Consider the following 72,089-nt stretch of genomic DNA (forward strand, 5'->3'; position numbering starts at 1 on the left):
TACAGACTCAAACTACAATCCATCATGAATGCTGCTGTGAGGCTAATCCTCCGGATTCAGTATTGAATCCCGGCGGTCGGGATCCTGGCGTTCAGAATCCCGACGCCGGAATCCCGACAGCCGAAATGCAGAAAAGGGGGGGGATGTGAATCGCCCCCCCTTGTGGGCTCGCTGCGCTCGCCACGCAGCGGGCCCGGTGCCTCGCTACGCTCGGCACACTAATTTATTCTCCCTCCAGGGGTGTCGTGGACACCCACGGAGGGAGAATGTGTCTGCATTTCGCCGGTCGGGATTCCGGCGTCGGGATTCTGAACGCTGGGATCCCGACCGCCGGGATTGTAACTGCATCCCAATCCCCCTTGCCAGATGTTCATCGTCTGCAAAACTGCTCTGTCAGTCCGGCTGTTAGTTGCCTGTATTCTACCATTTTCAATATAAAGTACTTTTATTTACACACAAGGCCATAAAACAAACTATAGCAACATATATCTATTCTCTTATCTCAAATACCTCCCAATTCAACCTCTTCACTCATCAATGTGAAAAACCCCATGTCGACCTTTTGACGGTAGACCTTCCCCATGTCGACCTAATGCTTGTGTCGACCTAACGTGTGTGTCGAACTAACCCATGTCGACCTTCAGTCATGTCAACCTTCAGTCATGTCGACCTAGTGATGTTGACCTAATGCTTGTCGACCAACTTGCTGTCTACCCAATGATGCATACCCCTTATCAAATTCCAGAACCACACATATAACCTTCATAAACATTTCTTATCCAATTACATCCCCACTGTACAGTCCACACATATCCTCACTTACATTCTCTTCCACTCTTCCACTCTTTGAATCCACTGGCCCATGGCCAACATTGCTGGGTCACCGTATCATACAGTCAACCAAGACTCTGCAATCTGGTGGACTCTATGCAATAGACAACACTAATCATTGTGTATCAATGCCTATTTCACTATAGATTCAGGGGCGTAACTATAGCACCGCAGCCCCCGCGGTCGCGGGGGCGCTGTGCATGTGGGGGCGCCGGGGGGGCTGCGGTGCTATAGTAATGCCCCCGCCCCCATCCCCCGCAGGCTTACATGTCTGCGCGTCCCGGCTCTGCGCGACGGACCACAATAAAATGGCCGCCCCATAAAGCAGACAGTTCTCTGAAACTGTCTGCGGTATGGCGGCGGCCATTTTATCATGGTCTGTCTACATAGAATTAATTGAAGCTAGGATGGCAGCCGAGACGCGCTGCAGCGCAGACAGGTAAGCCTGTGGCGATGGGGGGGCACGGGCGGCCGGGGGAGGGAGGCCGACGGGGGGGCGCCCCCCCCATTAACGGCGGGGGGGCGCCGCAAAGCAAGCTACGCCACTGTATAGATTGTAAGCTTGCGAGCAGGGACCTCCTTCAGTTTTGACTGTCTGTAACTACCCAGTTTGTTTTATCGCCAGTTGTAAAGCAAAATGGAATTTACTGCGCTATATAAGAAACTGTTAAATAATAATAATAATAATAATAATAATAATAATAATAATAATAATAATAATACATGTCTTCCACAGTGACATATGCCAGGTGCTGCAGTAGTCATTGTTCTGCACCAATCAGCTCTTGTAACTGAGAAGGTGCCAGCATTGAATAAAATGCATTAATTCTCTGGGGATGCTGGGTGTGCACCTGGAGTAATGTAGTTTGGGTTCAACAGAGGGGTTATGGTAAAGCGCTAAGATCACTATGTGTGCAGGAGCTGCACAACTTGAGTAGTCTAGGCTCATTCAAGTGCAGTTTAGAGAAAAGGTAGTTGGGCGCTCACCTAATGTGTGTGGATGGTATTAGATATTAGATGTGTATACAGTATGTGGAGTAAATATGTTTATTGTGACAACAAGTGGTAAATACAATAAGTGGGGGTAAAACAAGTGGGGTGTGGATGCTCTGGGCACAAGTGATCTGTAAATAAATACAGGGGTGGTAAGTCAATGACAATGAGCCCTGGTGGGGAATGAGGGCGTCAGCAGAACCCTTTATACCATAAACCTCCTGCATCTCAATGTGATGGTAGAGTATGATGGTGTAATGGGCCCCTGTGGGAATGAGGGAATCAGCGGATCCCTTTGAAACCATAAACCTCCTTGGTTTATGTCCCATACACTGTGGTGTTGGCGGTGGGTGCCTCTGGGGGCCTGAGGTGTGGTAAAGTTAATGTTAATGCGACGGGGGTGTGATGGCAGTGAGCGGCGTCCCACTCACTAACCACTTACCCTGTCAGCCGTTTGCAGAGATGCACAGCAGGGCTCAAAGTGGCCGCTCCATATAACTTGCTCCTCGTTCTTGCACGTGCCAGCCTTGTGGGTGCTGGAAATCCAACAGACGGTGTGGCTGGGGATGGACGTGCTTTCCGCCGATGCCCGTCTGCCTGGCTCCACGGACTGTGCGGCTGGAGCGTCACTTCCAGGTAGCGGTGATTGGCTGTACGCCGCTTGTCCCGGAATGACGTCACCAGGAGTCCGTGCGCTCAACTCAGAGGGGAGGAGACTTGGCCATAGTTGTGTCAGTCATGGATGTTGCTGGGCCAACGGGTTTCGGCCTCTGTGGGCCTTTGTCAAGGATACACTGCACTGTCCAGGCAGTGTATTTATGTGCATGGGGCGGGTCTTATGACGTGCTGAAGGGATCTCTGTCCATTGATTGGTCCATACATGGTGTGTCTCATGTGCGAGCTCATGTGAACACCTCCTCCATCTGAGGAAACCTCCCCCATCGATGGTCGCCGACCATCGAATGCTGGACCGAGTGGTCAGGCAGCACCGAGTGCTCCAGACCACTCGGGCATTTCTCTGTGCAAACGCAGGGATATAGGCGGGCAGCTGGCATCCGGCTATGTCATATGTCCACCCCCATAACGTGCGTCATGGCCGGATTACCATACGTACGCCTAGTGTTTTCATGGGAACGCCCATAAAAACGCAGAGCGTACGCATATGGTAATGAGCCCAAACAGCCCTTCACGCCCCTCTCCACCCCCTGTTCGGATTGTTCCGACCGATTATTTTCTGTAAGGAATTCACGTCGTATTCGGACTGCGCGGCGTTCGCACATGCGCAGATACGCCTCTGCACATGCGCAAACACCAACCATCGGCCATCCGTCCGCATTCGGAGCCATCCGACTCAATCAGAATAAGGGCCTGAGTGTTTTGAAAGCCAAAATTCTCCCCAAAACACCAGCATCGACGCTGCCAACTTGGATGCAGGCAGCTGACTCTCTATAGCCAATCCAGATTCTGCTCCAGTACCAGCCTACTGCAGCTTCCAATGAGCTTTAACTCAGTGCTGTAAAGAGAACTTCCTTCCAAGCCCAGGGTACAAGTACAATGCCACTAAAGAATTGGCGCTGTGCTGATCCCAGATACTATTATGTAAATATACTATGATTCAGGTTTGGACTTTGGGCCATAAAATGCATCTTGGTACTTTACAAAACACAATGCATTGCAGAGTTTTCTCAAAACAGACTGAAAAATATGGTAGAACACAAATGTACAAATCAATGCACCATCTACCAAACTCGGAAGGACTTTCCATTGGCACCAGTATAACATAAAAATTTATCAAGATAAATTTCTGCAAACACAACCATAACTCACTTTTGCAATGTAACACCTTTTGGGCAGCGTGTTTGGATAAGTCTGATTGGATCCATCAGATCAATGCAGTGCTTCTTTGTGTAAATATTAATTAATGTTATTTAAAAAACAAATTGCGTGGGCTCCCCCCTCCTAACCATACAGGGACAAAATTGTGTGAGGCCACCTGTTTTTATAGAACCAGCACTGGTCTTTTGGACCGATACTGGCTCCAAAATTATGGTGGTAAAAGGATATTTTTAAAACCACTGTACCCAGCCCCACTCTATCCAACCCACACTGTATCCCAAACTATATCTATTTTGCACTGTATCCAACCTGCTCTGTATCCCACAATGTATCCAATCTACACAGAATTCAAACCACACTATATCATGCACTGTAGCTGATCCACACTGTATCCTGCACAGTATCTGAGCAACACTGTATCCAGCACTGTATCTGACCAACACTGTGTCCAGCACTGTATCTGACCAACACTGTATCCAGCACTGTATCTGTCCCCAAAAAACCCCAGAACTGTATATGATCATAACTGGTCCGACGGCCCAACAGTCAGGATTCCGATGGTCAGTATACCAACATTGGAATCTCGACTGTTCACATGCCCTAAAGTTGTGATCCTTACTGACAGGGGCTATTCTCCCTTGTGGGGTCCACATCCCCCTTAGAGGGAGAACAGAACCTATTGCAAGCACAGTGAGCCACTGAGCCTGAAGTGTGTCAAGCACAATGAGCCCGCAAGGGTCTTCTTTACGCTAGCCCTCCTGTAGCGGTTGTCGGGATTCCGATGTCTGTATAATGACCGGTGGATTCCCACTTGTCCAGCCATCATAACTAACCTGTATGTGACCCTGAGCGCAGCTGCTGTAGAATGTGTTCAAATGGCACTCCGTGTTGTAATGTGAATAACGGACACCATTGGGTGGTATAATGTGAATTGCTACTAATATATGGCCATGCCCCTTCCCCATGAAGACATGCCCTCAAATTTTGCCCACATGCCTTCAGTGCAATGTACCCATTTTGAGTATGGGGGGAACCAATTTCCTTTCAGGCACAGGACACCAAAATGGTGTTCAGTAACCACTTGGGCCTTAGAGACGTGCTGTACAGCAGCAGTATAGAGATTCTTCAGTGTTTGCTGGGAAGAAATTTGGTGCCAATCTTTGTGCTCAAAGCGAACAATTTGAGCGACCTCTGAATGAAGACTGGAAAAGCACCTTAATGGTAAATACGTCTTTTTAATAGCTCAGATCGTGACACAGTGAAATACTCACTTGCTGTAATTCTAGGTAATTTGTCTATTCTGATTGTACATGTGTTTGTGGTACACAAATTAAAACTTTATCATTTATGATGTTTATATATTGCATGATGCTCTCTGAATACATAAGGTACAAGAGTTTTTATATAATCCTCATCAATTACACCACATAAGAAGGATTTGCAAGTCCTTGTACAGTATGTAATTCACCCGTGATAAATGCAGGAAACAGACATTTACTAAGTGACGACGGATATATCTGCAGTGACACATTTAGAAGCAAATAATATGATCCAATAATGACAATTATCTATTTTATGCCAAGTTGTTACCACTGATATCAGGAGGAGCCATCACTCTGGGAGAGTATAAAATGGGTGTAGTGATAGGGTGATCCACAGATATTTGGTTCGGTATTCATCTTACCCTGTAACCAACAAGCTCAGTCATGAAGATCACCATAGCTTTCCTGCTCTTGGGCGCCTGCCTTGGTAAGACTAAATATGGCTACTATAGTCTAAGACTATGAAAGAATTTTGTGTCAAGATAAGATTTCATAATATTTCAAATGGAATTTTTAGTACCCTTTGTAGGGCATAGGGAATAATGTACTAAAAACATTCTTCTTCTACAGAATGTTTGTAATATGTATTTATCATACAGATGAGGGGAAATGTATCAAGTCCTGAAGCAAACTGAAGTATGGTAGTTTCCCAGGGCAACCAATCAGATTCTGTGATTTCATAGACTGAGCTATACAAATAACTGAAGCTGATTTGGTACTTTAGGACACTTGAAATATAAGAGGTTCTCTCCCTTAAGAAGTGATAACTGTTGACCACCCAGAATCATTAGAATGCCATGATCTAAGCACACAGCTTTAAAGGGCAGTCCACTCCTACCACGCACAGTAGCATTTTCTGACTGTCGATTGTATCCTCAATTTCCTAACTAAAGTATTTATCATAGTATAGATCAGTGGTTCCCAAACATTTGTGAATCACAGCCCCCTGGAGAATTTATTGATACATTTGGAAAGAAAATATTAAACAAAGTATATTGTGCCTACTTGCCATGCTTATGGTCAGTTTGCCTATAACCTTGTTTATACTGTATATGTATTATGATGTGGTCCTGGACCACCAACCCGTGGCACCTCCAAGAGCCTCACGGCACATCAAGGTGCTTAGGCACACAGTTTTGGAACTGATTGTATGCAGGGCCGGTGCAAGGCACCGGAGCGCCCCAGGCGAGTTGGGGTGGGGGCGCCCCGGTGCCAGGGGGGGGGAAGGTTGGTACCTGTGTAAAAAAACTTGCGTCCCCGGCGTCCCTGCTGAGTGCTGGTGCGTGCAAGGGAGTCCGTGCCGCCGGGGGAACCTGCGGCGCTGTTATTGTGTATAAGCTTGTCCTGGCCGGCGGGGTCCCTACAGTGAATAGAAAATAACTAGCGCTTCCCGCGCCGCCGCAAGCACAGCGCTAGTTATTTTCTATTCACTGTAGGGACCCCGCCAGCTGCGACAAGCTTATACACAATAACAGCGCCGCAGGTTCCCCCGGCGGCACGGACACCCCTGCACGCACCAGCACTCAGCAGGGACGCCGGGGACGCAAGATTCTTCACAGGTACCACAGTGCTGGGGGTGAGGGGCGAACTGCCACCCTCCAGGTGCCGGCGCCCTAGGCAAATGCCTAGAGCTGCCTAGTGGTGGCGCCGGCCCTGATTGTATAGATTCACAGAGTTATACCCCTTTCAGATTGCACCTAATTACTGGGTTCATGCCGGTCTCTTGTTGGTTTGACCCAGTAATTGGTGCAATCTGAAAGGGGTTACCGGGTCCAGCAAACCAGCAGCAACACAGCATTACGAACCGGTAAAAAAGAAGGGTTCTTAACGGTTTGTTGCCATGTTGCTGAGCAGTGTGAACGGTTTAATCGGGTTGAGTGACCTGTTTCCTGTGGACGCTAAACTCTACTCTGCTGTCCACTAGAGCAGCTCTGGCTGGGAATGAGGAGGGAGCCCAAATGGAGGAGGCTGCATACGGGCCTCCTCCTCCCTTAAAGCCCCTCTGGGTAATTTTTGTTTTTGGGTGGTGTCATCAGTAGCAGTAATCCCCATTTTCTCTTTCTGTTTAGGTTTATAATAACTTTTCAATTGCAGGATGAGTTTAAAGTTGTCCTTCTGTTTTAACGCGTACGTCCCGGGGTTTTTAATGATCTGCGCATGCGTACATTCGCTAATGCGCAGGCGCGAACACTCCACAACGCTTACGGACGGGTCTCTACGTGCGAAAAAACCTATACGCGAGTGTACGGGCATAGGGGGCGGCATAGGGGCGTGATGAGGGGAGCGGCCGAAATAATGAGGGAAAATGGGCGTAAATATGGGCGTACACGGGGGTGTGCACCAAAAATGAGCGGTGCTACTACCGCACGATCGACTAAAGCACCGTTCATTTCGGACACAAAACAGGCGGCCGCCAACCGACATCTCAAACCACCCCTACAGATACCGCATGCCAGCGTGCGCCTGGATTTGCTAATTTACGCTGATTACTACCAAACACATACACCTGAATGTAATAAGCAATGCTGCAGTCTATTAAGTCCAAACCATGATTTCACTACCTGCAAGCCACACACAGCACTCAAACACATTGGAAGCTTATCTTTCGAAACTTCTCAACATTTAAAGGTTTGTTTAATTTAAGGTAAGAATCTTTTTAAGACCTGCTTATATATGCTAAGGTAGGTATTTGTTAAACAGTTAGACACATTTACTACGTGCTTTCATAGACTTTACACAGTAGCACACTCAATCTACACAAGTCGACATGTGTCAACGTGTTCACTCTAATACAAACATAGGTTTTGTATTTATGATACAATAACATAAACCACATCTAACACCTACAAAGGATGTTTCAGCAATGTTTTAAGCCCATGTCCACTATTCTGCACATTAATTAATTCAATCAATTAATTAATTTTCATCATTATAGTTCAAAGGCAAGATTTGCAGGTCCATATATATGAAGGGTATGTCAGTGTACACGGACGTACTCTCACTCTCACGAGCGGTGACATAAGCTGACTTTTCTATTGAAAACAATAGGGACCCGTCTGTGCAAGCTGGCGTACGCTCAGATAGCCGCAAGAAGTCGGTGGGAAGACGGCCGAGAGACGTCCGTAAACGGTGGTATACGCTCAATTGTACGCCAGTTGTCGGAGTGTAAGGGCTGGCCCGTCCGTGTACGTTGGCGTACGCTCAATTGTACGCCACTCCCCTTTGCCGATATTTCTGGCCGTACGTATGCGGCTGAGTTGTGGGTGGACTTAACCCCAACGGCCGCGTACGGATAGCGTACGTTGTTTTGGAACGTACGCACGTTTGGCCGCTCCGATCAGAATAAGCTCCAGTGTGTGTTCCTAATTCCCCAATATACTTAAGTATACATGTATGTGCTGTGGCAGTGTTTTGAGCTGCACCAGCTTTAAGAGCTGCCCCCACCCCCGCTGCTGCTCCGCTGCTCTGCCCCGCCCCCACATGATGTCAGTAAACTGGTAAAATTGTTGGTTCGCTGAAGGGATTTGAACTGAGCAAAATGCAGGATCTCACCGGGACTGAACTATAAGTCCCGTGCGACACTGCATTTAGCGATGTGAAAGCGGTATAAATGTCATTGTTCATAGAAAGCTATAACCAACGTTTACCTATAACTGTTATTAGTACAACTACTATTTGTTTATAACTATTATTAGTCTAAAACTATTAATATAACTACCATTTGGCCCTTATTTTGCTTCACTTGCGAAGGCAAATTCCTTCTCAAATGGACAAAACCATGTGCACTGCGGGGGGGGGGGGGGCAGATGTAACTTGTGCAGAGAGATTAGATTTGGGTGAGTTATTTTGTTTCTGTGCAGGGAAAATACTGACTGCTTTATTTTTACACTGCAATATAGATCTAACTTTGAAGTAAAACCCCACAAAAATCTAATTCTCTCTGCCCCCCTGCAGTGCTCATGGTTTTGTCCATTTGAAAAGGAATTTTCCTTTGTGGGTGAACCAGAATAAGGGCATTTGTAACTAATTAGCATAACTACCTTTTGTCTATAACTACAATTGGCACAAATACTATTTGTCTATAACTACTTATTAGTATAACTACCTTTTGTCTGTTCTTACAGTTTCCACAAATGCATTTAGTATGAGAAAACAAAGTATGGGGGTAAGTGATTTTTTTATACCTATGCTTTCTAGGCTTTGTTTGCTCAATTTGGAGTATGAGAGTAAGGGCGAGATGTACTAAAGGGAAAATGCGGTAAAACCCCCGTTTTACCGCATTTTCCTATGTACTATTACCCGACCGCACCGTCATCGCAGTGTAGGGTATCGCCACCTTTGGGTGGCGATACCCTATAGAAGCCTATGGGCTTCTTTTCGCCGCCCGACGCCTCCGCCGAAAAACCCGCTGACCCCCCTCTCCCCCTCCCTCTCTTACCTGGTCCAGGTCCTCCTGGACCCGGAAGGTAACACCTTCCTCCCCCTAGTGACGCAGCCGGACATCCTTCCGGCTGCAGGGGGGAGGAAGAGGCGCCGGGGACAGCTTGCATAGCTGTCCCCGGCGTGAGGGATGCAGAAGGGGGCAGAGAGGTGACGGAGACCCCCCGCACACCACATTCCAGGTATCGCGGGGGGCCTCCGTCACCGCATCGCGATGCCAGCCGCATATGTTAGTACATATGCGGCGGCATCGCGGCGGGGGGGCCGCGATGGGCGGCGATGTATTTTAATACATCCCGCCCTAAGTAGTTGCCAAATTAATTTTGCATAAATTGAAGATTTAATGAGACTGCTTATGCTACTTACCCATAAGAAGTTCAGTACAAAAATTGTAATACATTATGTGTTTAATTTGCTCTCCTGCAGGAACGTGAAGCATTTTCTTATAGTCGTATGACTGTGGTTGTGATGAGCAGAGTGGGTGATATGGAGGTAAAGAATCGCACACAAAATGGCATATTGTATACATAGTCCTTCAGTACATACTGTGTACCCAACAGTTACAGTAACAGAGAGTGTACAGTATATTGATGTGCAGGAAATGACAGTCATCGGACTCTCATAACACCCATAAAATAGCATTATGTACTGACTGGGGGTGTGTGCTGACCCCATGGTTTGAGATAATGTTTTTAGCATTGCATTGCTTCCAATATTGTCTAAGTTAAGAGAAAAGTCATCAGTTCTAACATGCTCACTCCTTTTTTGTTCATAACTTCCACTGCACTAGAGAGGAGGAGAGAAAGAAAATTCCCTGTGCCTACCAGGTCCCAGGACCTGCACAATGGATCTGTCAGGCGCTGGGACAGGCAGTTATGGGCTACGATTAACACAGATTGTGCTTCCAGTTCGAAGCCACTCTCTGTGTTTTTGGAAGCCCTACCCAGCTTATATGGGCTGTAGCAGATGCAGCACCTAGAGGCTGGGGGTTTGCACATGTCCACAGGAGGATAACACCTCCCCCTTGGACTGCCACTGGCTCACTTAATAATTAGCAGCATTTAAAATTCACCCATGAGGTGCCTGCAAAGACATATTTATAATGAGTGCAACGTGCGCTGTGCACATGGGCCCCTTAGTTCCAGAGGGACCCACGCCACTCCTATTTTTAATACTTACCTCTCCGGTGTTCTGAGATTAATGCAGCACCATTGCAGGAATCGCCGGGAAAATGGCCGAGAGGCTCCACAGTGCTCAAACTCTACTCTGCTGTCCACTAGAGCAGCTCTGGCTGGGAATGAGGAGGGAGCCCAAATGGAGGAGGCTGCATACGGGCCTCCTCCTCCCTTAAAGCCCCTCTGGATAATTTTTGTTTTTGGGTGGTGTCATCAGTAGCAGTAATCCCCATTTTCTCTTTCTGTTTAGGTTTATAATAACTTTTCAATTGCAGGATGAGTTTAAAGTTGTCCTTCTGTTTTAAATGTTGCTATATCAAGACTTTTGGGTACCCAACATTTTTTGTCTTCCCACCTCCATATCTGTCAGTTAAGCTAGTTCATTGATTTTTGGTTATTTCAGTCAGTTTTTTTCAGTTCATTACATTTTTCATCCAAATCCATCCAGTGAAATGCCCAAAACAGGCTTCTAGTGTCACAGCTCTGCCCAGCATATACCAAGTGGAGTTCCAACTGGGACTCAAACTCGCTAATAGGTCTTCTGGGATCGAAATAAACCACCTTGCATTGATTTTACCCCAAGACTTGCAGGATCATCCGATTGCATAACTGGACAGACAAACAAAGAGACCAATAAATTTGATATAGAAGATTCAATTTGTAAAGATTAGCAGTGACATGCAATGATAAATAAGATACCACAAATATAGAGATACAGATGGAACCTACTTCAGCTAACCATCTCTGGATAGCCATGGAGAGCCAAGGTCCATTGTTCTCAGCTGCAATACAATACATAGAACAATACAGTAGTTGATTAGCATAGGATCGAGTCCGAGAGCTCTGGCTCACTTAATCCTATTATAGGGCTAGATGAGGAGGGCTCTATCTGTAGTTCCCCTAGTGCAACAAAGGAGCAGCAAAGAAATTCAAAAGGAGTTATATATCATAGCATTATATATCATACATAATAACAAAATGGAGGCTCTCAGATGATGAACACACTGCTCACATGTATGTGTTAGCCTGGCTTCAAAACGCTGGTGTGTGGATACCTTAACTGTATACAGTATATGTCTTCTATACCACACTCATTATTATGAATGTGAGGAGTGTGTTCATTGTGTGATTTTCTGGGTGTCTCCCTAAACTTAATATACAAGCACCACATCTTTCTAGGTATAGGAGTATTTCCTCTCACCGAATACATACTTTTGGAAGAATATACTCAAAGAAAGAAAAAGACAAATTTTACATAGAACTATCAGCATTACAGAGAATGATCATCAATATTTGCACAAGTTTGGATTTTTTATACTGATTTTTTTTTTTTAACTATATCCATACAGTGGAGTGCAGAATTCCCTTATATCATCTGGTAAATGTCACAGTGTGTGTTCCTAATTCCCCAATATACTTAAGTATACATGTATGTGCTGAACTATATATATATATATATATAATAGCGTGGTGATGGCGGCACTCGAATGAAAGACACAAACTGCCAGGGGTATCCCAACGTTTCAAGCCCTTGCGGGCCCTTTATCAAGGTGCAGAAGACAACTGAAAACAAGTGACACACATACCTATATGCAGAATCCAACGGAGATGGATTCTGCATATAGGTATGTGTGTCACTTGTTTTCAGTTGTCTTCTGCACCTTGATAAAGGGCCCGCAAGGGCTTGAAACGTTGGGATACCCCTGGCAGTTTGTGTCTTTCATTCGAGTGCCGCCATCACCACGCTATTATATTCGCTTCTTTGCTTTGAATTTTGGGAGGGCACCGGCTATTTACACTGGTCTACGACACACCATTGGAGTGCAGCACAAATCCAAAACACTATATATATATATATATATATATATATATATATATATATATATATATATATATATATATATATATATATATATATATATAGTACTTGTTTCCTAGCACGGCCACAACGATTTGGATCTCGGGCATCGCAGGTAAAAAAATCACGTCGGTCGCATCGCATGCGGGCAAAAAATCGCATGCGATGCGACCGACGCGATGCCCGCGATTTTACATAGGGAACAATGTAAAATGCCTCAATTGACCCAATTAAACATAGGGAACAATGTTAAATGGCCCACAGACCCCAAAGAAACCCCCTGAAGTGTGAAATGGCCCCCCAAAAAATTGTTAACGCCACCCCACGATCAACATGAACCCGAAGCGTGGCGAGCGCAGCGAGCCCGCGAGGGGCGGCGGTACGCGTCCTCCGACCTTTTCATACCCCCACTATCCACGTCGGCGTGGAGTTGAGAATAGAAAGTGTGGCGAGCGCAGCGAGCCACCGAGCCCGAAGCGTGGCGAGCGGACGCGGATACCTTCACAGGTATCCGCGTCCCCTCGCGGGCTTCAGAGGTATCCGCGTCCCCTCGCTGGGCTCGCTGCGCTCGCCACACTTTGGGCTCGGTGGCTCGCTGCGCCCGCCACACTTTCTATTCTCAACTCCATGCCGACGTGGATAGTGGGGGTATGAAAAGGTCGGAGGACGCGAACCACCGCCCCTCTCGGGCTCGATGCGCTCGCCAGGCTTCGGGTTAATGTTGATCGTGGGGTGGCGTTAACAATTTTTTGGGGGGCCATTTCACACTTCAGGGGGGGGGGTTTGGGGTCTGTGGGCCATTTAAGATTGTTCCCTATGTTTAATTGGGTCAATTGAGGCATTTTACATTGTTCCCTATGTAAAATCGCGGGCATCGCGTCGGTAGCATCGCATGCTTTTTTTGGCCGCATGCGATGCGACCGACGCGATTTTCACCTTTTCAATGCATTTCAATGGCAAATCGCGGGCATCGCATACCATTAGAAATGACCCGCGATGCCCGCGATTGTGGCCGTGGTAGGAAACAAGTACCATATATATATATATATATATATATATATATATATATATATATAAAATATATATATATATATATATATATATATATATATATATATATATATACTGAGGACACCCAGAGCCAGATGGAAAGCAGAATAAAGAGACAAAGCTGAAACTAAAAGTCAAGAGCAGTAACACTGGGTTAATGAACCATAGTCCATGTACTTCATATTACCCCAAATACCCGTTAGAATAGCAGTGGAACAAAAGTGTTTTTAAGGTATAAATCAGCGGGTCCCAAACTTTTTTGAATTACAGTGCCCTAGAGTAGGTATGTCCAACCTGCGGCCCTCCAGCTGTTGTGAAACTACACATCCCAGCATCCCTTGCCATAGTTTTAGCATTCCCTAATAGCAAAACTGTGGCAAGGCATGATGGGACTTGTATTTTCACAACAGCTGGAGGGCCGCAGGTTGGACATGCCTGCCCTAGAGTATCAGCAATTTGTCACGGCACCCTTAGGTCAAAACTTTTTGTATTCATATATTTGGAAAATCAAGTACAGTAAAGTGCAGCTCGTGCTTCAGATTGTTCGGATATTGTATGATTGGCAGCCACTTGCACTGGTTTTTCCTATAACTCTGAGCATATATAATTTATTTTGGTTCTGGACCACCAACCTGATGCACCCCTGCAAGTAACCTCAGGGCACCCTAGGGTGCCTAGGCACACCATTTGGGAACCACTGATATAAACATTAAGTGCCAAATAGTGATGAAGAAAAGTGATGCTATTCAGTATAAGAAAGATTGTAACATGGTTTGTCCAAGTATAACTTTTAGGGCCAGATGTAATAAGCTTGAAAACTGATAATATGGAGAGTGATAAACCACCAGCTAATCAGCTCCTACCTGTCATGTTAGAAAATGACAAGTAGGAGCTGATTGGTTTATCATTCTCCATTTTATCACTTTGGTCCTAAGGGAACAATAGGGATGGAAGGGTTTAACTTATAATATATTGTAAAACCTGAACTGTGAGGTAAGTTGAAAAAACTAGTTCTAGGTACATTAGGGAACATATGGTGCCATTTCAAGATTTTTTGGCACCTGGGCAAAACTTCAACTTACTGCTCCCACCACCGACAAACCAATACCTCAGGTGAAAGTGTAGAGTTCAACACCTTCCATTTGCATTAAGTTCAACAAGGATGCCTCTTTCAGAGTCATCCTTAATTTTGTGATAGTCAGACTCAGGGGTGCCCCTGAGATTCTGGATCCCCTAGTCAGCTGCCTAAAACTGTCTAATGGTAGAGTCAGCCATAAAAATGCCTCCTTTTTCAAACCAGTTGGCCTAATGAATACTGTAGAGCAGACATCAGAGCTTAATGCTTATATATATATATATATATATATATATATATATATATATATATATATATATATATATATATATGGTATTATATACAGATGTTTCTACACATACTCAAATTGTGTGTGTGTGTTATATCCTTTGTTTTCTGTAGAAGTGCCAGAGGTGTAACGATGTTGAAAGATACTGCAAGCAGAAAGCCATATTGCATGATTTCATCCTCATTGCGGTAAGCCCATTTGACTTTCTATCATATCATGACAAATATTTAACAAATAAGTTTTTGCTACTTTATTATAAATACTGTACTCCACTGTACTCTAGTTGTTTATTAATATTCTGTAACATGTACTCTACAGAGACTGTTGAAAAGTGACATGGGGTGCACTGTCCAGGATCTTGTTGTGAATGTGGTAAGATGCTTTTTATTTTAGATCATTATTTTGACTAATAAAACATGAAAGAATTGCCTTTAGCCAGGGCCGTTTCAAAAGAGGAGAGGACTCGTGTGCAGCCTCCTCTGTGGCCCGTCCTCTCTCATGGCGAGTAGACTCTAGCATTATGCCAAAGTCTTCTGCGCCTGCAGAGGTCTCCAGGAAAATGGAGCCCACACCTGGTTCCCAGGGACATATCCAGCGTGCATTTGCAAATCACTCAGAAATGGCCACGGCCTCTGCCCCCAATGGATCTTATTATTTTATCTTTTATTTATATGGCACCACAGGGAAGCTGCAGCTCCCATTTAAACAGTACACAAGTGAATAAACAAAACAGGAAACAGAGTGACTTACGGTTGAATAAAACATAGAACAAGTAGAGGGTACATAAACATGGCTGCATCAGCAGACAACATTGAAATAAGTATCAGGGTGGCAGAAAGGCGCAGGATATGATGCCATTGAAGATGGTTTAAGTAAGAGCAGAAAAAGTACATGAGGGAAGAGGGCCTGCCTTGAGAGCTTAAATGCAATTTACATACTGTACCTTCCAACATTTAAAAATGGGGGATTTGTACGCTCGTGCTGTTTAATAGCCATTTAAGGTTGTGGAGTATTGAGGGATCCTAGATCACTTATTGGAAACTCAAACAAACACTGAGAGGATATATAAACTTAACACAGATTGGGGGAAATTTACTAAGATGGGAGTTCTATTGAACATGGGATGTTGCTATGGGCAACCAATCAGAATCTACTTCTTATTTATTTAACACCTTCTAGAAGATAATAGATAGTATCTGATTGGTTGCCCATAGCAATATCCCATGTAAAATAGAACAATTTTAGTAAAATTCCCTCATTAGGTCTTGTCAGGAATTCCATTCATAAATATAGGACTGTGGGCAGTATCGCTAGCCACAACACCAACAATGCTATATACTGTACTGTACCTTTTTCTGGGGTCAGCATATTGTAAAGGTTTCAACTTCACTGTGTTTACAATTTGCTGAAAGTCCTGCATATATTTAATGAGTGAGTTATAGTATACCATTCATGTAAATATGTACATGTGAATAGGTATTTAAAGGAGGAATAACAATGTTTTGCTGTCTAAACCCATTAGTATGTGGTAAAGTGTCAATGTATAAATAATATTAGCATTATTGGAGTTATATTAAACCTGACCGAAATCTGTTTCAATCCCTTTTCAGAAATTTGATTTTCATGTTTCATATTTCATTAAAGCAGTGGAGGTAAGATGTTATGTTCTATCACTGGCTACTGTGTTACTGTAAAAGTCAAATATAATTATTAAAAACTAGATTTAATAAAAAATTGCAAGAATTAGGCCATAATTGCCAATTTTCTGGCTGCTTCCTAGCAGGGGGAAGCCAGATGTGCTATGTAGGGACCTGTGGCTCAGGCATGTGGGCAGTGTAGAGGGCATGTACAGTACTGTATGTATTATCACATTATGCTGCAATTACTGTATTAGCATGATGGTGAAGACATGATGGTGCAAGTAAGAACAAATCATGTCAGTTGGGCCCAGCCCTCCCCCCCACCACCACCCAATTTCCCTTGGGAAGGGGGCAGCCATAGGTATACAGTCTCCGGGAAACTTGGCAACTTTTCCCAACATCCAGTAAAGCCACCTAAAATTTAGGAGTCTCCTGGCGAGTAGTTAAAAATGCAGCTGGTGTTTTGGCTACACTAACAAAGCAAAAGGACAGTAACTCTACTGCCCTTCTAGTGACATGCAGTAGGGTGAAATTTCTGTGATTTTATATTATCGACCCAAACGCCCCATTTTTACAGGGGCATAGGGAGGCCGGAGCACCAGCTCCAGGCAATGAGGGATTACAGGGCGCCGGAGCCGTGCTCCCCCGTCCTGCTCGCCCGATCGCTCCTCAGCCCGCCCGCTCCCCACTGCGCTGCGCTGTTACTGCTGCAGCTGCTGCGATTACATTTCCTGTGGTCTAGGCTCTCCCCCTGCAGCCTATCAATGGCACATTGGTGTCAAAGAGTGAGCACCTCATTGGTAAAAGCCTCTGTGTCGCAATGTGGGGGGTAGGGTTAGAGCACAGAGACTTGGTAAATGGGAACCCTGGAAAGACAGGATCCGGGGGGTGCTAGTATGACCGAGGAGTTCACTGGTCCCTGACCCCGCCCTTCTCCCAGTATCTCACAAGAGCCTGGAGCTGGGCAGTGGCCGGGACTGCAAGTCGCCCTGCTTCACCTGTGCCCAGGAAAGCATCAAAGATGGCAGGAAAACCCTCTGCTTTGACTCTTACTTAATGACCGTCGCCCTGAAGAGGTGAAAGTTCCCCGGAGCCGCCTCTTGCTCTGTAGCAGGGTGTATGGTGAGATTCTGTGCACCGTAGTGCAGGAACATGTGGTTTGGGTTCCATGTGTCACGTAATCAGGACGTGGCTGTCCCCTGTATGACCAGTAGTGGGACAGCTACAGACTAGTACCTACACAGCATTAGGGATGTGTCAGTGACCGCTCTGCATACAAGAAGTGTTCCAGCCAAACATCTCCTAACCAGGGGCTGGCTGGCAACTTTAGGCTTGGGGGGCAAGTCCAGAGCACTGGCCCATGAGTAACAGCGTTTGGCTGAGAAACCCCCCTGCTCTCCCTGTGTAATAACAACAACAACAATAACAACGACAACAACGGTATGCAGTTGAAATCCCGGCGTTCAAAATCCCGACGCCGAAATACCGACCGCCGAAACCCCGACCGCCGAAATCCACGTCACCCACAGAGGGAGAATAAATTAGTGTGCCGAGTGTAGCGAGGTACCGGGCCCGCTGCGCGGCGAGCCCGCAAGGGGGGGCGATCCACATCCCTCCCCCCTTGTCGGGATTTCGGCAGTCGGGATTCCGGCGTCCTTATTTTGAACGCCAGGATTCCGACCGCCGGGATTTCATACCAATCCCACTACAACAACAACAGCAGCAGCAGGACCTCGCAGGCTGCTCCTCTACTATAATAATAAACCAGGACACCACATGCTGCTCCACCTGCATAAAAAGAATAGGACACCACAGCGTGCTCCCCCTGCATAATAACTGGACACCACAGGGTGCTCCCCCTGCATAATAACTGGACACCACAGGCTGCTCCCCCTGCATAATAACTGGACACCACAGGCTGCTCCCACTGCATAATAACTGGACACCACAGGCTTTTCCCCCTGCATAATAACTGGACACCACAGGCTGCTCCCACTGCATAATAACTGGACACCACAGGCTGCTCCCCCTGAATAATAACAGGACACCACAGGCTGCTCCCCCTGCATAATAACAGGACACCACAGGCTGCTGCTCCTGCATAATAACACAACACCACAGGCTGCTCTCCCTGCATAATAACACAACACCACAGGCTGCTTCCCCTGCATAACTGGACACGACACCACAGACTGCTCCCCCTGCATAATAATGGCACCACAGACTGCTCCCCCTGCATAATAATGATACCACAGACTGCTCCCTCTGCATAATAATGACACCACAGACTGCTCCCTCTGCATAATAATGACACCACAGACTGCTCCCCCTGCATAATAATGACACCATAGACTGCTCCCCCTGCATAATAATGACACCACAGACTGCTACCCCTGCATAATAATGCCACCACAGACTGCTCCCCTTGCATAATAAAACAAGACCACATGCTACTCCCCCTGCATAATATCAGGACACCACAAGCTACTCCCCCTGCATAACAGGACTGAAGAGTCAGGATACCACAGGCTTCTCCTCAGTCCTGTTCGTCCCCTGTACAGATGCTGTTACCTGGGGCAGATAGGCTGAGATCTTCACTGCGGGCGGACACCACAGGCTTCTCCTCTACCTGCAGCACTAGCAGGGGAAGGTGGACGCACAGGCCGGCCACCGGAAGTAGGGTGCATGTGATGTTCGGCACAGGCAGGCTGCTTGTTGCTAGTGCTCTGGCCTCTCGTCCCACCCACAGCTCCGCCCCCTAGTGGCCTCCTGCACTCTCTAGACATGTCCCCAGTGCAGGAGGCCGACGACCATTTTCTTAAAGCCCGGACAGTGCTAATGACCAGAGGACGTGGCCAATACTTACTGGACCACCAGGCGGCCCTAAGTACTGATTGATAAAGCGTCCCGGGGGGCACATGGCACCCTGCCCCCTGGCCCAGCCTGCCCCTGCTCCTAACTTTCATGAACATGACAATTTGAAGCTGTCCCCCTTGGCAACGAGCAATTTTAGTCCCCCTTGGCAACAAGCTATTTCAGTCCCCATTGGCAACAAACTATTTCAGTCCCCCTTGTCATCGAGCATGAAGCCCTTTGGCATCGAGCATGAAGCCCTATGGCATGGGTCTTCAAACTGCGGCCCTCCAGATGTTGTGAAACTACAAATCCCAGCATGCCTTGCCACAGTTTTGCTAAAAGGGAGTGTTAAAACTGTGGCAAGGCATGCTGGGATTTGTAGTTTCACAACATCTGGAGGGCCGCAGTTTGAAGACCCACTATGGCATCGAGCATGAAGTTCCTAGCAATGAGCATGTAGGTAAGTGGCACTTATGTTTCAAATGTGTAATGGGCATTACAGGTTGTTATATAGTATGTAATGGGCATTACGGTGTGTTATATAGTATGTAATGGGCATTACGGTTTCTTATATAGTATGTAATGGGCATCATGTCTGGCCTTATGTGTAATTGGCATTACGGTTTGTAATATAATATGTAATGGGCATTACGTTTTCTTATATAGTATGTAATGGGCATTACGGTTTCTTATATAGTATGTAATGGGCATCACGTCTGACCTTATGTGTAATTGGCAGTACAGCATGTGGCCTTATGTGTAATTGGCATTACGGCATGTGGCTTTATGTGTAATGGGTATTACAAAGTTCGCTAAAATGTGCAATGGGCAGTACGGTGTGTGGTATGTTAGGCTGCGCCCCCTTTTTGCCATGCAAGAGCCCCGCCTACTACAAATTGGGGGGTGCGAAACATGCCCCTGCACTGGGCACCGTGGCACCTAGCTACACCACTGCATTTATAAAGAACAATGTAAAAGGGACGGAGGCTTCATAATCTAATAGCTTTTGAGTAGAGACAGAGGTGTACTGTAAAGGTCCCCATACACTAGCCGATTTTGGTCAGATTTCAGCCAGATCAGTCGGATCTGGCCGAAATCGGACCAAAATCGGCTAGTTTTGATGTCCCCTCAGATCCGATGCGCGGTCCCGTGCGCATCGGATCTGCGTCGGGTGGTCGGACCTGCTGCACGTCCGACCACCCGACTTGGGACCTAGTGGGGCGGCGCGGCGGTAGAGGGAGCAGGGTGGGCTGGGGACGCTGCGGGGGACACAGGCGGCATAGAGCCGGGCAGGGGGAGCCGGCGGGAGCTGTCAGTACGGAATAAAAAAAAAAAGCCCATACAATGAATGGGCGGCCAGTGATTGGCTGAGCGCTCTCTCAGCCAGTCAGCAATTGGCTGAGAGAGCGCTCAGCCAATCACAGGCTGCCCATTCATACATAGCAGCAGCGGGGACGGGCAGCGCAGTGGCGGCTATTATATTTTTAAAATACTTGTCAAATGACCGGCCGCTCTCTGATTGGCTGAGAGCTCTCCGGCCAATCAGGGAGCGGCCGGTCATTTGACAAATATTTTAAAAATCTAATAGCCGCCACTACGCGTCCCGTCCCCGCTGCTGCTATGTGTAAGTACACTGCCCGGCCAGGTCAGCAGCGCTCACCGCACCCGCCGCCCGCCCCCACCACCGCTGGCCGCCCCCACCACCGCCGCCGCTGCCCGCCCCCACTACTCCTCACCGCCCTGCAGCTCCCCGGGGTTTTTTTTTACATGGGATAAATCGCATGCGATTTATCCCATGTAAAAAATGGCACATCAAGTGCCAAATTGTATGTGAGCCTCCCGGGGAGCTGCCGGGCGGCTCGCAGGTAAATTGGGTCCGACTTGTCCCTAGGACAAGTCGGCCTAATGTATGGGGGCCTTAACTCTGTGAGTCGGCAATAGAGTTATCTGCTGCCAGGCTCCTGCTTCCAAGCGGGCACCTCTCCTCCACTGCGAGTTTGAAGCAGTTAGTGTTTGAGCTTTTCAGGGGACACCAATATCTTGCCTCCGGGCAACTGGGAGGAACTTACGCCACTGAGTAGAAAAGTATGCGAGGGAAAAGCCAACGGCAGGTAGGGGGCCTGTCCATGTGCTTTATTGGATAATGATCTGCATGTATCAGGTTTAGGATGGATTCTGAAGGTTAGTACTGACATAGATAAGATTACAAAACACAATTACTGTATAGCACTTCTTTGTCAAATTGTTTTACACATCTTTCATTTACTATACAACTGATACATTTATGTACATCATTTTTTATATAACCATTTTAATTATTAGGTGCTAATGCAATTAATATGATTTTTGTTTTTAGGGTGAAGATATTGATTCATTCATTAATATGCTGATAAACAATGGAAAGATGTATAGTTTTGTGCAATCTATGTGTAGCATGATGGTAAGTCAATATACCAGATACTGTATTATTTAGTTTGAATAATGTCTGGGACTAGCTGACGGAGCACTGTTTATTATATGTATTTTTCTCAATATTATTTTTTATAATGACTACATCTTTTTTTTTATTTTTGACTACAATTGAAAAACAAGTCTATAAAGTATAGTATGTAGAAAATGGAAATATTGTACAGGGAATACAATTGGCTGTTGCTAACTGAAGATTCTTCCCTCACTATGTCGACAAATGAAATAGGTAGGTCAACATGCATTTGCTCGACATGGTCATTAGGTTGACACAAGGATTAGGTTGTACAGGTAGACATGAGTTTTTATTGTTTAATTTTTTTTTAAAAAGGCGTTTTTTCATTCTTTACTATCCAAGTAGGCATACAGGGGTGAATTTATGAAGCTTGGAGAAGTGTTATCTATCCCCATAAAGAACGTTATGAGCAAGGTGATAATGGTTCAGCCAATCAGCTACAATATGTAAATTGACAGGTAAGAGCTGATTGGCTGAACCATTATCACCTTGCTCATAACGTTCTTTATGGGGATAGATAACACTTCTCCAAGCTTCATAAATTCACCCCACAGGGAGAATATAATAGTATGCCCGAAGCATGGCAAGCAAAGCAAGCCATGTGAGGGGATGCGGTACACTTATACGGTGTCCATGATGACTTAAGTTTTTCATAGACAACAAAAAACATGAAAAAAAATCCATGTTGACCTTTTCATGTCAACCTTTCCCATGTCAACATAATGCTTGTGTCGACCTAATGACCATGTTGACCTAATGCATGTTGACCTAATTCATGTGTCGACGCAGTGACTGTCGACCTTAATGGTCAACCTAAGGCTATCTACCTAAGTTCTGTTGACCCTATGACCCATACCCGTATATTATATACACAACTGTTATACTGCAGTAAGGTACATAAGGAAATCCAAAGTCTCGTGTTGACATGTTTCAGCCTCTCAGTATTGTTAATACTTTTTCGTCTATATAACTATACCAAAACATGGGAACACCAGGAGTTTGTATGTTAATGTACATGACATGAGTGCACCTCGATATAAATCAGTGAGATTACTTTTGGAGTAAACTAATTTTTGAGTACCAGAACCCCTGCTGTAGTGTTTCATATATGTATATAAAAAGAAAAAAGTTTGGTACCGTGTTAGCCAGTTGATAAGAAAAGTTTTATTGTTCCTCAGTGAGAAAAACAAAATAGCAATCTAGCAAATATGATACCTTTTAATGGCTAACAAAAATAAATGTTGTTAAAATGCAAGCTTTCGAGACTTCTTAGGTCTCTTCCTCAGGCATGGTATAACAAGGTGTGTGAAGAACCACATATATATACACAGCAGAGTAGGAACAAGATGTGATAGATGGACATTCTTAAGATCAAAACAAAACAAAATAACAGAATGAGCTTGTAAATTGAGTCCTTAATTGGTTTGTAGATAAGTAGTGTGAAAGTTTTATTGTCTCTAAGTTGATGACAGACCAGAGTTAGAGCTCCGATGCCCTCACTCTCTCTGGGCCAGTCTCCTCAGATGTTGTAGTGGGCCATAAATCCCTCGGATAGATTCAGTCCTGTGTTAAGGGTGTCAAACGTTGTCATTAATTTGTATTCCCAGACCCTCCTGTCTCTTTGTGATTTGAAATTTCCTTTTAGTATAATCACTTTCATATGATCCTGATTGTGTCCTGGGCTGCAGAAATGTTTGGCCACAGGAAAGTGTGTCTTTTTTTCTTTTATTGTGTGGCGATGGGACCTCATCCTTGCCTTAAGTTTTTGTCCTGTTTCTCCAACATACAGACCCCCAATAGGACATTTGGTGCACAGAATCAGGTACACTACATTGGTAGTAGAACATGTGAATGTCCCTGGGATCTTATAGTCCTGTTGTGTGTTGGGGATCCGTACACTGTCTGTAGTGAGGATATGGGCACAGGTTTTGCAGCTCCTTACATTGCAGGGATAGGTTCCTCTTTGTGTAATGGATGGCAGTGAACTTCGGATTATAATATTTTTCAGGTTTGCAGGTTGTCGGTAACATAGTAGTGGAGGGTCTGGGAATATTGTTTTCAGGCGGTCATCTTTGTGTATGATGTGATGTAGTTTTTTTGCAGTTCTTCTTAGCACCTCAAGCTGTGGGTTGTAGGTGACTACCAGGGGTACACGGTTGTTTCTTTCTCTTTCTTTATATTGGAGAAGTTGATTTCTGGGTATCCTGATGGCTCTGATAATCTGATCGTTGATTGATGTGGGATGATATCCCTGATTTAAAAAGGTCCCTTTAAGTTGTTTTAAGTGGACATCTCTATCTGCTGGGCTGGAGCAGATGCGATGATATCTGATGGCCTGGCTGTAGACAATGGATTTTTTGATGTGTTTCGGGTGGAAGCTGTCCCATCTGAGGTATGAAGGCCGATCCATGGGTTTTCGGTATAGGGTTGTCTGTATTGCGTTGTTTTGAATTGTTATAGTGGTGTCAAGGAAGTTTATCTCGGTATATGAGTAATTCATTGTCAGGTTTATTGTTGGATGAAATCTGTTAAATTTTTCATGGAAATGTATGAGTTCTTGTTCAGAATCAGTCCAGATGATCAGGATATCATCGATGTAACGGAAGTAAGCCAAGGGTTTGATTGAGCAGGATGCCAAGAAGTCACTCTCGAGTTTTGCCATACACACAACAGGACTATAAGATCCCAGGGACATTCACATGTTCTACTACCAATGTAGTGTACCTGATTCTGTGCACCAAATGTCCTATTGGGGGTCTGTATGTTGGAGAAACAGGACAAAAACTTAAGGCAAGGATGAGGTCCCATCGCCACACAATAAAAGAAAAAAAGACACACTTTCCTGTGGCCAAACATTTCTGCAGCCCAGGACACAATCAGGATCATATGAAAGTGATTATACTAAAAGGAAATTTCAAATCACAAAGAGACAGGAGGGTCTGGGAATACAAATTAATGACAACGTTTGACACCCTTAACACAGGACTGAATCTATCCGAGGGATTTATGGCCCACTACAACATCTGAGGAGACTGGCCCAGAGAGAGTGAGGGCATCGGAGCTCTAACTCTGGTCTGTCATCAACTTAGAGACAATAAAACTTTCACACTACTTATCTACAAACCAATTAAGGACTCAATTTACAAGCTCATTCTGTTATTTTGTTTTGTTTTGATCTTAAGAATGTCCATCTATCACATCTTGTTCCTACTCTGCTGTGTATATATATGTGGTTCTTCACACACCTTGTTATACCATGCCTGAGGAAGAGACCTAAGAAGTCTCGAAAGCTTGCATTTTAACAACATTTATTTTTGTTAGCCATTAAAAGGTATCATATTTGCTAGATTGCTATTTTGTTTTTCTCACTGAGGAACAATAAAACTTTTCATATATGTATATAGTAGTATTAGTATAACATATAATACATTTTTGTATTTCTCTGCAGGATGGATCATTAAAAGCTTCCAATTTTGATTTTACATCAAACGTTTCTATAGCGGCCAAAATTGTGGTAGGAAAAACATAATTTTTCTTTGATAATAAATATTAAATAAGTTAACAGATCAGATATGAAAACGATTCAGAATAATATCTGTGTTTTATCACATACTAGTTAAAAGCTTGTTTTCACTCTGTCTATATCCAGCCCTGCAGAATACATGCCCCCCCCCCCCCCCGCTGCCAATTACTCTCGCTAACATGCGAGGCGAGGGGATGTGTAAACCAACCTGAATCACCCCCCAAATATGCCATGCAACACCACTCAAGGCACCCTGCAAGTGTCCCAAGGCACCTCAGGGTGCCACAACGCAGAGTGTGGGAACAACTACTTTAAGGGGTAAATTTAGTAAAGCTTCTAAAAATGAAAATAAGTGATGTTGCCCATAGAAACCAATCAGATTCTGGGCCAGATGATCTAAGCTTCAAAAGTGATAAACTGGAGAGTGATAAACAGCCAACAGCTGATTGGCTGGCTGTTTATCACTCTCCATTTTATCACTTTGGAAGCCCAGTGCATCTGGCCCCTAGTCCAGGCCTGGCCAACCTGTGGCTCTCCAGATGTTGTGAAACTAAAAATCCCATCATGCTTTGCCACAGTTTTGCTATAAGGGAGTGTTAAAACTGTGGCAAGGCATGCTGGGATTTGTAGTTTCACAACATCTGGAGAGCCACAGGTTGGCCAAGCCTGCCCTAGCCTTTTAGGGGTATATTTATTAAGCTCAGTGAAGTGATAAAGTGTCTGTTTTTTTATCACTGGCCAATCAGCTCCTAACTGTCATTTTTCAAACCAAGCCTGTAACTTCACAGGTAGGAGCTGATTGGCCGGTGATAAAAACCAGACAGTTTATCACTTCACCAAGCTTAATAAATCGGCCCCTTATTTCTCTATGGCATCCTAGAAAATGATAGACAAAATCTGATTGGTTACCATGGGCAATATCACTTCTTTTCATTTTTAGAAGCTTAAGTAAATTTACACCTACTGTAAATAACTATTCAACTTTTCTGTTAAAAAAAACCACACACAAACACACACACTACGAGCAGACATTCTGCTTTGTAAAATTATGCTAGAACACTGATACAAAATTGAAAACAATTAAGAAGATAATATGTATGGGAATGAAATAAAAAATGACATTAACAATAATAATATAAGCAAGAAAAACATACTTTTAAGTACAAAACATACATGCAATAATAGTCTTAGAGAAAACTGTATATAGAACTATAGACAGCCGTTTAGATCATTTCAGCAATGTGGATATATGAAAGTATATACTTTATTACAGTGTCATAAGTAAACCCATTTTTCTTGTCCATGGGAATACAAGCTTTAACCAGGGTGTGATATTTGCAGTCACTGTCTATGGCAGGGTACTGCAGGCAGTAGGAAAACAGGATTTTTAGAGGGGGGTTTCCAAATGTAATCCAAAATCTCCAACTCTGCAGGGCATTGGAGTAAGTACGCGAGTCGGGGGGAGTGGTAACAGCCCTAAAAAATTTGTATACACTGGCTACTGTATGGAATACAGTATTGGTATTTAACAGTACAGATGGCCTAGTATATGCTCTTTCAAACATTTAAATAAGAGAAGTGGTCAGGAAAAGGTTAAACATATATTAAATAAATACAGAAACATAATAGAAACAGTACTGCACTTTCTAAGCTCACAATCTTCCACATCATGGTAAGGCTCCTGTCTCTTCCTCCTGGCAGCTACTCTCTGGTCCATTGCGATGTTTGAGGGCTCAGATCCACACATACAGTAAATGTGGTGGAAGAAGCTGGTACACTAGGCATATGCCACAGCTCTGCTCTGTCCCTTACACTGCATGATGTGGTGGCAGCTCTACTAATCATATTTTAAATCAGCTATTGTCACAATTTAAGGTACTTGCCAAGAAGATGGGGGTTTCGGGGCAACCAGAGGACCCCCCCATGTGTTTGCCAATGGAATGGCAGCAGATCAGGGGGACTGCAGGGACTCCAGTCTAGGGTCCCCCTTCTGGCCGCCCAGAAAGGGGAGGATGCCTCCCCAGTTAAGGGCAGTCTTCCCGGGGGGCCAGTCATCCCGCCCCCTTTCCTGTCCCTTTCACACCCCATCAGGGGTCCCACCCCCCTAGCCTCACTGAACTGGCTGCCCAAACAGAAAGTAGGCAACTATGCTCCGGTCCCAGAAAGGGTTACCAGGACTGGAGTTTATAAAGTGTAATTTGTCATAAACAAAGTAGTGTGGCCAGTGCTGCAGACACAGGTCTCACCAGGCATTCCAGGTATTCGAAAAGGGGAAGTGGTGCCCTGCCTATTTTATCAGGGAACCATGGTAATATAAAAAGGCTTTGCAGAGAACCTTCTAGGTCTCAAGTAAAAAGAGGAATAGATCCAATGGTGAAGGACCCACACAATGCAGATGAAGCTTAGATGTGATCACTAAACTGAAGTTGAAATCTTACACAGAGACATTGATATATACAGTAACAAGCGCTTAATCTAATAAACAATTGCAGCTGGTAAATCCCAGAGACCATCTAACCTCTGAACAAAGACAATACTGGAAACACAGGGTTTTTTTTTTTTGAATAACCAGCGCAGCTAAGAAAACGTGCTTGTGATTCAGGAAATTCCGCTTGCTGACATATCAATTGGGATTTTAAAGATACCTTTGATGTATGAGAGTTAGAAAAATGAAGTAAGTGTTGGTCTTTTATGGATAAGCCCACCTGATTATTTTCACCAAGGATTTAAAGAAACTGCTATGTGTGTGCAAGAGTGAAGTAGAAAGTAAGTGTGGTTCTTCCAATTACCTATCACCACATTTTCCTCTCCTGAATCACAAGCAAGTTTCTTAGCTGCAATGGTTATTCCCAAAAACAACTGTGTTTCAAGTATAAGGGCGGTATTCAATGAGAATACCTGCGAGGTGCAGCGAATCCTTTTTAGGAATCGCTGCACATTCGCCACGTTCCGGAGCCGGCGGGCTCCGGTATTCAACGTGTCAGGGGCTCGCTGCCCCTGACTGGCGAATATGAGCTCCTGCGGCGATTGCCGCAGGGAGCCTGAGGACGGTGGCAGGCAGAGAGATGGTAGTCTCTCTGCCTGGCCCAGAGCGTTTGTGGGGGTTAGGTGGGCTCCACGGGTGCCAGGCAGCACAGCCTGCCCCCCGGGGGTGCCAGCAGGGGACATATATTCACTATACCCGATCGTAACGATCGAGTGCAGTGAATATATGAATATGTAATGAGCGGCTCAGCTCCGGCGCCCCCTGCTGGCTGGTGTGTAAAAAAAAAAAAAAAAAAAAAAAATTTTTATTAAATATATATTCAGGTGCTTACAGCACATGAATAAAAATAGCATGCCCCTCCTCAGAATAAAATTCCTGATTTTTAGACACCAAATGTAAAAAACAAAACACTTTATTTTAAAAGTTCACATTCCACTTCTCCATAAAAAGATAGCGATTGCTACTCGGTGAATCATGGCGAAAAAAAACCTTCAAATGTATTCGCCATGTGGTCATTGAATAGGGTGATTCACCGTTTTAGTCAGAAATTCGCCAAACAGCACAAATTCGCCATAAAAACATGGCGAATCAGGCTCATTGAATACTGCCCTAAGTGTCTGTTTATAGGTTCCCTTGTACGGTGGAAAAAGTCTCTAATACTGTCAGGTTTGGATAAAATACTAGTGTCATTACACAAAGTTACTTCATCCATGCATGCATACTCTCCCGCTAGTGCCATGAGACTCCCGAAAAAATAGCCAGATCTCTCATATTTGACTGCTTCCGAGTGACATGGGCAGGATGCACTGCTCAAAACAACAACATAAAAACTTTGATTGTGACCAGCACACATGTGAACAAATGATCTTGACACAGGGGTTATAAAACCCTCAGGATCAATCTTGTATTCCTGTGGACATAAACAATAGCTCAAATAGTGACTGTAATTAGGCATACAGTACTGCTGACATTATTTACACTGACAGGGGCAAACGCAGGATTTTCAGAAGGGGGTTTCCAGAGGGGCGGAGCAAAGCATGGAGATGGACACTTAGGTGACCCAGTATATGCCGGGTCAGTTAAAGTACAGTATTATAGATAGACCAAATGTACATACAGGGGCAACAACAGCAGTGTAGACCTCTGGGCATAGCAATGAATTGTGGCACCTACCAATCCTCCAGCGGTAGGGGTGGGGGAAGCTTTGATGTCCCGCGGGTGGTAGGGGGTATTATATCAACCACTCAGCATGTAGGGCCTGGATCAGTAATTTCCACTAATTACTGTACCCCTTTACTGCACAGATGGTGGGAGATGGGTTGGGAGAAGGGGGCATTGGGCTGAATGAAGGGGCCCTGATATATAACTTTCAGGGTGGTAGAGGATGTTTAATATGCAGAGGAGGGGTGTATAGTGGAGTGGGCTTATTATTCATATTTTCTGGTGGGAGGACAGCTTGCTTCCCAGAAATACATTTTTTTAGATTTTAATGGAATTAAAATCCCACCTACCAAATGCTATTGGGGACTAGGGGATCAGATTTCAGGAGGCAGAGCAAGCTGCCAATAAGTATATAAAATCACATACCAGGTGTGTGGAGCTGGAGCAGTAACCAGCTGCTGGAAGGCTGATATCTCTGGTTCTGGGCACAGTAGAGACAAGTTACTAGTGTCCATCAAAGGGGGAGAGTCCCAGCTTGTGGAATAGACCCTAAGAAAAACTGTAGGTTAGACAGAACCTGAAATATCTGACTGGGAAGAGCAATTAACAGGCTTGGATGGGGACCACTGCTTTGAAGTCAGATATCTCCGGTTCCCAAGGGACGAATTTTAAAATTCTTGTATCCATGGAAAGAGGGGACCCTCGGCTTTCAGCCTAGGACCATTAGACTCCTAGGGGGGTTTCTGGGTACTCAGATACCCCCCCTGCGTGCGCTACTGACTGATGTCAGTAGTCCTATAAACGATTTTAGACTAATATTTCAATTAGATGTTATTTTGGTTTTTATAGTATGTTTATATATTATTAAATGTCATTCAAATTATTTCACTTTCATATTATTTTTTCTATTGGTGTTCTTATAACACTATCCTATTTTTTCTTTTGCATATATTTTGTAAGGTAGGATTCCGTTACATCTCAGCAACTGATAGATATCTTGTATTTATCAATAATCAAATTAATAATAATAAAATACACAATTCTTCATACCTGCGTGCTTTACTTCACACCATGGGGGTTATTCTGGTTCACTCGCAAAGGCACAATCACTAATGGACAAAACTATATGCACTGCAGGTGGGGCTGATGCAACATGTGCAGAGAGAGTTAGATTTAGGTGTTTTATTGTTTCTGTGCAGGGTAAATACTGGCTGCTTTATTTTTACACTGCAATATAGATATCAGTTTGAAGTACACCTCCCACCAAACTCTAACTCTCTCTGCACATGTTACATCTGCCTTGCCTGCAGTGCACATGGTTTTGTCCATTAGAGAGTGATTGTGCCTTTACGAGTGAACTAGAATAACCCCCCATGAGACTTGCTACTAATACCCCTTTCACACCAGAAATGCAGAGACCTACCCGGTAAGTAAATTTCAGGGACATTCCCGGGTTGGGACCCATTCGCACATGCTTTTGAAGCAGGGATAACCTGGGTCGGCACCTTTCACACTGAACCCAGGATGACCCTGCATTTCTATGAAAATATTATTGAAATTGGCTTTTTTAGGCTCACAAAGATGAAGTAATTAGGGAGAGGGGTAAAGGGAGAGAGGGCGGGCCTTTGCAGAAATTGCAGGCTTTCAGGGGTGAAATAGCACTGCTGGGGTCTGTTGTGCCACAGAGCTTGCACAGTGTCTTCCTGTATGCTGTGTGATTGCCAATACAGACATTCTTGGCTTTCAGGGGGTTAAAACGCACTTCTGGGGTCTGTGGTGCCACAGAACATGCACAGTGTCTCCCTGTACGCTGTATGCTGCTTCTGGGCGTGTCCATGAGTGTCCACCACAACAGGAATTTGCCCTGCTAGCAAATCAGCATTGGCAGAGGCAACACTGGAAGGAGGGACATGTCCCTGCACCTTTCACATCAGCCAGTAGTCCGGGAAGGACCCAGGAGCAACCCTGCTACCTAGCAGCGTTGAAATGCCAGCAAATTTAACCCAGTAATTTGCCCCTGGAACCTTTCACACCAGCGCTAGTCATGGGTTGTTCCTGGACCCAACCTGGGAATTTAGGCTGGTGTGAAAGGGGTATAAGAACCTTCACTAAAGTAAACAACACTGTCATTGTGGAGCAGCTTGCTATGTCTGTTTGGCTCAGCAGGTGCACAATTGCATGGGTTACATACAGTAGTATGGCATCTTATACATATTGGATTTTCACGTCCACAATACTGTACATTAGTCGTTAGAAAATAATTATGCTTTTAATGCTAAGTAGAAACAATACATTTCAGAATAGTACTGTAGCCATTTAGAACTCTTACATCTTTTAAAGGTTTTAAGTTCTAACTTATGTTTTTTTTTTTTTTTCATTATAGGGAGGATCCATCGGCTTAGCATTTAAAGCTGTTGGTGGGATATTTAGTGGTTTAGCTAATGTTGCTGGCAATATTGTAGGTGGTGTTGTTGGTACTGCTAGCAATGTTGTAGGTGCTCTTGCTAATGCTGCTGGAAATGTTGTAGGTGATGCTGCTAAAGCTGCTGGAAATGTTGTACATAGTCTTGGTGGCGGACTTACTAGTGGTCTTACTGGTGGTCTTGGCGGTTTTGGTGGTGGTTTTGGTGGTGGTCTTGGCGATTTTGGTGGTGGTCTTGGCGGTTATGGTGGTGGTCTTGGTGGCGGTCTTGATGGCAGTCTTGGTGGCAGTCTTGATGGCGGTCTTGGTGGCGGTCTTGGTGGCAGTATTGGTGGCAGTCTTGGTGGCAGTCTTGGTGGCAGTCTTGGTGGCGGTCTTGGAGGCGGTCTTGGAGGCGGTCTTGGTAGCGGTTTTGGTGGCAGCCTTGGTGGCGGTCTTGGTGGCAGCCTTGGCAGCAGTGTTAGTGGTAGCTATCCTGGCAATGGTGTTGATTATATTAGCAGTATTGGTGGAGGTTACAAGACCGCAGGTGGTCTTGTTGGAAAGAAAGAAACTGTTCGGGGATAAAAGAGGTAATATATTATCATGTTTACAAAAAAAACATTTAAACTTTTTTTTATTAAAAAGTGATTGTGTAAATGTATGTTAATTAAACAAATACAATGAATTGGAAATAATTTGATAAACACAAAATGTATTTTTTTAATTTAATTCTCCCTGACCTTGGAGATATTAGGGAGATAACTAGTTATCTATTCTCTTGCTCACTTCGCTGTTCCTCCCTAATCACACTGCCTACAATATTTTACTGTATATGGGGATTCTCTTCTATCAAGAGAAGCTGCTTATATTTGTTTGAGAAAGAGGAATAAAGATTATATTTTATTAACTGGAGAAATGTTGGCTCAGATGTAATCTAATAGCAGTGGATCAGACACAGTTTGGCTATATGTGGGACTGTATATTAATTATCAGGGTTGTTCCCTAAAAAGTAAAAATTTATTGTACATTATTTGTTACTTGTTTCCTAGCACGGCCACACCGATCTCCATCGGGGTGGTCGTGTCGGAAAAATTGTGTCGGTCGCATCGCATGCGATTTGGTCGCATGCAATGCGACCGACGCGACCGACCCGATTTTTTTATTGAATCAAATATGAATAGGGTCCCTGGGACCCGATTTTACATTGGATTCAATGTTAAAAATTCCCTAGACCCCCAATTTAACAGCGTAAACCCCACCCCGACAACCCGAAGCGTGGCGAGCTCAGTGAGCCCGCGAGGGGAGGCGGTGCGCGTCCTCCGACCTTTTCATTCCCCTACTATCCACGTCGCGTGGAGTTGAGAATATATAGTGTGGCGAGCGCAGTGAGCCACCGGGCCCGAAGCGTGGCGAGGGGACGCGTATAACTTCACAGGTATAGGCGTCCCCTCGCGGGGCTCGCTGTGCTCGCCGCGCTTCGAGCTCGGTGGCTCGCTGCGCTCGCCACACTATATATTCTCAACTCCACGCCGACGTGGATAGTAGGGGAATGAAAAGGTCGGAGGACGCGCACCACCGCCCCTCGCGGGCTCGCTGCGCTTGCCACGCTTCGGGTTCACGTGAATAGTGGGGTGACGACGGGGCCATATATAATGTGAAATGGGTCATATTGGCCCATTTCACATTTTTTACTATGTGAGATGGACTTTATCAAGTCCATCTCACCTTGTGCCATGGCACAAGACCGACGCGATGCTCCCGATTTCAATGTTAAAAAAATATTTTAACATTGAAGCCTATGGCAAAATCGCGGGCATCGCGTCGGTCGCGTCGGGACCAATGTTAATGGTCGCGACCGACGCGATGCCCGCGATTTTCCCTTTGCCGGCAAAATGGACCTGATTTCAAAGGAAATCGGGTCCATCGCGGGCATCGTGTACCTTAACTTAAAGGTACACGATGCTCGCGATTGTGGCTGTTCTAGGAAACAAGTACCCATTATTTAATTGCTAATGGGGCTATTTAACAATGCTTGCTTGCCATGACAGCGGAAAAGAGGCTGTCGTGCTAGGTACATTAAATCACTTTCCCCCATGGAGTGAATGTTTTCCCTTCCTAGATGTCCTGAAGAAACTGGTGATATTACAGAGCATAGGCTGCATCTGGTTAAAATGTGACAAAGCTTAACAGAGATAAACTTTTTGAAGCTCAAGTCAGACCACGGTTCCCATAAAAAAAGCTTTCTGGAGATTTCCAATAAGGTCTCTGTTCAAAAAGAACAAGAATGATTGAACTGAGCTTTTTTGAGGAAAGTATTAACACATTCAATTTAAACCAGGCATGTCCAACGTTGGCCCTCCAGATGTTGTGAAACTACACATCCCAGCATGCTTTGCCACAGTTTTGCTATTAGAGAATGCTAAAACTATTGCAAAGCATGCTGGGATGTGTAGTTTCACAACATCTGGAGGGCCAATGTTGGACATGCCTGATTTAAACCATTTATTATGCTTTTTCAGCACACTTAAATTTATTCATAAAAACGTAATATGCATTAAAATGCACAAATACACTATAAAGGACAATGATGATTGGTGCTGGCCTTCATATAACTAATATCAAAGGAAAAAGTTCCACTTTCAATGGATATGTGAAAAATCTTTGAAATTATTACTTTTGAGGATATCACCCCACTAGTCCTTCTTTAGATGGATCCTGTTCCTATTGGACTCCAGTTGGCATGGTGATTGAAATGGGGGGACAGTTTTAAAGCACTCCTGTATCTGGGATATCTTGCCACTACTGCAAGCTGCAGTAAAGATGTTTCTCTGTCCTGAGTCGACTTAGAATGACCCCAAATTTGTACCAATGTACATTTTCTGTCCTGGTTCAGGTATCCAGTTGAAGGAGATGATGTACTCCACAGTCCACACTGGAATGAAGGAATGGGGGTGCTATAGCCTATGTTGACTGTCGCGTTTCACTGGGTAACCCCCAGCTTTTTCAAAAATGATACTGTTCCAATGATCTCTGCACACGTATTTCCCAATTAGTCTATGCTTACCCTGGTATAATGTGAAAATTAACAGTTCTTCTTCAATCATATATCAACACATTATGGACATTACATACGGTATGTCTTTGGTTTAGTGAGACTTCATCTAACTAAAATCCCCATGGAATTTCATCATATAAAATTACTTCCCTGCCTATGGAGATACCACTGTAAACTACTTGTATTTATAGATGTAATAGCAGCTACAAAAAAAAAACACGAAAATATGCTCATTTTATATGTATTAAATGAAGTCACCTAACATTACAGTAGGTAGGTAAACTGTTTAGTGAACTCACTATCCAAGTCAACCAAGGAGAATGTAATGTTGCTGCAGCTGTAGTCATGTGATAAGTAACAATTATAAGGTCATTGGAAAGCAATATAAAAAAGTCATGTGATTGTTCCCTCCATGACATGGAGTAACAGTTGTCATGTCATTGGTCTGTGTGTGTGTGTGTGTGTGTGTGTGTGCGTGTGCGTGCGTGTGTGCGTGTGTTTACATTTGTATGTATTCATTATTTTCTGCAATATTTTACAGGCACCACATTGCCCCATGCTCCATGGACAAGAAAGTGATACAGTCTACATTTCTTCATATACAATGTTACTCAGTTATTCATTATTAAACACTGTTGTGTCAGTTTTACATTTACATTCTTTAGTATCACTTAATTGATAATAAATACCAAGCATTAACTTTAAAAAATTAGTCTGTTTATTTTAAGTGTTTGTATCTACTGCATATTGGTGACAATAAAAGAAGGAATACTCCCTTTTCATATAGTTTTAGACAATAAGGTACAGATGGAGCCGGGCTCATTCAGGCTGGGGCTGACGATGAAATCGCCAGCAGCTAGCCTCCGCCATCTGCCGTCGGCTGCTGGAAGGGGGCGCGCACACATGAGACACTCACTCGCCCCATTCCGAAGGAGCTCCCTGTCAGTCCCCGGCAGTCGGCATTGGTCGCTGCCACCTCCCCGCACCCCCCTAACCCTGCCCATCTCCCTGAAGTGGAGACGAGCAGGATTTCTGCTCCCCACCGTCGAGTGTGTGGAAAGCGCATGCGTGTGAGACGCTTGCGTGTCCCAGTCTAATGGAGTCCCTCTCAACCAGCGGGGTTATTCTGGCGAGCACTGGAGCTAAATGAGAGGGGCTCCATCTGTAAACTATCAATTTTTCAATTATTATATGTGGTGAGTTTTTGTTGGGTACCAGAATTTATCTAAGGATACATTAATCACTCTCATAATCAGACCATGTAGGTGCTATGGGGCCTAATTTTTGCTGAATTCACAAAATTCTAGAAAGCAATGTATTCTGGAACTTTAGTTTAATAGCTCCAGAAGCCATACCTGTTGTAGCCTATGCGTTACTTTCTGCAATAATTACCAAGGATCATCCATAGGATCCCTCCTCGGCACTCTGCCTCTATGCATGCAGTCAGCCCCTGAATCCCACCAAAAATTTCCATGAACGTAGATTTATGTAGTGATGAATGTACATATGTTTTCCCCCTACTCTGGATTCAAGTATACACAAGTGTACATGCAAAGACATAAGCATTTGAAATGCATCTCCACTTGTAACTGAAGGGGAGTTTTCAGGTTTTGCCTCTTACATTGTCAATAAATAGTTTACATTGGACCACCAATCTCTACCTCAAGTAGTCATGGCACTCAATTTGGAAACTGATCTAATCTAATAAAATGGCAGACAGTGTTTTTCATTACAATTGGTCAGAATTATTTTTGACATTGGACACAATTTAGACCTGATCGTATGGCTGCGAATTTGCACAGCGGACAATTATCGATACATGTTTTCGAAATGCACGCCATTCGCAAAATGATTGACAGGAAGTAGGCGTTTGATGGTGGAAACAGGCTGTTTAGTTGGAGTGCTGAAAACAAAATTATTTTAAGGTGATCCTGTTAAGATGGGTTTTGGACATATCCGCATGGCTGCAAATGGATGTGTAGCTGTACACATCCACTCGCACAGCATGCACATTGGTTCGGAAGACAAGATTTTACTCCTTAAATGAACGCTGGCAAGCAAATTCGTGGCTGCATGATCAGGTCGGAACCAGGCCCATAGTGCAAGCTTAAATGTTTAAGAAAACAACTTTTCTTTTTATGAAAATATAGTGGCAGGAACAGAAAACCTCAAACATACAACAACCAACTTGATTGTGTGCAACTTTACTTCCAACTTCACATGTAGGACCCATCCAAGTGTATACTGTCCTTACTCCCAGAAGCTTAGCATCACCCAGGTAACTGTACGGGAAAGCACATCCAAAAACTTTATTTGTAGACACAACTGCCATTCTTTACTGACAATGTCAGACACCTAACTAGCATAAGTATTACCCATATATCCCCAAACCAAACAGACCACATACTGTAGCTATACAATCCTACAAGTGAAACAAATGCCCATCCTCAAGGAGGACCATTTCCATCCCATACAGAATTGGAATCTTGGCCTTTCACCAAGCCCTGGACTCCATGCTGAGCCAGACCGATCAGCACACAGATGCTGGCATTTGCTGCAAAACTGCCAAGGTAGAACGGTGTACCTAGAAAATCCACAGTCAGGTCCGACAACTACAGTAGGAGCATAATGTTCTTGCCAAGTAGATGGTAGCATACTGTGGGGGGTATGCAACCAACCACGCTATTTCCAACAAGGGAAATAGTGTCGGGTGTCTATTCAATGCTGTCTTTCCCAATAGCATTGATGAGGCATCTCGGCATAAGGAGCACGACTTTAAAAACTGTCGGGCCCATTCTGCCGAATACGGCCGTGGATTGTCGAGCTCAAGGCGGAATCTCAATGATCCACAGCCATTTCTCACGGCCATGCCCCCTTTTCACGATGATGAATCCCGCCTGCCGATTTGTTGTTGAGCAAAATGCTAACGGGCCAGGATCACGGCTGTCGGGGCAAAACGACAGACATGATCTGGGATTGCATACCCCCCTGTATCTTGCAATAACTTACTGTACATTTGTCGCATTACAGTCACAGTAAAAAACAAAAAAGTTATGGTGGGAGGAATAGTCACTACTGATCATTTTTGGAATAATTTTAATGGCCTTTGCTGTAATTTGAGCCACATACAGTAATATGAGGACACATTGGTTCTCCAAGTGATGATGCATGCCTATATATGTATATTCGCAGGATGCAGTCAAAATCCCGACGGTCAAAATCCCGAATGGGTCAAAATACTGACAAGGACAAAATCCCGGCATTTAAAATCCCTACAGGGTCAAAATCCCAACATTTAAAATCCCGACAGGGTCAAAATCCCGACATATAGAATGTACAGGTGAAACAGTCTACATGACTTTCGGTCGACAGGTGTGAGGTCAACATGGGTTTTTTCACTGTTTTTTGAACCAACATGTGCCGACAGGCGGTATTTCATGCCCTACCATCCACTAGGGTGTGGTGGGAGCATAAAATAGTGTGCCGAGCGCAACGAGGCACCATGCCCGAAGCATTGCGAGCGAAGCATTGTGAGCGAAGCGAGCGATGCGAGGGGCTGCAGTTCACTTCCAACTGTGTCCATGTCGACTGTGTCGACATTCGGGTCAAAAAACAGTGTAAAAATCCATTTCGACCTCGCACCTGTCGACCGAAAGTCATGAAGACTGTTTCACCTGTACATTCTATATGTCGGGATTTTTACCCTGTCGGGATTTTGACCCATTCGGTATTTTGACCCTGTCGGGATTTTGACCGTCGGGATTTCATACTGAATCCATATTCCTCCATAACACAGCCAGACTTGAGCCACAAAAATCATTTGTATGGGCAGAAGCAGCTAGCCTTTAAAACTAATATACATATTATACCTATCCCACAGACTGAGAAACAACTGGGAATATGGCTATGTGCAGGACAACAGGAGCAAAAGGCATTCAGATACAGCAAAATGTCCACTAAATAAATTGTCCTATGAATCCACTGGCCAGAAGCCTAAAACAGGCTGCCACACTGGAAATACCATCAGACTACAGTATAAGTCCCTGGAAGCCATATAGCAAATAAAAATGCTTGCCCCACACTCGCACAGACGTATAGCAAGGCAATAAGTACTGTAAGCAGCATTGCACCAGATAATTCTTTTTCAAATTGTAAAAACAAATTAACCTTGAAACAAATACTGTAATCCCAAATTAAGACATTAAATACACAAAGAAGCCAGTTGTTGTAATTAGCTGGAGGCCTATAATATCTGCCAATAATGAGATTTGCAGTACTTCCTGTCCAACCCCATGGACCTGGGCAGCAGATATTAGTGCAAATCAAAACATTGTACACCCATTTAAGAAATACCAAATTAAATAACATGCAATGAAAAACTACAAATGAAGGAGTCAGGTGCAATAATTTCCCAGCAACAGGCATAATAGAGGAACACTGTCAGTGCAGGACAACCAGTGAGACAATAATACACATTGGAATGGGTATGGGATTAGACATTTCCACCTCTAATGAATAGCATGGTGTATGTAAAGCCCCATACACACTACATGATTCTGGCCACGAGTTAACAATATCTTCCACAGATCGAGTATACACATTAAATGATATTAGTAAACAATATCGTTCATTGCCTTCAGCAGGACACACTGAATATGCAGGTGCCTGGCTATTTAGCCAAATTGACGTACATGTTCAGCAGACATCATCATTAACTGCCCCCCCAGAGGGGGGCAGTGAACCAAATGAAGAAATCTGCTCCCCCAACCTAGAGGTATTGTCTCAGCAGGAAAATGGAACAGGAAGCCTATCCACTGCAACAAAAGATAATACCAATCAAAACCGAATAGATATAGGCAGAAAGATGAACATAGCTAGCAGCAGGAGAAGCACAAACACAACTTTAAGAGCTATGTGTGCAAATGCTAGAAGCTTAGGAAATAAAATCCCAGAACTAATTGCAATAATGACAAGGGATGAACTGGATATTGTGGCTATTACAGAGACATGGTGCAATGAAAATCATGACTGGGACATAGCTATACCAGGATATACTTTATTTAGGAAGGACAGAATGGGAAGAATTGGAGGAGGGGTTGCAATATATGTGAAAAAAAGTATAAGGACTACCTTAATACAAAGTATTGAAGAAAAAACTGAGGCCTTTTGGGTGACCATAGAAACAGGGGAGAAGGCGATTTTTCGTATAGGGGTGATCTACAGACTACCAGGTCAGGAAGAGGAACTTGACAAGAGCCTATTGCAGGACATCAATAAAATGGCATTAAAAGGAGAGGTGATAATCATGGGAGACTTTAATCTACCTGATGTAAAATGGGAGCTGCCTGTTGCAAGTTCCACCAGAAGTAGGGACATGCTGAATTCCTTGCAAGGAGCATCCCTCCAGCAATTGGTGAGGGAGCCCACTCGTAAGGACGCAATATTAGACTTAATACTTACAAATGGTGACAGAATATCTGACATAAATGTGGGTGAAAACCTGGGATCCAGTGACCATCAAGCAGTATGGTTCAAAATAAAGACATAGACTGACTCATCGCACGCAAAAACAAAGGTGTTAGATTTTAGGAAGGCTGATTTTGTAGAGATGGGAAACTCTGTAAGGGATTCTTTGGCAGAGTGGAGGAACTTGGAAGGAGTGCAGGATAAGTGGGAAAAATTAAAAAGTGCAATTCTAAAAGCAACAGAACTTTGTGTCAAAAGAGTTAGGAAAAACACACGAAAAAGGAAGCCATTGTGGTTTGCAAAAGAAGTAGCAAGTATTGTGAAAGCAAAAAAGTTGGCCTTTAAGAAATTTAAGAAGACGCAGAAGAATGAGGACAAAGAGGTGTATCTTGTTAGACAGAAGGAGGCTAAGAAGGTAATCAGATGTGCAAAAGCACAGGCTGAAGAGAAAATGGCTCAATCAGTGGGTAAAGGGGGGAAAACTGTGGAAGTTTTCTTGAGGGGGACAATGTAATAGCAGATAATATTAATAATTATTTCTGCTCAGTATTCACTGCTGAAAGAGAGGGGAAGGGGCCACAATTAAGTTGCAAGTATAGTCAGAAAACTGAGGGAGAAACAAGTACATTTACAGAGGAGAAAGTCCTCACAGAACTCTCAAAACTGAAAGTGGATAAATCAATGGGGCCAGATGGGATACATCCAAGGATACTAAAAGAGCTCAAAGGGGAGCTGGTAAAACCAATAACAGAATTATTCAACCAGTCACTAGCTACTGGAGTAATCCCAGAGGACTGGAAAACAGCGAATGTAGTCCCACTGCACAAAAGTGGAAGCAAAGAAGAGGCAAGCAACTATCGACCAGTGAGCCTTACATCAGTAGTAGGGAAATTGATGGAAACACTCTTAAAAGAAAGAGTTGTAGAATATCTCAAAACCAGCAATTTACAGGATCCAAAACAGCATGGGTTTACTGGGGGAAGATCATGTCAAACAAATCTTATTGACTTTTTTGACTGGGGTGACTAAAGTAATAGATCAAGGTGGGGCTGTAGATGTAGCTTATCTAGACTTTAGTAAGGCTTTTGACACTGTCCCACATCGCAGACTGTTAAATAAACTTGAAAGCTTGGGATTGGATTCTAAGATAGTTGAATGGATAAGAGCATGGTTGCAGGACAGAAAACAGAGAGTTGTAGTAAACGGAGTACAGTCAAAGGAGGGAAAGGTTACAAGTGGAGTACCCCAGGGATCTGTACTTGGACCAGTGCTTTTTAATATCTTTATTGGTTGATATTGCAAATGGAATTGAGGGTAAAATGTGCCTTTTTGCAGATGACACAAAGGTATGCAACAGGGTAGACACACCAGGAGGGGTAAAACAAATGATTGATGATCTAGGTAGATTAGAGGAATGGTCAAGAGCATGGCAACTACAGTTTAATGCCAAAAAATGCAAAATCATGCACTTGGGTTGCAAAAATCCAAAGACTAAATATAGTATAAATAGCACTATAATGGAAACTACTGAGGAAGAGAGGGATCTAGGTGTCACTATTTCAGGGGACTTAAAGGCAGGTAGGCAAAGTAACAAAGCAATGAAGAAGGCAAGTCAGATGCTTGGTTGCATAGGGAGAGGTATCAGCAGTAGAAAGAAAGAAGTAATAATGCCACTGTATAGGTCATTGGTACGACCTCATCTAGAGTATTGTGTTCAGTTCTGGAGGCCATATCTCCAGAAGGATATAAATACATTAGAGACTGTACAAAGAAGGGCAACTAAAATGGTGCATGGCCTACATCACAAAACGTACCAGGAAAGACTAAAAGATCTTAATATGTATACTTTAGAGCAGAGAAGGGAAAGGGGGGACATGATAGAAACTTTCAAATATATCAAGGGTTTTAACAAGGTACAGGTGGGAGACATTCTTCACAGGAAGAGGAGCAGCAGAACACGAGGACATGCACTGAAACTAGAGGGAGGAAGGTTCAGGGGAAATTTGAGGAAGAATTACTTCACAGAAAGAGTAGTAGATAAGTGGAATAGCCTCCCATCAGAGGTGGTAGAGGCAAATACAGTAGTACAATTTAAACATGCTTGGGATAGGCATATTGATATCCTTACAAAAAAATAAGGATCAAATATGGTTTGAGGTAACATGTTTAAAAAAGGGGCAGACTAGATGGGCCAAGTGGTTCTTATCTGCCGTCAAATTCTATGTTTCTATGTTTCTATGTTTAACGATGTGTGGAAGTAGACATTAATGATATTGGGGGAAATTTACTAAAGTAAATTTGTAAAAAAATAGGTGTATTTGTATCCAGAAATACACTTATTTTTGACATTTACTATCCCGAAAATACGGCAATTCGTAGTCGTATTGATGTGCTATCAATACGAATACGAATTGCCGTATTTTCGGGATAGTAAATGTCAAAAATAAGTGTATTTCTGGATACAAATACACCTATTTTTTACAAATTTCCTTTAGTAAATTTCCCCCATTGAGTTTACAGATAGAGCACCTCTCATTCCCCCCTGACGAGCGCCAGGGAGCACTGGCGGAGAGGCGCTCCATCTGAAACGGAATCCCTGTCCATCTCTGCTTCTGCTCCTTACATGTAATCCACGTCCCCTCGTGGGGCTCGCTGCGCTCGCCACGCTTTGGGCTTGGAGGCTCACTACACTCGCCACACTATATAAAATCAACTCCACGCCGACGTGGATAGTGGGGTTATGAAAAGGGTGGGAGGACCCGTAACGCTTCCCTTTACGGGAGTTTGGGGGTTTGAAAAGATGGTATTTGCTAGTATGTAACATGGAACACTGGCAAATGTCTCCTTCATTGTGAATGAGATGCACTTGCGTCCTCACCCCCTCTTTGGACAGTAGACGCACGCGCTACAGAACCCCTAACCCTGTCGGCAGGGTTGATGGCAGGGTCTGAGATGCTTCTGTGTTTCAAACAGATGGGGGGCCTCTCCGCTGGCGCCAGCATGATCACCTCTCCACCAAAGAGAAAAATCATGCTGGCACCGGCGGTGTGAGAGAGGCGCTGACTATGCTTGCCAGGGACGCCGGGGACAGAGATTCAGTTCACGGCCACAGTACGGTAGTTACTTGTGTAGTTTCACAGCGGCAGCCTATGCTGATAACGTAGCTAAGGCTGCCGCCGTTAAACTACACAAGTAAGGCAGCCGTTGGGTTAAGCTATTATCGTAGCTTAAAACGTACAGTAAACTGCCGCCGTGAAACTACACAAGTACCCATTCCCAGTACGTGTGTTACTGTCTACTTGACCACTTACAGCATCTATGATAGCATTGCAAAACACAATTTCTGAATAGAACTCAAATGTGTGCTTATATGTACATGTGTTTGCCAAACCAGTGTCTGCTGTTACCAGTTTTTACATTCATGCATTCATTATTACGGTCATATTTTTGCCCATCACACAGTAACCTAGCCCTTTATTCTGAAAACACACACACCCCACCACACGTTCAGCAACATGTATTCTTTACCCTCCACTTTACACCAAACATATCAATAGTATTAGTAGTAAACACAGACAACTTCTCACTTGTACAGTTATGCCCAAGTACATCGTGGGTGCGTTGCGCATAAAGTGCGCCATTCAAATCGCGCCTGGATCGCGCCTGCTCCTTGCGCTATAGTCCCGTTATAGATCGCGTTATAACGTAACGTAATCTTGTAAATGTAACCTGCACTTACACTCACTGACCACCAGATGTCACTTTTCCCAAACAGTACAGCGCATGCGTAAAAATCTCTTCTACAAAACAGTGGCCGCCACGACTTTTCACTACGGATTTTGTCCTTACTTTACGGACAGTTTGTACAGTATTTATTCGCAGAAGCAGCTACGTACGGTCATTTATGTAATTGGTACAGAAGCCATGCTAACCTTTGCTATTGCTGGATGACTACTTAAAACATTATTTGAGGACCTACAGTATCATACTTTACACTACGGATTTTGTCCTTACTTTACGGACAGAGTTATTTTATTTTATTCGCAGCCGCAGTGACGTACTGTATGGTCATGAACTGTATGTTATTGGTGCAGAAGCCATGCTAACCATGTGCCAAAAGTAAAATCACAGGCAATAGTGGCCTAGCGGGTAGAGGCACGGCTTCACTATCTCAGTATCAGTAGTTCGATCCTCAGTTGGTTACATTATATTTTTATTTTTGAAACGTTCTTTTTTTTTTTTTTTAAACCAATACAGGTACTGTACTGTAGTTACAGTAGTTGGTGCTTATCAAATTCTTTCGGACTTTTCCACAAACAAAAATTCACAATGGCAGGCATCCATGTACACGATAGTTAATACCCATACTGTACATACTGTACGGCGCTACAGAGAACGTTTTTTTTTTTTCGCAAAATAGATTTAGCTTTTCAGGTAAAACTCCTTGCCTTGAGGACCGTGTTTCGGGATAAAATTCGCTAACCTTTGCTAACCAGTCACTTTTCACTACGGATCTTGTCCTTAGTTTACGGACAGTTTGTACAGTATTTATTCGCAGAAGCAGCTACGTACGGTCATTTATGTAATTGGTACAGAAGCCATGCTAACCTTTGCTATTGCTGGATGACTACTTAAAACATTATTTGAGGACCTACAGTATCATACTTTACACTACGGATTTTGTCCTTACTTTACGGACAGAGTTATTTTCTTTTATTCGCAGCCGCAGTGACGTACAGTACTGGATGGTCATAAACTGTATTTGATTGGTGCAGAAGCCATGCTAACCATCTGCCTGCAGTAAAATCACAGGCAATAGTGGCCTAGCGGGTAGAGGCATGGCTTCTCTATCTCAGTATTAGTAGATCGATCCTCAGTTTGTTACATTACTGTATATTTTTATTTTTTAAACGTTCTTTTTTTTTTTTTTTAAACTAATACAGGTACTGTAGTTACAGTAGTTGGTGCTTATCAAATTCTTTCGGACTTTTCCACAAACAAAAATTCACAATGGCAGGCCTCCATGTACACGATAGTTAATACCCATACTGTACATACTGCGCTACAGAGAACGTTTTTTTTTCGCAAAATAAATTTAGCTTTTCAGGTAAAACTCCTTGCCTTGAGGACCGTGTTTCGGAATAAAATTCGCTAACCTTTGCTAACCAGTCACTTTTCACTACGGATCTTGTCCTTAGTTTACGGACAGTTTGTACAGTATTTATTCGCAGAAGCAGCTACGTACGGTCATTTATGTAATTGGTACAGAAGCTATGCTAACCTTGGCTATTGCTGGATGACTACTTACAGTAAAACATTATTTGAGGACCTACAGTATCATACTTTACACTACGGATTTTGTCCTTACTTTACGGACAGAGTTATTTTCTTTTATTCGCAGCCGCAGTGACGTACTGGATGGTCATGAACTGTATGTGATTGGTGCAGAAGCCATGCTAACCATCTGCCAGCAGTAAAATCACAGGCAATAGTGGCCTAGCGGGTAGAGGCACGGCTTCACTATCTCAGTATCAGTAGTTCGATCCTCAGTTGGTTACATTATATTTTTATTTTTGAAACGTTCTTTTTTTTTTTTTTAAACCAATACAGGTACTGTACTGTAGTTACAGTAGTTGGTGCTTATCAAATTCTTTCGGACTTTTCCACAAACAAAAATTCACAATGGCAGGCATCCATGTACACGATAGTTAATACCCATACTGTACTGCGCTACAGAGAACGTTTTTTTTCCGCAACAATAGATTTCTCCAAACTCAGACACAGACCGACACCTCAGACAATAAGATGTTGATTGCAGTCATATGTTAATTGAAGTCTGCCTTTTTGTTTTGCTGGTAATTGTACATAATTCAAATGCACCTATCAGCTTCATGAAGGATTTCCTTTGTCTCTGCCAGCATAAATTCAGCTACAGATATTAAAATTGTCAAACAATCCAGTTTGTTTTTCTGCATCTAAACCGTGTAGAATTGCTACGGATCGTCTCTTCATCTCTTGCCTGTATACAAGCACGAGATTGTACCTGTACACCTGGACTATTCATTCTGCTGAATCCAAAGTCAAGTTGTTGCTGCGTTCCTGTTCTACCAAGCGTTACCATCATACTGCCTTCCTTCCGCAAGAAGAGTACTGTACAGTATCATCTCGCTGGAGCAGTAAGTACACTATACAGTAGTACAGTCATTTGTACATTTCACTGATTGCTGCATTACAGTATACAGTAAGCAGCACTACAAAACGGTCCCTGCGCGGAAGCGCTCGTTTCCCACCCTTCCCTGAATGAAGATGTTTCCCTTTTTTCCCTACTGTTCAAATGCACCCGGTGCAGAATACTGTATACAATCGCCTGCTGTGTATACTGTATTCAGATACTGCAGGCTGCCGCTATGGGTATTGTCCGTAAATACTAGAGTCTGTTTCGCAGACTTACTGTATACAGTAGCGAGTAGTGATATCGTGATTTTTGATGTTCAGTGCAGTGCAGTAGAGATAGCGCCATTGAGAATATTGTACAATGTGTTAAAATTGCCTGGTGTGTATGGGCCGCAAATCCCCGACTAGCGATGACAGTACTCTATTAGGGTGGGCTACTGTAGGCTGCTAAATACTAGTTCTCTCCGTAATACCATTGGTGTAATACCGTAAAACACGTATTTTTTCCTCAAACGAGGGGACCGGTGTTTTTCTCATGTTTACAGACTGTTTCGCAGGCTTAGTCAGTAGTAGGAGCACATGTGATACAGTATCGTGATTTTTTCATCTGAAAATTGCCTGGTGTGTATGGTCCAGAGTTCCCCGACTAGTGATGAGAATACTTTATTAGGCTACTGCAGGCTGCCGCTATGGGTATTGTCCGTATAATGTGTAATAAATCCTGGATTGGGGTATTGTCAGTAATATTGTTGTAATACCGTAAATAACGGATCATTTTGCATTTTTTCCCGCATACTGTACTTGTAATTGAAGTAGTCACAGCAATAGGATCACGTGGTATCGTGATTTTCCGCCATTTTAGGGATCAACATGGATGCCACATACAGTACAGTGCAGTGCAGTAGAGATAGCGCCATTTAGAATATTGTACGTGTTAAAATTGCCTGGTGTGTATAGGCTGCAGATCCCCGACTAGCGATGACAATACTCTATTAGGGTGGGCTACTACTGGCAGGCTGCTACTATGGGTATTCTCGTATAATCTGTGCAACTGTAAATACTGTTGGTGTAATACTGTAAATACTGTACAGTAACGTATTTTTTCGCAGGTGGGGGGATTTTTGCGCATATTAATAGACTATTTCGCAGACTCAGTCATACTGTATTTGTGTAAAAAAAATCCCCTAGCTGTGTACAAAATCCCCTAGCTGTGGGTGTATTGTAAGTACTGTACAGTCATTACATTAAAAGTAATGCCATGACCACAGGCTGCTCCCCCTGTATAATAATTTGTGTCATGGCATTACTATTATTAATAGTAATGCCATGACACAAATTATTATACAGGGGGAGCAGCCTGTGGTGTCATTGCATTATTATTATACAGAGGGAGCAGCCTGTGGTGTCATGGCATTACTTTTACAGTATATTATACAGGGGTAGCAGCCTGTGGTGTCATGGCATTATTATTATGCAGAGGGAGCAGCCTGTGGTGTCATGGCATAATGCCATGACACCACAGGCTGCTCCCCCTGTACAATAATAATGACACCACAGGGTGCTCCACCTGTATAATATAAAAGTAATGCAATGACCACAGGCTGCTCCCCCTGTATAATAATTTGTGTCATGGCATTACTATTATTAATAGTAATGCCATGACACAAATTATTATACAGGTGGAGCAGCCTGTGGTGTCATTGCATTATTATTATACAGAGGGAGCAGCCTGTGGTGTCATGGCATTACTTTTACAGTATATTATACAGGGGTAGCAGCCTGTGGTGTCATGGCATTATTATTATGCAGAGGGAGCAGCCTGTGGTGTCATGGCATAATGCCATGACACCACAGGCTGCTCCCCCTGTACAATAATAATGACACCACAGGGTGCTCCACCTGTATAATATAAAAGTAATGCCATGACCACAGGCTGCTCCCCCTGTATAATAATTTGTGTCATGGCATTACTATTATTAATAGTAATGCCATGACACAAATTATTATACAGGTGGAGCAGCCTGTGGTGTCATTGCATTATTATTAATATACATGAAACAGCACAGCAGATACTGTATGTCGTTTTAGATCATGTTAACTTACTACTGTCCTGTGTTTTATCCTCGACCAGGCTCCTCCTGTCCTGCTGCGGCTCCACAAATTTCTGTTCCCCTCTCTGCGGCCTCCTGAAGCGTCCCCCACGAGTTGCTCTGCGGGCGGCCCCAGCCTTCCTCCAGTCTCTGAGTGCAGACGCGTGGGTGGGAGGCGTCAACGTCATGACGTCCACACCGCACCCAGCGTCTGCCGACTGCCACTGGGGATAAAAGGGAACAGGCTGCCGGCCGGAGCCCTCCTCCTTGTAGCCGTGGAGGCCGGCGGCCATGTTGCTGTGGCCTCAGACATCATTTAAAAAACCACAGGAACATGGCCGCCGGCAGTGAAAAAACAAACAAACGGCAATGCGGCCTCAGAAACGGGCGCGGCGGCGCGGCCCGCAGCACACCTGCCAGAGCGGCCTGGGGGGCAGATGGCACCCTGCCCCCCGGCCCAGCCCGCCCCTGCCTCCACCCCTCCTAGTCTGTCTGTCTAAGCCCCATCTGTTAACGTACTGTACTTTTGTTTATCGCTTCATCCCTTTTATTGAAAAAAAAAGCTCATGTCTATGCAGTACGGTCACATAATTTTCGGTACTTGTGACTTACAGTATCTGGGCAGCCAATGTTGAAATTGTATGCCAGTACCCTAAGCATGCGATTTGATGCGATTTCCCTTGAAATTCCTTTGAAGAGAAAATTGCTGTTGCATTGTACAGTATGCTATTGTATTGCATGCGATGCGATTTGATGCGATTTTAATACTGTATGTACAGATGTACCCAGATGCCTGTTTCATATGTGAAATGGCCCCCCAGACCCCATTTTTAATTGTATTCCCACCCTGATGGCTAAATGCCCCCATTGTTAACGCCACCCCACTATCAACGCCAACCCGAAGCGTGGCGAGCGGCGGCGTTACGCGTCCTCCGACCTTTTCATACCCCCACAATCCACGTCGGCGTGGAGTTGATTTTATATAGTGTGGCGAGCGCAAGTGGGGTGGCGTTAACAATGGGGGCATTTAGCCATCAGGGTGGGAATACAATAAAAAATGGGGTCAATTGTATGATTGTATGCGATGCAATTTGACGCGATTTTTAGGTGCGATGAAGAAAATCGGGCGCCCAAATAAGTCACAAGTACCTAATTTTCACTACTGTAATACCATAATACAATACTGTATGCTACTGTATTGTACTGTAACTAATGTACTGTACTGTACTGTATGTACTGTATTAACTTGAATCTTATTGTTGTGTATTGTAGAGTGCACTGCCTACTGAAGATGGTGAAAACAAAAAAATTCTATTCTGGAGAACCTACACTTGCATGTCCCAAGAGAATGGCTGCATTAGTGCCAAACATTAAAAATAATATCGTTAAGAAGAAAGCAGGAAAAGAAAATATTCCTGTTGTCAAACTACGGAAAAATGCCAAGGCCAAGAACAAGTCTTTGTTCGCGACTACAGGAGAATCTCACGATGACTGTCTGGTGCAAGACATTAACACTGATGCACAGCAAGACATTAACACAGTGACAGATGTGTCAGTTCCCGTAGATAATGACTTGCACCCTTTGGAGCTTCACATTACACCTCTTGAACAAAAATCTCAATCACCGTCCCGTAGGAAACTTAACTTTCTGGATCACAACCCACCACAATGTAGCTGCACAGGGCTGGTGAGAGACATTTTGGGCAAGATGACCCGCCTGGAAACCCAAAACAATGGACTGTCTGTACATGTGGATGAACTGAAAGCGGAAATTCATGTACTGACAGGACAAATTAAAGTGCTGTCAGGAGGTCTGAATGACATGCTTGCTCAAGCCAAACAATGGCAAGCTGCTACAGGGCCACCCATTACACCCACAACATCTAATCCAGTACAATCACAATTTGACTGCCCTGATGCATTTGAAACAGAGGATTTTGACTTGGAAATGACCCAACCAACCACATCTTTCCACTTTTCTGATTTGGAGATGACACCAGCTTCATCCAACCGATTGGCCAGCCCTAGCGTGGACACAGAAACTGTTTTACCAAATGAATTGGTGAACATGGACACAACACCAGTGTCATCTCACTGGTTGCCTGCCACACATAATGCTTCAGATACACAACAACGTCAGACCAACTTAACAAGTACCCCACTGACATCTCACTGGTTGGCTGACAGACACAATACACCATCCCAAGCCTCTAACAACATGGACACTGCAATGGTTGCATCATCCCAATTGTCCCCTGGAAATATGATCGTCGCAACCTTACCTCAACATCAAAGAACATCACCTCTACATGAAAGAACACCTAGAAGCATACCCAAAGAATTGTGCGCTGTGGGGATTTCCTTGCCTGACATGCCACTCAAAGTCATCACAGCTGAGGGTGTCAACACTCTCTTTAAAGCAGCGAAGATGGAAATGCACCGTTATGCACAACAGATTTTCCAAGAGCATGTTTCTTTTGACCTGTATAAGAATTGGTGCAATCGGGTCAATTATGATGGGCAACGTAATAAATTTGCAATCCCAGAAAATCTGCGCCTCGATATAGTGACACGGCTCATGGGGAAATTTGAGCTTACAAAGGCTGATTGTACAAAGATAAAGGACACTTTAAATGGATTGCTACGGATGCCCAGAGTTACACGCTGGACGTGCTTACTGTAGCACAGCAACTGGAGACGTCTCTTCAAACTGGCATCTACTGTACTCACAGAACAAAGGACTGGCAATGAAATGGAAAAAAAAGTACGTTTATGATCTTACTGTACTGTACTGTATCTCTCTCCCTCTCTCCCATCCCCTTCCCCTGCCAACATACTGTATGTCTCTCTCCCCCCCCCCCCCTGACATCCTTGTGACCATTCAGTACTAACGCTATTCTCTTTTCTTCTCTCCCCATGCCACTCTACCATGAGCAAAATCAAGCGTGTTTGGGACAGAGAACAAAGGACTGGCAATGAAATGGAAAAAAAGTACGTTTATGATCTTACTGTACATTACAGTATCTCTCTCCCTCTCTCCCATCCCCTTCCCCTGCCAACATACTGTACAGTATGTCTCTCTCCCCCCCCCTGAAATCCTTGTGACCATTCAGTACTAACGCTATTCTCTTTTCTTCTCTCCCCATGCCACTCTACCATGAGCAAAATCAAGCGTGTTTGGGACAGAGAACAAAGGACTGGCAATGAAATGGAAAAAAAGTATGTTTATGATCTTACTGTACATTACTGTATCTCTCTCCCTCTCTCCCATCCCCTTCCCCTGCCAACATACTGTATGTCTCTCTCCCCCCCCCCTGACATCCTTGTGACCATTCAGTACTAACGCTATTCTCCTTTCTTCTCTCCCCATGCCACTCTACCATGAGCAAAATCAAGCGTGTTTGGGACAGAGAACAAAGGACTGGCAATGAAATGGAAAAAAAGTACGTTTATGATCTTACTGTACATTACTGTATCTCTCTCCCTCTCTCCCATCCCCTTCCCCTGCCAACATACTGTATGTCTCTCTCCCCCCCCCCCTGAAATCCTTGTGACCATTCAGTACTAACGCTATTCTCTTTTCTTCTCTCCCCATGCCACTCTACCATGAGCAAAATCAAGCGTGTTTGGGACAGAGAACAAAGGACTGGCAATGAAATGGAAAAAAAGTACGTTTATGATCTTACTGTACATTATCTCTCTCCCATCCCCTTCCCCTGCCAACATGTCTCCCCCCCCCCCCGAAACCCTTGTGACCATTCAGTACTAATGCTATTCTTTTTTCTTCTCCCCTTATCCACCACATGCCACTCTACAATGAGCAAAATCAAGCGTGTTTTGGATAGAGAACAAAGGACAGCCACTGCCTTGCAAAAAGCTTTGTTGTGACCAACAGTACTTTAAATTATTGTACCTAAAATACTGTATGACTTTGTCCTGTTTAAATTAATGTGCTGTGTTTTTTTTATTTTATTTTTTATTATACTGTACAGTATTTGAAGTCCCCACACATGATTCGAATTGTATGGTACTGTGTAAAGAAGTTTTGGAAAGATGTACTGTACTGACACCTGCCCAGTAGACTGTACTGTAATAATTACAAACTGCAAACCATCTTTAATGAAACGTACTGACAGTAATGATTGTTATAAATTTTTTATTAAAAAAAAAAAAAAATTATATTAATCGTAATAATAAATTGAAAATATGATTTATTATCCCCTGCAGCATTTGCACCGCTCTTCTTAATTCTTCTGTGAAAATAAACAAACAAACAATGTACAGTTTTAGAACAGAAATACTGTACATGTTGAATACTGTACTTTACAGTACAGTAAGCATTACTATAGTATACTGTACTGTACTGTACTTTACCTCTATCCATGGGTGGATTTGGATGAGGGGTGGAGGCTGCCTCGTCCTCTTGTACCCTTGGCACTGTGGAAAAATGAGAAAATATGCTTTAAAAATAAAGTTTTTATTACTGTAGTATTATTATTATTACTTGTAATACACTAGTTACTGTATGGTTATTACTGTAAAGTACAGTAAGTGTGCGATATGACGTGCAGCATATGGCAGCAGCTCAAAAGGGAAGGAGGCTGCTGCCAGGGCAATAAGATGTAATCCCTGGCATCGAGCAATAAATCCCTGGCATCAAGCATGTAACATCTAGCAATGAGAATGCACTGTAGGTAAGCCGCAGTTGTGTGGCATAATACTGTACAGTACAGTATGTAATGGGCATTACGGTGTGTGGCATAATGTGTGTCAAATAATGTGTAATGGGCAATACAGTACAGTACAGTATGTGGCCTAATGTGTAATGGCCATTATAGTGTATAGCATTCTGTGTAATGGCCATTACTGTGTGTACCATTATGTGTGATGGGCAGCATGGTGTGTGGCATAATGTGTAATGGGCATCACGGTGTGAGGCTTAATGTTGAATGGGCATCACGGTCTGAGGCATAATGTGTAATGTCTGTGTGACATGTAATAGGCATTACGAAGTGTGAGGTGTACCATGTAATGGGCATCACAGTGAGGGCATCACAGTTTGCAGTGCAATGGGCATTACGGTGTGTGGCATAACGTGTAACGGTGTATTGTTGGCTGATTGTATCCTGTGTCTGTTTTTCTTCCCCTAGCAGAGCTTGATTATTATACTCATTGTTAGACTATTGTATTACTTGTTATACCTGTTATTTCCTATTCCTGTAACCCCCTTTTGTCCATTAGGGACTTCAATACATCATTTACGGAGTTTCTATCTCCTTACTTCTATACTGTGGTCTCGTCTGTTATTCGCATACTGTATAGCGATAAGGTATATTACGGACACTGTCCTTAAAGGTGTATTCGCAGATTAGAGACAGAGTATTGCGAAGGGATCTATTATTAAGGTATTGGTTCTTTGGTGTATAATACACAATAAAGGTACGCTACGCTGCGCCACGATTTGTTCGCACATACTGTACCTACTGTAGGTATAAAAGGTACGCTGGTTACGGACATAATACGTAACCTAGGCTTTTCACTTACAGTATTGTCCTTTGGTCATAATAAATCAACATTAACAATTGGTGGGGGGGCCTGTAGAATGCCCGCAGGGTACCAGCGTGGGCCAATGGCACGCCAAGAAAAGACACAATTAGGAGAGAAAGAAAAAAAAAACACAAACTCAATAAAGAAATGACAGGACTTACTCTCAGACGGAGCGGCTGAGGCGGTGGGGGCTGTTATGGTGCCCTGGTCTGCAATCGGAGTCACTGTGGGAAAATGTCAAAAATGAGAACAAGTGCTGTTTACTGTTAATAAACTTACCGTACTCTTATTACTGTAAATAGGGCGGGGGTGGCTTTACAAAAAGGCGTGGACTGAATTTTATAAAGTGCTGCGCCCGCCATACTAGACTTTAGATGATCCACTCTGCTCCAAAGTGGATAAGACACATACTGTACTGTAATGTACCGCTGCGCATTCCCTGCTTACGGCTGCCCTGGATAGTGGTTGTTTCAAAAGGAGGCATTTGCCAGTGCAGTACCGGATGTACACTAGTACTGCCAGTGGCAATTGCCTCCTTTTGTGCATCAGAGGCATTGGCGCAACGCTCCACCCCCACCCCCCTGACATGGACACAACGCTGACTACGCAGGGCTGCGCTAGGCTGCCATTGGCCCACGCTACCAGCGTGGGCCAATGGCACGCCAACAAAAGACACAATTACAGTAGGAGAGAAAGAAAAAAAAACACAAACTCAATAAAGAAATGACAGGACTTACTCTCAGATGGAGGGGCTGAGGCGGTGGGGGCTGGAAGGGTGCCCTGGTCTACAATTGGAGTCACTGTGGGAAAATGTCAAAAATGAGAACAAGTGCTGTTTACTGTTAATAAACTTACCGTACTCTTATTACTGTAAATAGGGCGGGGGTGGCTTTACAAAAATGACGTGCAGCATACGCAGCAGCTCAAAAGGGAAGGAGGCTGCTGTGGCTCTGGCATGTGGCAATGCAGTTTAAAAAGGAAGAAGGCTGCGGCTCCGGCAGGTACTGTATCTGATACGAAGAGTGCTTAATGCTTCCCGAAAGTGTGTGCAGTGTGCCCCCAAGCAATGAGAATGAAACTTCCACTGTCAATTAGCATTTAACCACCCCCTTCTCAGGTAGCATGGAACCCTTGGTAAAATGCATGTTACCCCTGGAAATGAGCAGTTCACCCCACCCCCCTGGCAATTAGCATTTCACACCCTCTGGCAACGAGCATGAGACACCTGGAATGGAGCATGTAGACCAGGGCAATAAGATGTAATCCCTGGCATCGATGTAATCCCTGGCAAAACTCTTAAAGAGTTTTTTCATCTTAAACCACCGGCACTACCGGCGGTTAATAAAGAGGTCATTCCGCCTGCTATCAAAAAATTTGCCAAACCATCGACTTTTGACCCACAAACCCACAATCCGAGTATTAAGACTTTTAGTAGATTGGTTGATCTGGACATCTCTGTTGCTATGAAACAAGAACCACAGAGACACCCTAATTTATCAGCACTTGAACGCCAAGCTATTAAAACATTGGCACAAAATCAAAATCTCATTATCCGCCCAGCGGACAAAGGGGGTGCAATTGTGCTCCAAGATCGCCAAGACTACCACTCCGAAGTGATGCGACAACTCTCAGACACCTCGACTTACAGAAAATTGTCTTGTAACCCCACTTCTGAAAGCTCTAATAAATTGAATGAAGCACTCACGCTGGGCGTCGATTTGAAAATCATTTCTGCAAGTACAGCCGAGACTCTATTGCCCAAATTTCCTGTTGTCCCAGCTCTTTATACGATCCCAAAGATCCATAAGCAACTCCAATCGCCCCCAGGACGCCCAATTGTTTCTGCGAATGGATCGCTTTTTCAACCGGCAGCTACATATCTTGACTCTTTGATACAACCCCTTATACAAACTGAGCCTACATTTCTTTTGGACACTTCATCGCTGCTACAGGACTTGGCAAAGATACAAACTGTACCATCTGACTGCACCTTGGCTACAATTGATGTGGTAAATCTTTATACCTCTATTCCTAATGATCTTGGTTTATCTGCCATGCGAAAATTCCTTGCCTGTAAAAGTGACTTCTCTGAGCCTAAAATTGAATTTTTCTTGTTAATACTTGAACTGATCCTAACTAACAACTTCTTTGTTTATAACAACGAATTCTTCCTACAGGTTAAGGGCTGTGCTATGGGGTCTTCAATAGCACCAGCCTATGCAAATGTAGTGATGTTTTCCATTGAGAATGATCTGTTTTTTGCTGATGTTGCATTTTCTGCTAATATTTTCCTTTTTAAAAGGTATATTGACGATCTGCTGGTTTTTTGGCAAGGGGACGTTAACACACTCTCAGGAGCAATTAATAAATATAATAGTGAAGCTGGACCCATCAAATTCACGTTTGACATTGACAAATCGCATGTCCACTTTCTAGATGTCGACATACAAATTGTCGACAGCAAAATTGTTACATCAGTTTTTACCAAAAGCACAGACCGCAACACTCTGCTCAAAGCACAAAGCTGTCACCCTAGGAGTCTTATCAACGGACTTCCTTATTCGCAGATGCTTCGCATCTTTCGCATTAACAGTAACATTGCTACTTGTGAAATCCAAATTAATGCCCTCATTGATAAATTTGTCAATAGGGGTTATAACCTACAAGCATTGCTTGAATGCAAAAAGAAAGTGTTTATGCTGGACCGCAACAAATTGTTGCAACCCAAAGTTAAATCTTCGTTAATTAATCTAGAAGACACTCGGGTGCCATGGGTTAGCAGATTTAACACTGCTTCTACTACAGTTAATAACAGTATTAAAAAACACTGGCCTATTGTCCAAAGCGATCAATCGCTCCCTTTTATTAATAAGTCTGTTATGCCGTGTTACTCAAGAGGCAGAAATCTGCGGGATTTATTGGTCAAAACAATGATCACTATCCCTAAAATTAACAGGTCTTTTCTCAATAAAGGTAAAAATGGTTGCTTCAAATGTACGTGTGTAACATGCCAATTCCTACTTACGGGGGACACATTCCAGCACCCCCACACAGGTAAAAAATTTACTATCAGACACCGCTTCACCTGTGAATCAATGTACGTGGTCTATATGATCATTTGTCCGTGCAGCCTATGCTACATAGGCAAAACGGATCGCAAATTTAAAGAAAGGATGGGTGCACACCGTAGCTCTATCAAACAAGCCTTACTTTGCGGCAATAGTGACCAGCCGGTTTCACGTCACTTTGCGCAGTGTAAACATCCACTCAACAGCCTCAGGTATCGGATGATTGATTGCGTCCCAATCTCCATCCGTGGAGGCGATCGCGGGAGAAAGCTACTCCAGCTTGAGTCTCGCTGGATTCATCGCTTAGATGCGGTTTCCCCGAAAGGTCTGAATGAAAACCTGCCCCTGTCAGTGTTTCGTTGAAGCGCTCTATTCGCTATGTACCTTAATGATTTACCACTTATGTTGTTCTGCCTGTACTGCATATCTATGCATCTATTATGTAAATGTTCATTAATTGCATTTATGGTATTTACGCTTTGTATCCTCTTTTCATTTTTTAGTTTTTTCTTGTTACCATGGTGACCTTTGTAAGCGTCCAGACACGGCCAAGAGGCTGGTTTCTGATGACGTCACTTCCCTTGGCAGATGGGCGGATCCTTTGTTCCGTTCCACCACGCTGAACCCCCTGTATGTGTTTCATCTATAAAGGTATGTTTTATTCACTGTATGCTTTATCCTGATGACAAATGGAATACATTTGAAACGTTGACCAGCAAACTTGTCTACCGAGTAATTATTTGACTACTATTCTCGCCGTGCGAGTGCCGCACCTTCCTGCATTATATTACTACATTGTGAAGGCACCGTGCGCAAGTTATTGAAAGTTACTAGGAGTGCCAAGCCCTTGCACAATATATATATATATATATATATATATATATATATATATATATATATATATATATATATATATATATATATATATATATATATAGTCCACTGGTGCTGATAGTGCCTGCACTGCATAGAGGCTGCCAGTACCTACTCAGTCCACTGGTGCCACTGCCAGTGCTACTGCCTACCTAGGCTATTATATTTAATTAATAATACCTGCAGTGCTGTAATAAATTCCAGGCTGCTGGTGCCCTGCCAACCAGTACCTCCTGCCATATAGGGGGCAATTTACTAAGAATGCAAATACGTAAATTCGTATTTGCATTCTTCCTACGACTGCATACGACTGTTTCAGTCATATGCAAAGTCGTGTTCCGGAGGGTCATTTACAAAGCAGTCAGATACGACTGCTTTGTAACCCTCCGATGGCGTAACCATTCGTATTAGCTGGCCATATATACGGCCGCTAATACGAATTAGTGGAGGCAGTCTGCACGGATCAGTCAGATCCATGCAGGCTGCATTGTAAAAAAAATATAGATAAATAAATAAATGAAAAAAAAAAAAAAACAGCGTGGGTTCCCCCCCACGGCTGTAACCAGCACCAGGCTCAAGGAGCCGGGGCCGGAAAGAAAAAAATCAGGAAACCCCGCAAATAGGGGTTCCCCGATTTTTTACAACCAGCCCCAGGCTCCATGGCCAGGGCTGGTTCCCAAAATACGGGGGACAAAATGACTAGGGGTCCCCCATATTTTAAGAACCAGCCCCAGGCCAAACCAGCCAGCAGGGTAATGTCACAGCCGGGGGACACTTTTGTCCCGCGGCCAAAACATCACCCTACTGACCAGTCAGCCTGGCCAGGGGCCCTGGGGGAGTGGGGACCCCCCCCAATGAAGAGGTCCCCCCCCTCCAGGACTTACCTGACCAGTCTGAAGCCTGGTGCTGTCCCTAGTGACCCTGGAGCGGTGGTCACCGGGCTGATGGCAGTGTAAAAAAAAAGAATAAACTATTGTCTAATACTGGGGAACTATGAGTCCCAGCAAGCCTCCCCCGCAAGCTGGAACTTGGAGAACCACAAGTCCCAGCCTGCGGGGCATTAAAGGGCCCGCTGGCACTTGTAGTTCCACAGTATTAGAAATAGAAAATAAAACACACTGACACACACTTAAAATAAAACTTTAATACATCCAAAGCCCATACATACTGATACTTACCTATCTTGAGCCCGTAGGTAGCCCTGGTCCTGATGTCCGGTCTCTTGGTCCTGTGTCGGCGTTCTGCTCCATGTCGACCGTCGCTGTCCATGTCGACGTCGCTGTCGGTGTCCGGGTCCAACGAAATCCATGGAGGAACCTATGGAAGGAAACCATACTCACCTGTCCCAGGGCGACGTAGTCTTTGCAAAATAACAAACCGACAAGCCGAACCAGACCGATCAGCTGAGCCGCACGGTACTCTGTGTACATGTGCGGCTCCGCCCCCGAATGCCGTTATTGGCCGCCTTGCCTATGACACTTCCTCCTCCCCTCTTTTATAAAAAAACTGAAACAAAGTTCAATAAAGTCAAAGTGCACTTATGTAATGAACAATGTCATGTGGAATGCACTCACCTGGTGAAGTGATGACAATATTGAGAACGAGAACAGGAAAACAAATCTGAGGAAGTGCGAATTACATGACCGGGGGAAAAAGAACCCACCTACAGAGGAAACCCAGTAGTTTTAATGGGAGATTCTACTTGATCTTTGAGAAAACAGCCGAGATATGCAGATGGGGAAATGAGTCAGTTCACATTCATTACCTGCCTACAGACATGACTGCCGGACGGCATCGATATACTAAAACAAGTGCTTTTTGATAGAATATAGGCTCTCCCCTTTTTTTGAACACATGGTAATCTCTCTACATGTAAGGATAATAGTAATACTCCCCTCTGGTTTTGAACTTCTGTTATTCTTGGATCTTCCCAAAGGCAGGGATTTTTGTTCACAGTTGTCTGTCACGCTCTGCTGCGGCGGTGCACAGCGGGTACTGTACTCACCCGTCCGTGCCCGCCGCTGGCTGGCGTGTGTCGGCCTCCATGGCAGGTGAGGGGGCAGGCAGAGGTCCGGCAGTGTTGGATGGCAGCATGGGAGTCTGCAGCGTGGTCCCGCTCTGAGGCTATAGACGCCGGGAGACCAGTGCCGCCATCTTGCTTGAGGGCAAACAGGGGAATGGGCCAGGTCAGGTGTTTCCACCTGTTCCACTGTGACAGCCAATGGCAGCCGCCCTCTATGCATATAGGGGATCTGCCTAGGTAACTCAGTGTCAGTACAAAAAGTCGGTACTTATGTAGTATCTGGGCGTCCGATTTAGAAATCGGATCGCATCGCATCGCATGCGACCAAATCGTATGCGATGCGATGGTCAAGATTTTTCCATAGGATTCAATGTTAAAAAGGAGTCCATTTTAACATAGAATTCAATGGGAAAAAGGGGTCCTTTTCCTTTCCCCACTATCCAAGTGGGCATGGAGTTGGATATAAACCTGTGGCGAGCGTAGCGAGCCACCGAGCCCGAAGCGTGGCGAGCATAGCGAGCCCCGCGAGGGGACACAGAATACTTTTTAAGAAATATGCATCCCCTCGCGGGGCTCGCTTCGCTCGCCACGCTTCGGGCTCGGTGGCTCGCTACGCTATATAAAATCAACTCTATGCCCACTTGGATAGTGGGGAAATGAACAGGACCTTCTTAACATTGAATCCTATGCAAAATCGCATCGAATCGCATCGCATCGCATCTGATTGTATGCCTTAAGGTAAGGCATACAATCACAAAATCGGATGCCCAGATACTACATAAGTACCAAAAAGTCTTCTGTGCCGTGCACTTCCTGGAAGACTCCTGACTTATTGTGCCCTTGCTATTCCCGCTGTGTCCATCAGCTTGCTATTGGCCATAGACCTCATCGCTTCATTCCAGTCACGCTGGTCGCCAGCTCCTCTCTGGAACTCCTGGGTGCTACCTCCTGGATTCCCAACTCTGGATCCGCTCCTGGAACCCTAAGGAGTACAATTCCAGAATCTTCAGGTCTCAGTTATTCTCCATAAGTCTTTCAGTCACCAGATGCATTGTTGTTGCCCTCTTTTCACTTTTTTATCTGGACATTCATCATCATTGTTATCTGGACATTCATCATCATTGTTATCCCGACATTTACTATCATTGTTACTGGACTTTGCAAAGACTTTGGGCCTTATTCTGGTTGGTGCGGCCGGGCCGTACGCGTACGTCCCGGGATTTTTTATGATCTGCGCATGCGTACATTCGCTAATGCGCAGGCGCGAACACTCCACAACGCTTACGGACGGGTCTCTACGTGCGAAAAAACCTATACGCGAGTGTACGGGCATTGGGGGCGGCATAGGGGCGTGATGAGGGGAGCGGCCGAAATAATGAGGGAAAATGGGCGTAAATATGGGCGTACACAGGGGTGTGCACCAAAAATGAGCGGTGCTACTACCGCACGATCGCCTAAAGCACCGTTCATTTCGGACACAAAACAGGCGGCCGCCAACCGCCATCTCAAACCACCCCTACAGATACCGCATGCCAGCGTGCGCCTGGGTTTGCTAATTTACGCTGATTACTACTCAAACACATACACCTGAATGTAATAACCAATGCTGCAGTCTATTAAGTCCAAACCATGATTTCACTACCTGCAAGCCACACACAGCACTCAAACACATTGGAAGCTTATCTTTCTATACTTCTCGACATTTAAAGGTTTGTTTAATTTAAGGTAAGAATCTTTGTAAGACCTGCTTATATATGCTAAGGTAGGTATTTGTTAAACAGTTAGACACATTCACTACGTGCTTTCATAGACTTTACACAGTAGCACACTCAATCTACACAAGTCGACATGTGTCAACGTGTTCACTCGAATACAAACATAGGTTTTGTATTTATGATACAATAACATAAACCACATCTAACACCTACAAAGGATGTTTCAGCAATGTTTTAAGCCCATGGCCACTATTTTGCACATTAATTAATTCAATCAATTAATTAATTTTCATAATTAGAGTTGAAAGGCAAGATTTGCAGGTCCATATATGTGAAGGGTATGTCAGCGTACACGGATGTACGCTCACTCTCACGAGCGGTGACATAAGCTGACTTTTCTATTGAAAACAATAGGGACCCGTCCGTGCAAGCTGGCGTACGCTCAGATAGCCGCAAGAAGTCGGTGGGAAGACGGCCGAGAGACGTCCGTAAACGGTGGTGTACGCTCAATTGTACGCCAGTTGTCGGAGTGTAAGGGCTGGCCCGTCCGTGTACGTTGGCGTACGCTCAATTGTACGCCACTCCCCTTTGCCGATGTTTCTGGCCGTACGTATGCGGCTGAGTTGTGGGTGGACTTAACCCCAACGGCCGCGTACGGAGAGCGTACGTTAATAGCGAACGTACGCACGTTTGGCCGCTACGATCAGAATAACCTCCTTTATATCTTCTACTGAAGCACTCTAAAGTATCTTTCAAGTATTTAGCAAGTTGCTATTATTGTTATTTTGCCTGCCTTTTTCTCAAAGAAGTATTTGGGTTCCTCTATGACATCATTTATTAAACCTGCTCGTTTTAACCCTACTGCTGCTGCCTCGTCTCCAGTCCCTGAACACCACACGACCCCATCAGAACCTTCTACCGTGACATGGGAGGTTATTCTGGTTGGTGCGTAAATTTCCGAATTCTTTCGGAGCGGTCCGCACGCCACGCTGTGCGGACATCGTACGAAGAAACGCCCACCGGTCCTCCGCATTCGGACGGACTCACGCTTTAAGAAGAGGGCGTGTTTACGGACGACATCCAAACCTTGCGTGTGCGGTGGACACACACATATTCTGCACGGTCTTACAGCGTCTGCACGGTCTTACCGCGTCAGAACGGACGGTAACCTGGCCGTACGCACCGATGCGGTGTATTATCGCAAAACTAACCACTATTATCTGTACTCAGAAATCGGTCACATGACACACTTATGCAATTAGCCAACCTTATTAAAAAGTGTTTGTTTGGAATTGGAATCAAATAAATCCTAATAGATACTTAAACACATTACTACCACATCCATTACAGACATTAACCCTTACATCAAGTGAAGTGCTATTTATTCATTTTCACCACTTTATCTATGTTATACAGTATGTATGCATATTATATCATAATTGCACGTCAAATGCAATATTCTACAATGTGCCAATTATTACTAACACATACTAAAGCAAACTTACCAACAGGTATAAACACAGTGTGTGTGTATTTTGTTGTTTTGATAATGTAAATTGATCTACAATTATAGTACATTTGTGTATTGCAAGGATCTTTACATTACAATAACATACATCTATATACAGTATGTACCTTTTGCTACTGAAAAATATTCTAAACAATTTACACATATACTGTTTAATGTTAAAAAAATACACAGACAACTTCTAACTGTGGATATTGTATCGGGGGTAGAAATGCGCACTCTGTGGCTTCTGATGTGTGTGGTTACCGTTTGTAACAGAGTATAAATGTACTGTGAGACTGATGTGGTGAAACAAATATTCTTTTATTATCACTGGTACAATTTTGATAAAATGTCTCTCAATGAAGGGTGGAATGGGGTGGTCAACCTGGGGGTGGGCGTCACTGGGGCCAGAGGTGCACTGTGGATCTCACTGTTGTGTCTTCCAGAGGCTCTGGTATGCATGTCGGCCTCCCTGTGTCGACCTGGGTGGGCTGGGGGACCAGTGGGGACTCCGTGCAGGTGGGGGCACTGGGGTCCCGCTGGCGGGGGGTAGGGGTAAGTCTGTGATGAACACTTGTGGGTGTGGGGTGGGGCGCTTGAACTGGGGGTTCACCGGCTGGAGTCTCAGTCCGTGCAGGTGTACAAGTTCCTGGTGGTCAAAGTAAGTGCTGGGTGGTACCGGGGGCTGGCGTTTCTAACCCTCCGGTGCTGCACCTGGACACTTACCCGATACCCGGCAGTTGCTACGGCGAAGATGATCTCTGCCTCGCGTCCTCTTCAGTCTTCACCGGCGTCCGCACTTCCCGCGGTGCTGCCGGCTGCAGGTCCACACCGCTGCTACAGTCGTTCCTTCCACTTCCGGGTTCGGCTGGCTTGCGTCACCCAGGGTGTTAGGGCGGCTGGAGCGGCGTGCGCTCGACTCCTCCTGGAGGAGACTTGTGTAGTGCTGGGTGGGTGCAGGACTGGCGTCCTGAGGTCCTACGTGTTTCGGCACCACGTGCCTTTCTCAAGGATATGCATATCTGTATGTGCAGGCCTCCTTTTATGTCCGCCTTGTATTGGTTCGGTGATGTCATCGGGGGAGTGGTCTCTGTAGCAGTGCTGCCGTATTGGTTGTCCTGATGTGGATGATTTGAGGCATGTGTGATCGTCAGGCTCAGCTGTGTAGTGAGTCCGATAGGATCTTCTATGGCACCTCATAGTGATATACGCTGTGGTTGTTGACACACTGTTGTGTCGACCATGTCCTGGTATACGTGTTATTGGCTCCTTAAGGGCCTTATTCTGGTTGGTGCGGCCGGGCCGTACGTTCCGGGGTTTTTCATGATCTGCGCATGCGTACATTCGCTAATGCGCAGGCGCGAACACTCCACAACGCTTACGGACGGGTCTCTCCGTGCGAAACAACCTGTACGCGAGTGTACGGGCATTGGGGGCGGCATAGGGGCGTGTTGAGGGGAGCGGCCGAAATAATGAGGGAAAATGGGCGTAAATATGGGTGTACACGGGGGTGTGCACCAAAAATGAGCGGTGCTACTACCGCACAATCGCCTAAAGCACCGTTCATTTCGGACACAAAACAGGCGGCCGCCAACCGCCAGCTCAGACCACCCCTACAGATACCGCATGCCTGCGTGCGCCTGGGTTTGCTAATTTACGCTGATTACTATTCAAACACATACACCTGAATGTAATAACCAATGCTGCAGTCTATTAAGTCCAAACCATGATTTCACTACCTGCAAGCCACACACAGCACTCAAACACATTGGAAGCTTATCTTTCTATACTTCTCTACATTTAAAGGTTTGTTTAATTTAAGGTAAGAATCTTTTTAAGACCTGCTTATATATGCTAAGGTAGGTATTTGTTAAACAGTTAGACACATTCACTACGTGCTTTCATAGACTTTACACAGTAGCACACTCAATCTACACAAGTCGACATGTGTCAACGTGTTCACTCTAATACAAACATAGGTTTTGTATTTATGATACAATAACATAAACCACATCTAACACCTACAAAGGATGTTTCAGCAATGTTTTAAGCCCATGCCCACTATTTTGCACATTAATTAATTCAATCACTTAATTAATTTTCATAATTATAGTTGAAAGGCAAGATTTGCAGGTCCATATATGTGAAGGGTATGCCAGCGTACACGGACGTACGCTCACTCTCACGAGCGGTGACATAAGCTGAGTTTTCTATTGAAAACAATAGGGACCCGTCCGTGCAAGCTGGCGTACGCTCAGATAGCCGCAAGAAGTCGGTGGGAAGACGGACGAGAGACGTCCGTAAACGGTGGTGTACGCTCAATTGTACGCAAGTTGTCGGAGTGTAAGGGCTGGTCCGTCCGTGTACGTTGGCGTACGCTCAATTGTACGCCACTCCCCTTCGACGTTGTTTCTGGCCGTACGTATGCGGCTGATTTGTGGGTGGACTTAACCCCAACGGCCGCGTACGGATAGCGTACGTTAATAGCGAACGTACGCACGTTTGGCCGCTCCGATCAGAATAACCTCCTAAGTCAGTGGAGATGCTTGTAACAGTATCATGTGCGATTAGTTTACACTGACACCTCATAGTGAATGTATGCTGTGAGTGTTGACACTCTGTTGTGTCGACCATGCACTGGTGTAAGCATTCTTGACTCTATAAGTTCGTGGAGATGTCTGTAACAGTATGGGGATGGTCCTCCTCAGTACTGTATGACATCTGTGGGGCTGTCAGCATAAGTGTTTTTTTACATGGGGAATGTATAACTGGGGTGGGTTGACTAGTGCAGAGGATGGCTGTGCATTGGCATCTGTGTGCCTAATCTGCGGCTAAACTATTTCACTGATGTTGAATTCTACATCATGTCCTTTTGGTTGCATTGTCTGAAGCATGTATATCCATTTCAGCTCTTCCTTGTTTATTTTTTTGTTGTAGTCCCCCCCTCTCCAATTGGGCTGAACTTGGGTGATAGCTGTAAATGACATGAGTGCCGGGTTGCTCCCGTGTGATTCTTTGAAATGTTTGGATAGGCTGTGTATTTCTAGTCCTATCTTAATGTTGCATATGTGTTCATACATTCTGATCTTAACTGGCCTGGTGGCTCTCCCAACGTACTGTTTTCCACATGGGCATGATATGACATAGACTACCCCTTTAGTGTGACGTGATTTCTTCTTTGATTTTGTAAGTGTGCCCAGTCGTGTGTGATGTTATTTCTGTGATTTTCTTCTTTCCTTGTCTATTTGTGGTTTTGCAGCCCACACATGTGCCGCAGTAATGAAAGCCTGGTGTTTTTGTGGTTCCGTCTAGTTTGGTCTGTATGGTGTTGGATGGTGGTATGTGGTTGCGTACCAGTTGGGTCCTAAGGTCAGGGGCCTTCCTGTATATTATTTGGGGTTTGTCTGTCAGGACTTCACCTAGTGTTTCGTCTTGTAGTAGGATGTGCCAGTGCCTTTTGATAATGTTCTTCATCTGAGTTGCGGAGTCGTTGTATTGGGTGATGAAGTAAGGGCCCTTGTCTGTGTTTTTTGTGTTAGTAGGAAAAAGAATTGGTTTGTACTGGCGCTGGTTGATAAAAAACAACAATACAAGACGGTATATAAACAATTGATTATTTACTAATGAATCATAAATATAACATATAATTAATACATTTACAAGTTAATTTACATTTAATTGCATTTTTAAAAAGACTATTGGTGAGTGGGCTCAGTCTTATTCACCAATGTGGTGATAACAAGATTAAAAAGTCATATAGCAGCTGATAAGGTTTAGAATATTACCATCCTTGATCCTCCTGGTTGTTTTAAGTGAGGAATTTATAATCCAAATGGTTTTGAGTTGGACCAAAATATTTCCCAGTGCTCTATAATTTCAAGAGCTCAAGTTCCCTTTATTTGTGGCTCACCTCGATATCCAATTAAGGGATTAGGCTAAATCCCACAGCCTCAGCGTTGGTTAGGATTCAGTGCAAAATTATGCCAATTTTCGGGATAAGTGGGTAGGTCTCTTGGGTGGATGGTACCTCTTCAGCTGATTGGTAAAAAGCTCAACGCGTTTCTCCGGTTAAATGGGTGTCCGGCTTCCTCAGGAGCAAGTGCTAACTGTCTCAACAGTAGCTGTTTTTATACCACTATGGGGATCTCATTAGTCCTCTCACCTGTGTGAGTACCGCCCTTTGTTTGTAGATTATACTCGATTCGTATCTCAAAATAATTTATACATTTCATAAAAAATACTTTATATTGTTATATAAGGAGGCAGTCCTATAATAGTTATAAAAATCATAAAATTCAGAGTAGTGTAAACAACTTTATTTTGTACATTCATAGTGAAGGTAGTTAGTCCAACCCACCTCTACTATGGTAGGCTGGGTTAAATCATGTGACCCAAATATATCGGGTCTATTGTGGAGTAGCAGATATTAAGTCATGGGTGTTTTTTGTATATAGGGTAATTACCATTGCAGGCCCCCGAGCTATGAAGGAGTCCGCCGTCTGTCGCCGATTGCCGGTATCAGCGATCAGAACGGCATTCTCCCCGCACGGCCCGGAGCCAGCATCTCACCTGTTGCTCGGCAACACAGTCCGGTCACGTGACACCATCACGTGACCCGGAAATGCGCCGGGCAAGGGAGATAGTACCCGTGTGACCTCACCACGCTCCTTTGCATATCACGCTGCGGAAACGTATGTCCAGTCACAAAGGGGACATATCTGCGTGCTGGGCTCCACAGTACTGGCGGATGGAATCCACGTCACATGGGGGGCAGTACCTAGATACTGTTTGACCAGGACGCAGATAGCGTCTCTAATGTTGCCTAGCAACATTCGGGTATATGAATTTTCACCATATTGGTATCCCTGACTATTCGCATAAATCTCAATATCTATCTATCAACTAAATATGACAAATATAACAAGATTTCATTCGGAAACATAACGTACGTTGTCAGGTGTATACAGAATCATTATAATAATTATTGACATCTTCTCTTGTAGTTCTAAATAATTTAGGGAAACAGATTATAGAGTTTTCCTAGTCTGTTACACTGTAAAAGACACACTCCGCAGGAGACATGTGTATCTCCAGAAAAACATTTCAGAAAATATTATATCACAAACAGAAACATGCATAACAGATGAATATCCATTCTCAAATTATAAGACAGCATTTAGTTCGATGGTCTCGTTTAAACCGTCGGGGTGAAGGGAGTTCAATTTCAAAGTCCAAAAAACTTCTCTTCTACACAATAAGTTGAATCTATCCCCTCCTCTTGGGGTGTTCGATATTTGTTCTAGGCCTATTATTGTGAGGCAGGCAGGATTACATTGGTGTTTCAACTTGTAGTGTCTCGATACACTATGTTTCATATATCCCTTCTGTATGTTCCTACGATGTTCCATGAACCTAACATGTAATGCTCTTGTTGTTCTACCAACATATGGCAAATTACATCCACATCTCATTAAATAGACAATATGATCAGAATCACAGTTTATAAAGGATCTAAGTTCATATATTGGTTCTGATGGTGATATGTTAATTGACAAAGTGCGTCTTGGGATGTAGGTGCACATAGTGCATCTTCCTTTGCCACATTTGTAGAATCCTTTAGGTTTTACAGTGAGCCAGTTTATATCATGTTTTATTGTTGTATTTATTTGTTTTTCTTTTTTAAGGTGGCTGGGGGCTAATAAGGTTTTAAGTGTTCTGTTTTTCTTGTATATGATTATTGTTTTTTTCGGAATTATGTCTGATAATATTTTATCCTGTTGAAGTACTCTATAATTTCGTGTTATGATATTTTTAATGTCCTTTGTACAATTGTTATACTTGCTTATAAAAGCTATTTCGGTATTTGGTTTGTGTGCTAGTTCTTTCTTAGAGGGGTCTTTAGGTTTGAGGAGATCTGATCTTTTCATTCTGGTTACTTCGGAGAGAGCTTTTGTCAATAGCTCCTCGGGATAATCTTTTTCTCTAAAGGATTCTAACAATTGGGGTGCCTGATTTGAAAAAGTCTGTTCCTCCGTACAGTTACGTTTGAGGCGCATCAGTTGGCCTTTGGGAATATTCATCTTCCACGGGGCATAATGTGCACTTTTGTAATGGACATAGGAATTAGTGTTGACCGGTTTGACATAGTTAGATGACAGAATCTTATTTTCACTGATCTTTAGGGTCACGTCTAGGTAATTGACCGATTCCAAATCATATGTGTGGGTGAATGTTAAATTATATTGATTGTTATTAAGTGAATTGACAAAATTCGTGGCTGATTGAAGGTCCCCATTCCAAATTATAATTAAATCATCAATGTAATGGCCATAGAAGACCAGGTTCGCATCCCAGCCGCCGTCCCACACATGGGTCTGCTCTACCTCGCCCATGTATAGGTTGGCATAGCTGGGCGCAAACCTGGTCCCCATGGCCGTCCCCATCACCTGTAAATAATATGTGCCGTGAAAAGTGAAATAATTATGGGCCAAAATAAAAGCAATACTTTGTAATATAAAGTCCTTATGTTCTTTTCCCAAGTTATCATCTGAATTTAATTTCCGCTGTATCACTTCGCAACCCAACTGATGAGGGATGTGAGTGTACAGGGCACTGACATCTAGAGTTAGAAATGCATATCCATCTTGCCATTATATTGTCTGGATTTTGTCCAGAAGATCCACAGTGTCTCTAATATGAGACTTGAGAGTTCGAACATAAGGCTGTAAAAAGTGATCTACATATTGTGATAAATTAGCTGTGAGGGAACTGACACCAGAAACTATGGGACGTCCAGGAGGTGAGGTAAGTGATTTGTGATTTTTATAACTATTATAGGACTGCCTCCTTATATAACAATATAAAGTATTTTTTATGAAATGTATAAATTATTTTGAGATACGAATCGAGTATAATCTACAAACAAAGGGCGGTACTCACACAGGTGAGAGGACTAATGAGATCCCCATAGTGGTATAAAAACAGCTACTGTTGAGACAGTTAGCACTTGCTCCTGAGGAAGCCGGACACCCATTTAACCGGAGAAACGCGTTGAGCTTTTTACCAATCAGCTGAAGAGGTACCATCCACCCAAGAGACCTACCCACTTATCCCGAAAATTGGCATAATTTTGCACCGAATCCTAACCAACGCTGAGGCTGTGGGATTTAGCCTAATCCCTTAATTGGATATCGAGGTGAGCCACAAATAAAGGGAACTTGAGCTCTTGAAATTATAGAGCACTGGGAAATATTTTGGTCCAACTCAAAACCATTTGGATTATAAATTCCTCACTTAAAACAACCAGGAGGATCAAGGATGGTAATATTCTAAACCTTATCAGCTGCTATATGACTTTTTAATCTTGTTATCACCACATTGGTGAATAAGACTGAGCCCACTCATCATTAGTCTTTTTAAAAATGCAATTAAATGTAAATTAACTTGTAAATGTATTAATTATATGTTATATTTATGATTCATTAGTAAATAATCAATTGTTTATATACCGTCTTGTATTGTTGTTTTTTATCAACCAGCGCCAGTACAAACCAATTCTTTTTCCTACTAAAATTTGGGTCTGACTACCCCTAGTACCGGCTGCTGTTAATTGCGCACCACACATAACCCCCCTTTTTTTTTTGTGTTAGTGTTTGATGGTTTATTGGTTAGGAGTGTGTTTCTATCTGTTGATCAACAGATATGCCAATAAGGTTACCATCATATGACACTCTCTTGATAAGTAGATTGAAGGTGGTTTATGTATTTGTTTGATGTATTCGTGTATACGTATTTTATTATGTATGTTATTATGTATGTTATTGGAATTGTAAAGCCTGGGCTAAATTGCTCACATTTAGCGCACTTTTTGCTTGGTATTTCCCTGCGCATTTTTATAGCAGTATTTTTATTGTATTTTTATAGTGTTATATTTACATAACCTTTCGGGTCACTGGTTCCCATATAAATTAATCCCATTCGTCTCTATCTGGCACTTGTGCTGGCTTTTGAGTAGTACATATAAAAACACATCGCCTCTACAGAGGCAGTATCTTGTTTATATTAGTGGAGTGCAGCCCGCCCCTTGCCAAATACGTCACTCTTGAGGCGTTTCATTCATGCCGTTCTTGTTTTTTAGATGATAGGCTCCATTGTCATTCTCGTCATTTGACGCTTAACGAGTCATATGATGGTTCATATATATCGCCTCTATAGAGGCAGTACTGTTGCTTATAGTAGTGAAACATAGCCCGCCCCGTTTCCCTTGTCAAATTACACTATATGCTTCACTACAGAGGCGTTCCACTCACGCCAGTCACTCGATGTAAGCTCCACCTTACCATAGTCATTTGACGCTGAACGCGTCATCTGACGCTTCACATACACTGAGATCCTGGCCTCTACCTCTTCGTCATGTGACGCCGAGCGCGTCATATGACGCTGCACGCACCACGCACGTTAAGCCATAATAGCCGGGCTGCCTTATACACTGGTCATAGCGGCCAGCCTTACGTACATTATATCCACGCCCACTTTAGTACGGCAACCAATTGCTGCGACCGTACCTTCAAATTGATTGACAGCTTCTGGCTCATTTAAACTATCAGAGCGTACGTAGTAGCCACGCCCTCTGATGAAGTCTATACGA

At 44.0% G+C, this 72,089-nt stretch overlaps 2 protein-coding genes across 2 annotated transcripts; both read left to right on the forward strand.

The window, feature by feature from the left end:
• Window positions 1-21,782: 21,782 nt before the first annotated feature.
• On the forward strand, window positions 21,783-35,651 carry LOC146074199 (uncharacterized). Its single transcript, XM_083182049.1, has 4 exons — window positions 21,783-21,805; window positions 25,296-25,361; window positions 31,901-32,511; window positions 35,518-35,651. The coding sequence occupies exons 1-3, from the start codon at window positions 21,791-21,793 to the stop codon at window positions 32,504-32,506; spliced, it is 687 nt and encodes a 228-aa protein (XP_083038175.1). The 5' UTR covers window positions 21,783-21,790; the 3' UTR covers window positions 32,507-32,511; window positions 35,518-35,651.
• Window positions 35,652-46,328: 10,677 nt separating this feature from the next.
• On the forward strand, window positions 46,329-51,389 carry LOC146072960 (uncharacterized). The gene is made up of 2 exons (XM_083180132.1): window positions 46,329-46,618; window positions 49,979-51,389. Exon 2 carries the CDS (start codon window positions 49,998-50,000, stop codon window positions 51,387-51,389), a length of 1,392 nt encoding a protein of 463 aa, XP_083036258.1. The 5' UTR covers window positions 46,329-46,618; window positions 49,979-49,997.
• Window positions 51,390-72,089: the final 20,700 nt, after the last annotated feature.

Source organism: Crinia signifera, chromosome 4, assembly GCF_055691185.1.
Source record: "Crinia signifera chromosome 4, ASM5569118v1, whole genome shotgun sequence".
NCBI lineage: Eukaryota > Metazoa > Chordata > Amphibia > Anura > Myobatrachidae > Crinia > Crinia signifera.

Excerpts from the sequence above, each read along its gene's own strand:
- LOC146072960 (XM_083180132.1), top strand. The coding sequence starts at position 49,998 with ATGGTGAAAACAAAAAAATTCTATTCTGGAGAACCTACACTTGCATGT.
- LOC146074199 (XM_083182049.1), top strand. Across the intron at positions 25,362-31,900 it reads CTATAGCGGCCAAAATTGTG|GGAGGATCCATCGGCTTAGC; the intron begins GTAGGAAAAACA and ends TTTTCATTATAG.